We start from the raw sequence: 68400 nt of genomic DNA on the forward strand, positions 1-68400 counted from the left end.
GTGGTCAGGGGACAGCCCTGACGACAGGGAGCAGCCTGTGAGGGCGGGGAGCCTCCCTCTGTCCCCCCTCACCCCCGCTGGGAGGCTCGGCTTTCTCAGCACCTTCTAGTGAAGGGCCAGCATCTGGGCCACCCACCCAGGTGAGCAGGGCCACCAGCCCCCTCTCCCACCATCCACACCTCTCCCCACCCCCACACTCACGCCTGCCACAGAGCCTCCCCTGGCGTCCCTTCCTGAGGCACAGAGCCAGGAGGGGCTGCGTCACAGAGGCACCCCCGGATTGGAAGAGGCCAGGCCCAGCCTCAGCAGGCTCCTGCAGAGAGAGCTGGTAGGATGTGCCAGGAGAGTGGGCGTGGCCACGTATGGATTAGGAAGGAGGCGGCCTTCATGGGGAGGCCCAGCCTCCAACTCTGTTTGAAAGTCCACATAGATGATAATGGGAGCTGGGGCCGACCCCATGGGGGCAGAAAAGCAGGGACTCAGCCAAGAGAGAGCTCCAGTGTTCCTAGTGACCAGCGTGGCACTACCACCCAGCTGTCCCCACACTGTGAGTTCCCTGGCCCCCTCTCCCGCCTAGTCTGGGGGGTGAGCAGGGTCTTCATGACCCTCTGGCAGATGCACAGAGTCCAGAGAGACAAAGACACTGGCCCAAGATCACAGGACAGAGAGTGGCAGAGCCCAGAGCCATGCCTGCGTCCACCCCACACTCCCTCCGCCCAGCCTGACCCACAACCTGGAGCCTGCACCCCCTCCCGGCCTGCACAGGGCTGTGGACCCCACCTCCACCCTCCCTCCCCCAGGAGGGTTCGGGGGTTCTTGACCCAGAGCGTTCACCTCAGGGCACGAGGCTGCTGCTCCTGGAAGGAGACACCCAGAGACGGTGACCCCAACCTCCGCACTCTGCCTGGGCACACAGACCCACAAACACCAAGGCACCGCACCACACCCAGATGCCACCGCACCCAGAGCTCCCCCAGCGCGGCGCCCGGTGCGCACAGGCTCGGTGACCACCGAGTTCACACTGACACAGGACGAGTGCCAATGCGCCCGTCCCCAGGTGCCCCCGGAAGGGGCCGCGCTGTCAGAGTCAGAGGAGGAAGACGGGGGAGCAGGAGAGGCCAGGGACCGGCTGAGTTCAGAGCGTCCGAGAGGAGCGGGGCGAGGGCCAGGGGTGGGCGCTGGGGGAGATGCGCGATGGGGAGGGCGAGGGGCGGGGCAGGGGGCGGAGCCTGTGAGTGAGCCTAACTTTAGCTGCAGCGCAGAGATGACTCACCCGAGCAGCGGCTGGGCTCCCGTTTATACACCTCGGGAGCTAAATATACAGGCCCAGGGGCTCCTCTGTCCCGGAGGTCCCCCTGCCCGCCCGGCCCCACAGCCCGCCCCTCCCCCCGCAGCCGCCCGCCAGCCCGCCCTGGCCCTGCCCTGCCCTGCCCTGCCCTGCCCTGGCCCTGCCCTGCCCTGGTCGCAGCTCTTCACCAGGAGCTAACCACGGGGTCCCCACGGCCCCCTTCTGAAGCCAGGAGGTTGGGTGGGAGGGCACGAGGCCTGCCCAAGGTCACACTGCAGAGGAGATCAGCCAGGCCAAGGCCAGCGGGCTGCTGGGCCTTCTCCTGGGGTGGCCGGAGTGGGGCTGAGCACCGACAGGGGCCGTGCACAAGCCCCGGCAGGGGTGCTGGTCCGACATTCCAGTGGCCAGTGATCTCTGGACCCACGGGGAGCTCCTCCGACATCCCCCGCCTGCCCCGCCCCAGCCCGGCTCCCTGCGCCCCCGAGGTGGCTCTCAAGGTCCTCTGCCACCAGACCAGGGTGTCCGGAGCTGCCCAGCAGCCGCCCCCACCCCCAGCAAGCTCTGTCGCTGTCCATGGTGCTGACACCCTGGTCAGGCCTGACCTCTGTCGCTCAGCAGGACCCAGGAGCAGGGCAGGAGAGGTGGGAAAGGAGGCCAGGAAGGCAGGAAGGCAGCCGGGACTCTCGGGGACAGGAGCACTTTCTTCTTTGACATCATTTTCTAATAACTACAGTGACCAAGAGAAACACCACAAGCAAACGTGGCTGAGGAATCAAGGAACCGATTGTAGGGAGACCCCCCTGAGCCCGACTCTAGGGAGACCTCTGAGCCCGACTCCAGGTTGTGCACAGGGGGACCCAGGCCAAAGGTGGAACTGAGCCGTCAGGAGTGTTGGGCTCAGACCCGCTGAACCGAAGCTGAACTGAGCTCCTAGTCATTTCCATGTTTTTGTTCCCCGTCTTGACGAAGAGGTTGTGAGTTTTCACACTGTCACAGAACAAGCAGAGTCTCGGCTTCCGTTTCCCAGGGTACGTGGCATTTCACGTACTCCCAACAGCTTCAAAGATTTGTTTTCCTCTGCAAACGTAGAGGAGTGCTAACCACTCCTTCCCCAGCACCAGCCGGCCCCAGGCCTTTGCACATGCTGTGCAGCCAAGCTGAGCTGCCTCCCTTTTCCCCTTTCTCTTTCCGTGCTCTGCTCCTCCATCTTCCCCCACTGGACAGGGAGCTTCTGAAGAGCAGGAACCGCCACAACTCATTCATTTCCTTTCTTCCCTGTGAGACAAATGCTGGGGCAGATGTCCCAGGACTCAGGTGGGGTGCCCATCGGGCCCTCAGGTGGGAAGGGCAACAGGGGTGTCATGGGTTCTCCGGGTTTTTGGAGACTTACTGCCTCCCTAGTAGCCCTAGGGACAGCTCTCGGGGCTCCTCCCTCCTGCTGTCTCCCCTCTTCTGGCTTCCACTGATTGTGCAGATGAGGAAACTGAGGCTGAGGGAGGAAGAAGGTCCTGTGCCCCACGCGAGTTTGTCCAGGAGGACCACAGGAGGGTTCTGAGAAGGCTGAGGAGGGACGAGGACCGGTGCTCTCCCCAAGCCCCCTGGGCCCAGGTCCGACCACATGGCCCCTCAGGAAAGATCCACTGAGCTCAGAGAGGAAGATGGCCCCCTCAGGCCTCCCCTGCCCCCCAGAGGATCCTGGCCTACAAATAACCACAGGTCCCTAATCTAATTACACCTCTAATTCACCAGGTCTCCAAAGACTTGCGGGTCTGAGGAACAGGAGAGGGGGAGGGAAGGGAGGGGAGGGGAGGAGGGGAGGGGAGGAGGGGAGGGGAGGGAAGGGAGGGAGGGGAGGGGAGGAGGGAAGGGGAGGGAAGGGAGGGAGGGGAGGGGAGGAGAGGAGGGGAGGGGAGGAGGGAAGGGGAGGGAAGGGAGGGAGGGGAGGGGAGGAGGGGAGGGGAGGGGAGGAGGGAAGGGGAGGGAAGGGAGGGAGGGGAGGAGGGGAGGGGAGGGAAGGGAGGGAGGGGAGGGGAGGAGGGGAGGGGAGGGGAGGAGGGAAGGGGAGGGAAGGGAGGGAGGGGAGGAGGGAAGGGGAGGGGAGGGAGGGAGGGGAGGGGAGGGGAGGGGAGGGAGGGAGGGGAGGGGAGGAGGGGAGGGGAGGGGAGGGAGGGAGGGGAGGGGAGGGGAGGGAGGGGAGGGAAGGGGAGGGGAGGGAGGGAGGGGAGGGGAGGGGAGGGAGGGAGGGGAGGGGAGGAGGGGAGGGGAGGGGAGGAGGGAAGGGGAGGGAAGGGAGGGAGGGGAGGGGAGGAGAGGAGGGGAGGGAGGGGAGGGAGGGGAGGAGACGCGGGGGCCCCTCGCCCTCTGGTACCCATGAGGACCCTGCTCACAAGCTCCACCTGTACCGGGGTCTCACACCACCCAGCCGTCCCTGGTGGACACTCCAGGGTTGAGCATCCACCGCCCATGGACCCCCCGAAGGTGTTCCCTGTTGGCAAGTTTCATCGAGTAGGGTCAGGGGTCGTGGCTGAGGGGCAGAACCCTTGCTGGGCAGGTGCGAGGTTCCTGCCTCTATAGAGGTCCCCAGCCTCTATCACCAAAAGGTAACCAGTAATAACAATAGCAGGCGTTCCTCGTGCCCCAGGCCCTGTTCTGAACACTTGTCACATTTTAACCCATGTCATCGTCACAGCACCCTGGGTGGCAGCTGTCACTCTTCCCACCATTGTACAGATGAGGGACCTGAAGCCCAGAGAGGTCCGTCACCTGGCTGAAGGTCCTGCAGCAGAAGGGGTGGTCCTCAGAGCCCGGCAAGGTGAGCCTGACGCCCCGGTTGAAGAAGGGGACACAGGCACAGAAAGGGGTGGCATCCCCAAAGGCCTACTGACGGAGGAGCCTGGACACCCACCAGTCTGACCGCCGGCCCAGCCTCTCTACTGTCATGAGCAGGTTCCCCTCTCAATCTCTACACCCACCAATGGGTCAGACACAGTGTCACAGCCCAAGTGTGAGGACGAGTCTGTCACTAAGATCTTATGAAAGGACCGGTGTCCCCACTGTTTGGACCTGGAATGTCCCCAAAGGCCCATGTGTCAAAGCCTTGGCCCCCAATGTGGTGCTAGTGGGGTGCGGGCTTTAAGAGGTGGGGCCCAGCCAGGCGCACGGTGCACACGGAGAATCCCAGCTACTCAGGAGGCTGAGGCAGGAGGATCCGGAGTTCAAGTTCAAGGTCAGCCTGGACAACTTAGTGAGACCCTGTCTCAAAATAAAGAATAAAGATGGCAAGGGATGGACATGAGTGGGGGGCAGAGGTGGGACCCAGTGGGAGGCCCTCGGGTCACTGGAGGTGCAGTCCTAAGCGGAGGGTGGTCACCAGCCTCCTCCATTTTTTGTACCGGCTGTGAGAGGGTCAGGGATGTACCTCTGCCATGACATGCTGTGCCACCACAGGGCCAGAGCAACAGGGCGGCGGTCGCGGAGGACCTCCAACACCCGTGAGCCAAGCAAGCGTTTCCTTTGGAAGCCGATGATCTCGGGGTTTGCTCCAGAGACGGAGCTACTGACGCAAGAGCTCGGCTCAGAAGCACCTAGAACCCACTCCCTGGGCGTCGCGGCCACCCCAGGCCAGTCGTTTTCACAGAGCACAGGAGGGGAAACTGAGGCGCGGAAACAGAGGCCATTCGCTCAAGTCACACAGTCCACAGACAGTGGGGCCAGGAACGGGTCCCAGGGCCTGGCTGCGTGTCGTGCCCTTAAGCACCAGGTTCTGACCCTTCCCCAGGATCAGGGCTGGAGGACACTCGCTGGCAGAGGTCACTGAGCAGAGGACCGAAGAGAGGGCTGAGGCAGAGAAGGGGACACTTGGGGGACCAGACCTGAGTCGAGGGCACAGCTTAGCCCTCCACGCCTAGGACCAGTGGGCTCTGGTGGCCTGTCTGCAGCGTCCTGTCTGTGCCCAGGACGTGGGGACCCAGGCACAAAGGATTTGTGTGGCGGGGGAAGCTGCCAGCTCCTGGCGGGTCGGGAAGGAAAGAGAGGGGTGAGGGGTGGGGTGCTCTAAGCCAGGGAGCCACCTCCTCCCGCCTTGCCCACCTAGTCACCACCCAGCAGCCCTTTCAACCTAGAAGGGACTGATTAGGTCACAGCTGTCACAGTCCCGTCACAGTCCCGTCACTCCACCTCTGAACCTTCCTGCGTGGACACGGGCGCTCACGTCCAGGCCGTGGCAGGAGCTCACCCGCAGGGTCCAGGGATGCCTCGGCCTCCCTGTGCCCGTTTCCCAGGGCAGGAATCACTCGGAGCTGCTCAGGACTCTCGGGAGCCTCTCCTGCCGGCACCCACCAGGCCAGGCCACTGGCCACCCGGGCTCCCTCCTGGGCTGAGGCTGCCCGGGTACCATGTCCCCTGAGCAGCTTCCCCACTGGCCAGGCACCTCCCAGCACCACCTCAGCAGCACAGATTCTGCAGCCAGGGCTGACTTCACAGTCCCCACCCGGGTCCCCCGCTGAGGGGAAACCCCCGAGTCTGTCTGTCCTCGCAAGGAATAGGCTGCCAGCAAAGGGGCCGTCTCCCTGGGACAGGTTATAGCCACACAACCAAGGAACACTCCTTCCTCCAGCCAGCCCTTCTGCCGCCCGTCACGAGTCTGTTGACACCAGCTGCACCCCAGCCCCCACCCTGGGCTTGGCCATCTCTGCCCACACTGGTGCCGGCTCCTGCTTCCCTGCCTCAACCCCTCCTTGTGCTGAATCCAAACAGCCCCTGCACATAGTAGGTGCTCAATGCATTTTTCTAACCTCAGCAAATCGATGCTCCAGTGTTCAACAACAGCGTCTGAAACATGGTAGGTGCTGGGCACCCACCACTGAGAGGAGACCAAGACAGACAGGCGCCCCCTGCGGTATTCACCTACGGGGCCCACGGAGAGCTGAAGCTAAGGAAAACCAGGAGCGGGAAGGGGGATCACGAGCTGCCATCGAAAGCAATCTGAGCAGCCACCCCGCCTCAGAGCGATGCTGTCCCAGCCAAGCCCAGGCCCGGACACCTGATTATGCTCTTCATGATGCAGAAGAGCAGGCTAAGCCTCTGGATCTGAGCCTGGGAATGTGGCTCCAGAGCCCGTGGCAGCCACCAGGGTACCAGGTGGGCTGCAGGCTGCCTCAGGAATGCCCAGGCTGACACCCTCCTGGGCAAAGGGCCTCCCATCTATTTCAATACTGGCCATTGTTGCCTGAAAACGCTTGATTATTTGCGAGGGAGGGCCCTGCAGTCTCGTCGTGCGTGACCCTCAGGACACCTGGGCTCGACCTGGTGTCTGAGACCCCCAGCCACCTCCCCTCCTCTCCTCCTGCCCCCAGGCCCCAGTCACACCAGGTTCAGATCCTTGGACAGCAGGGACAGCGGGATGCCACACTCTGTCCCCAGAGCACACAGAGGGACAAGTGTGGGCTGGGGATATTCTGGGCTGGACGGAAACAGCCCCTGCTGGAGGTGCTCAGTGGAGTCTCTTGCCCCATCCCTGAGTGTCCTCCTCCTCTGAGACCCCATGACTCTTCCTGGGCCACACCCTTCAGGACACACCAGCCAGGAGCTCTGGGCCTAAGGACAACCCCAGAACTGCCCAGCACTGCCCCTTGCACTCCCAGGCTCATCTTGTGGGGTGAAGGGACAGAGGGGGCTCAGGGTGGGTTGACCCTCCCCAGCTACCATGAAGGACACGGCAGGGGGCAGCAAAAGCCCAGCCCCCACCCTGCTTCCCTGTTAGTGCCCCTCTGAGACACCTTCAGCCTCTCTCCTCTACAGCTGGGGAAGCCCCCAGGCCTAGTGGAAGGCTAGCAGACCCAGGGAGCTCCAGCCCAGCTCCTGGCCAGGGTGGAGGGGCAGCAGAGACCAGGGCTTCTGTGCCTTGTGCATCTGTGATGGCTGAGCCTTCAGGGGGACCAGCCTGCCCTTCCTCATCCTACTTCTGAGCCCTCATCCCAGAGCTGGTCATCCCAGAGCCCAGCCTGGCCTGCTGAGGGGCACCAGGGATTATCTAGAGGGGAAGCAAGAGGTGTATTAGTTAGGCTATGTTAAGCTACACTGCTGTAACAAACAGACCCTGAGAGCTCTGAATTTTAATACAATAGTTTATTGCTTATAGGCTGAGCAGCTCCCTGTCACCCATAACACCTGTTCCCAAGATCATGGCAGCAAAAAAAAAGAGCTGCAGATTGCAAGGGTTGCTTTCAAGGCCAAGCTGGGCTTGGGACTCCACCCTCCCCTCCTCCAACACTCCATCAGCTGAACACATTTCCTGTGTCCTCCTAAGGGCCAAGGCTGCTGGGTGAGGGCAGGGGAGATGGTGTAAATGTCCTGCTGTGACGGGCAAGAGAATCTGATGCACATGCTCAGGCCCCTGTCTTGTGCAGAACCCTTGTTCTTGCTGGGCTGCGCTCTTATCAGTGTAGCATTAAAAGCTCCGAAGCACTTTCCAGCCATCGCCCCACCACCCGCACACCGCGTCCTTCTCCTCCTGGCTCCACGCATAATGCCACGATCACTGAGGCTTAGGGACTGAAAGGTTGGCACAGAACAGCCATGTGCCCAGTCTCTCCTCTCTCTCTCTCTGGTCCTAATTGCTGATTTATAATTTATACTCTCAGCTATTTCTAAAGGAGTTTTCTTTAAAAGTAAAATAAAAGATCAGAAATCATTTACAGAACAGACGTGAGCTAGAAGTTCCAGAAAGTTGAAATGAACACTTATAGCAGTTGAATAATAGAGGAGTATAATACAATCATGTAATTAATTAATCACACTGAATTATTAATGGTGACTGGATTATCCGATCCAATCGGAGCTTCCTTGCAGCAGAGGCGAGAGGGGAAATAATTACTTCCTGCCGGTATTCATCCCTTCCTGCTGGCTCTGCCGCTCTCTCTCCCTTCCTAGATTCTTCTCTTTACCCTTCCTTGTGTTGGGAAGAGGATCCCCCCTGCGTTTTTAGATACGTGGATCCCCCTCCTAAGGGAAGAATGGCCTAAAGTTAAAAGGCTTCAGGATGTGAGCAGGTGGGGGGTCGCTCCCACACCAGCTCTGGGCTCCTCATCCACAGCTGGAGCTGAGTCCCCAGGGCAGGAGGCAGCCTTGACTCCACTCCACATGGGGACAGGTCCAGGTCCCTGGCTCCAGTGAGCACCCGGAGGGCAGACCCCCGTCCTCAGAGGCAGACACTCATTAACTGAATCCTCAGGACAACCCTGCGAGACAGGTCTCGCAACCCCCAAGTCACAGAAGGGGAAACTGAGGCCAGGAAGGGGGTTTGTGCAGGGTAACCCTGTCCCCGCCCCTGAAGACCCAGCCTTAGAGCAGGAGGCCCCCAAGCTGTGGGGGAGAAGCCCTGAGCTCCGGGCGGGGAGAAGGGACGTCTAGGCAAGGCCGGCTTTGTCAGAAGATGGGGGCCTCGCCCCTCCCCACCCCCACCTGGTGACTGGGACAACAGGACCTCTCTTCTAGGTGTGTGTTGACAATCGGCAATTTACTTTTTTAAATATTGTTTTATTTATTTTTTTCTGTGGTGCTGAGGACGGAACCCAGGGCCTCACTCGTGCTAGACGAGCGCTCGACTGCTGAGCCACAACCCAGCCCTGACAATTGGCAATTTAATGGAGACATAATTAGACTTAAAGGCTAAAATAGCCAGAACCCTCGGCCCCACCTACCCCCTTGGGAGCCGGAATCCCCCTCGTCCCTGAACTCTCTGAGGCCCCAGAACCAGCCCAGCCCCCACCTCCTCCCTTCGGAGGCCCTAAAGCGTCACCTCTATACCACCCTCCTACCCACCTAGGTGATAGCTGTCCCCACTGCACAGATGGGGACACTGAGGCCCAGAGCAGAGAGGGACTCACTCCAGACTTCAGGGTGAGGTCGCATCTCCAGAGCTGGGCTCCAGCACCCTGCCTCAGGCCGCCCTCAGACTCCTCCCTGTTGGCAAGCCACAGGGGGCCAGGGGCTGGGGGGGCAGGGGGGCCTTCCCACTCACCCTTTCTCTCCCCATAACCGTTCAGTGGCCCCAGGGGCCTGGCAGGACTGGGGACCCCCCCCCTTCAGCCCAGGGGCACCTGCGGCCTGAGAGGGGAGGACATGCTCCCAGGGCACATTTGGTACAGAGCTGTCTTTGGCCACCAGGGGGCTGGGGCCATCCAAAAGACCCACATTTGAGCCCGGCCCCATTCCCCTGTCTGACCCCAGGTCTCCACGGAGAATTTCCAGCAGATTCTTCCTGCCTATTAAAAACCATGGAAGAGAAGCCAAGGTGCCTCTCCCCAGTCCCCCACGGGGCTGCTGGCCTGCGGCTGCTGTCTGTGGACAGCACCCCATCACTCGTAGGCCTTACTGGGTCCTGGTCCGCCATGCGAGAGCCCCAGCCACCCCGGCCTGGCCCAGAGAGGTGGTGCAGCCCGAGGCCACACAGCTCTGGGGATGGCGAAGGCTGTTTGAATAGTCCTCAGGTTCCAGGCTCCTGAGCGTCACTCTGTGGCCTCCAGCCTACCTGGTGCAGACCCCAGGACACGGAGACCCCGCGCCACCTATTTGTGCAGGTCTGGCTCACAGTTGCGGGCACAAGTCCCACGGGCGCCCCACAACAGCCCGGCTCTGTGTCCAGTGGAACGTCAGGGGCTTTGCACGGGCTCCCCAAGTGCAAGGGGACTGTGGGGTGGGGACTATTATATTTAACTCACAAATGAGGAAACGGAGGCACACAGGTTATGTGACTCGTCCAAGGTCACGTGACTAGGTGGAGCCAGGGTCTAAACTTGTGCAGCCTGGCTCCAGAGCCCTCCCTGCAGACCCAGGGAGCAGGGCTCTGTCTGGGCCCTGCCACCCTCAGCCAGGAGGACGGCTGGAGGATCCCTCTCAAGGGCTACTTCCCACAGGAGACAACAGGCCCAGAGAGGGAAGGGGGTTGTTTGCAGACACACAGCTGAGTGAGCCCTGTCCCTGTGTCGTTCCTGGCCCTGGGAACCCCCAGCACTACCCACCTCCCCAGGCTCAACATGCCACTTTGGTCCCCTCCCCTACCACAAGGGATCGTGGCTCTGGGGAACTGAGGAGGGGCGACGGCCTGGTGACAGGCGGCCAGGAGAAAGGAAGCTTGGAACCTCCCTCACGAGCCGCCAGCAGCTCCTTGAGAAAGAGTCGTGGCTCAGGGAGGCAGCCCAGGGAGGCTGAGAGGCCTGGAGGGGAGGCAGAGGCCAGAGAGGCCCAAAGTCCATCAGCGCAGAGATGGGCTTCCTCCTGAGCTCTCCCATAAATGCTTTCCAAAGCTGCTGATGGCCAGAGCTGGGGGAGGGAGGGGAGGGACAGGCGTGGGGCAGGAGATGCCATCACCATCAGCCTGAAAAGGACATTGGGAGTTCCATTTGGTTTTTGATCTGAAGGTGGCCAGAGGCCAGGAGCTTGGGAATGGGCAGGAGAGAGAGAGGACATAGAGACACAGGGACAGAGAGCAGGCAGGGGCAGAGACCCCGAGAGTCAGAGATAGGACCAGGACTGAGAGAAAGACGGGACGAGGACAGCAAATGGAGTCAGGACTCCGAGTGCCCCCGCACCCGCCTCCAAAAGACCCTGTGCCCCCTCCGCATGCGCGCACCCACACCTCACACCAGCTCACACGGGAGCCTCCAGAGCCCTTCTCCCCTGAGCCTGGGCCGAGGCAGAGCTGGGCCCAACAGGGACCCAGGGACTGGAGGGTGGCCACCACTCCGCTCACCCCATGGTGCCTCTCTGCGGTCTCTGACCAGCTGAGCACGAACCCAGGGGCACCCAGGGAAGGAGCCAGGGCCTGTCAGGGACCAGTGCAGAAACTGAGGCTCAGAGCAGTAAAGCAGCTCTCTCAGGGCCACACAGCTGGGATCAGAACCTGCCTGTGAGCCCTCTTGACCCACTGTCCCACAGGGAGACCAGCAGGAGGCAGCTGCCCACCCTCTGCCCCACATTTTACAGACCCAAAACAGCCTGGCAGGAAGCGGGCATCACAGGTAGGCTGCGGAGTGGCCCACTCGGGCCCCACGGGGGGCTGTCCCCTGCCCACACTCACCCTAGAAAAGGGAGCCTGACCCCAGTGCCGGCCCAGGCAGAGGGGAGTCCCGACCCCACACGGCTAAGGACACTCCGAGGAGGGCACCAGACTACACGAAAGCTGTCCTGCGGCGCCACCTAGTGGTGCGCTGGTGGGAACGGCGTCCAGCACCGCAGCCTCCGTCAGTTCCTTTCCCCGCCACGCGGCGGCAGCGCCTCTGCCTATCACCGGCTGAGCCCCTGGCTGACCGGTGGACACGCTGGGATCCACCCAGCCCCAGGGACATTGGAACCCGGAGAATCCCCCACCTGGGGACCACGTGCTGACTGGCCCACATCTGAAGGAGACAACTTGTTCCTTCACTCTGAGGAGGTCTGCTCCTGGGCATATCCCACGTCCCCACCTCGTGGACATCGCTACCTCCTGGACATCTCCACCGGCTGCTCACTGTCATTCCAAACTCACCCTTTCTCCATCCTGTCCTTTATGAGGCACTAACTATATGCGGAGCACTGCTCCAGGGACTAGGGATAAAATACTAAAACCATTTTCACCCTCCTGGAGCTGAGGGGGCGCGGATGGGGAACCAGACAGTAAACAGCAAGTACACAAAGGAAACAGTCTGGTTACTTAGAAGCAGGAAAGAGACACCTGTCAGACCACACGGCTGGGTTCCAGGGCCCCCAGGGTCCTTAGGACAAAATTAAAGAGCTCCGCCCCTGAGACCACTGGGCCCTCAGGTCATCTCTTCTTCTCCCATGGGCCACTCCTGTGTCTTCCACCCTCCATCACCGCACTCGGTCAGCTCCTCCTATCCTCCAAGGGCTTTCCTGTCTCTGTGGCTTGACAGGCCCCACCCAGAACCACAGCGCTGCTCCCCTGGACAGCTCGCTGGTGCAGGAGTGTCCAAATCAATCTGACTTGATGCCCAATCATGGCACCACTGGTGTGACCTCACTGGGTTCTTTGGCTTCTATTTCCTATTCTATAAAGTGGGGAAAGCAATTCCTACCTCAGAGCTGGGGACGTGCAGAGCAGGACCCTGACCCTGGATGCACGTTCTGTTATTGATGTGGCCTCCCTGGGGGCTAGCTGAAGGTTGGACCGTGAGGTCTACCGGGGAGACTGGCTGAGGAGGCTCAGTGCCCCGCACTATGTGCCAGGTATACAGGAGGCCCTCAGAACATGTTTGCTCGGTGAATTCAGTCGTTCCTTTTGGTTTGCCACTCACTTACGGAGTGGTGCTGCGCATTGCCTGTGCCAGCGCCCGGCAGGGGCTGCCGGGGGAGCCCTGAACCAGCAGGCTCTTACCCACAGGAAGGCGTTCTCAAAGTGTGAGGTCTAAGAAGCCCTTTACCCTCTTAAAAACTTAATATCTACTGACATTTAACACAATAGAAACTAAAACTGAGAAAATATCTTAAATGTTTATTAATTCACTTTACAGAACAAAAAACTTACTGGTAACAAATATTTTATGAAAAAGTGTATTTTTTCAAAACAAAAATACATTATTCCGCATGTTTGCAAAGGTCTTTACTGTCTGGCTTAACGGAGGACACAAAGTCCCTTGCTGTAAGTTGCTTAGGTAGAAGCACCTGAAACCAAACGCGGCCTCACGACGTCCTTTCCTAAAACTAGAGAATGCAACGCTCGGCCCCGCGCCACGCCCAGGAGAATAATTGACCAACCAAGCTCGAGTACTGCAGGCGACTTCCGGGAGAAGGCGTGGTTTGGCTAGCAAGGAGCCGGTTGGATTAGGATTGGATAACAAATGTGTCCTTCCTCGCCTTGACCCGCTCCCAGTTCCCGCCCTCCTTCCGTGCCCGAGTACACCTTTAACGCATGCGTCGTGTGGAAGGTGGGCACTTCCGCCGCCCACTCCGGAACCGTCTGTTCTAGCGGGGGTTTCCGCGGAGACAGATAAAGCCGTCAGCGCGGAAGTAGCGTGGGCCGGGTCAGGCGCAGTCATGTCGGCCGCGTTGCTGCGAAGGGGTCTCGAGCTGCTGGCGGAATCCGAGGGTGAGGAGGGATTTCCCGGGGGCGTCCGGCGCGGGCTGGAGGACGGTGGGAGCCGCAGGCAGAAGCCCCGGGGTGAGGAATGACCCGGGCCGACTCAGCCCCGGCGTGATGGCAGCAGCACCACCAAAGTCTCTCTTCCCTACAGCGTCCCGGGCCGCGCCAAGCCAGGCCAAGCCGAGCGGAGCTCGGCTGAAGCGGACTCGGAAGGCGAAGGCGAGCCAGGCCCAGAAACTGCGAAACTCAGCCAAGGGAAAGGTGCCCAAATCGGCGCTGGGTGAGTTGCGGGAGGGTCTGGACGTGCTGCCGCCAGGTTTGGGGACGGCGCCTGGAGGAGGTGGCACTTGAGGCAGGACTTGAAACGTTCCCTGGATATGGTGCAGCGGGGCCCAGGACGTGCGGGTGGAGGAAACATGTAGTAAGGGCCCTCCTGGACCGCGGCCCTGGCGGGGATGTAAAAGACGCGGGTGCTCTGAGAGGGGTTTGGAATAAAGGCCAAGTCAGCCTCCTCCGAGGAAGTAACCTTTAGGCTGAGAGCAGGTGGCGGCGTGAGAGTGGCCAGGTGAAAGGAGAAGACTAGTCTAAGAAGAATAGCTTGTGTAGAGGTCCTGAGTGAGAAAGGAGCTTGTGGCCTTTGAAACATGTAGTGAACAAGGGTTAAGATGGAGCACTCAACAGTTTAATACCTCCGGGTGCTGTTCTAAGCCCTATGCAAATTGTAACTCGTTTGATCCCCAAACCAACCCGGTGATGTTGGCACAGCTATCACCCCCATTTTACAGATGCAAAAAGAAATACCTGCCCAGATGGAACATATGGACACTAGGCAGTGTGTCTCCAGAGTCCTGCTCTTTTTTTTAAAAAAAGATAGACTTTATTCAGAGAGAGAGAGAGAGAGAATTTTTCAATATTTATTTTTTAGTTCTCAGCGGACACAACATTTTTATTTTATTTTTATGTGGTGCTGAGGATCGAACCCTGCGCATGCCAGGCGAGCAGTGTTACTGCTTGAGCCACATCCCCAGCCCCCAGAGTCCTGCTCTTTAGCTTCATTCAAGTGGGAGGTGCTGTGCTTAATGCAGTGCTGATAGCAGCAGAGATAACAGAGAATTGTGCAGTTGCAAGGTATTGAGGAGGGAGCATCGATGGGCTGGAGTGGTGATTTGACTGTGAAGAGGGATCCCAGTTTATACAAGAACTCTTAGGAATGGTGCTGCTGTTAACAGAATAGAAAGCCTTGGGGAGGAGCAGGTGTGGGCAGGATGGGAAACACTGTTGGGTGTCTCTGAATCCACAGGGCTTGGTGCATAAGAAGTGTTCATGTATTTGCTAGAGTTAGAAATGACGAGGAAACAGCAGGAGAAAGGTGTGGAAGCAGGGAAGTGGGACAGACTGGAGCACCAGTGAAATGTGCTGTGCCACAGGAGCTTAGTCACCACTCTGTCACTGGGGTTCCTTTTGCTGTTTCCCCTGGACTGGGACCTCCTCACACCACAGACTTCCCTTGGGCTTGTGTGTGGCCCTGATGTCCAGCCCAAGGGTGGGCACATAATTGATGGGTATAAGGAACAGCAAGCCTTGGCAGCCACCCCACAAAATACCTCTGTGGCTGCCCCTTGGTCTAGGACGCCTCACCTCTTGTCTGGATTATTGCCAGAGCCTCCTTGCTGGTCTCTGCCTTCCACCCACTACTCCCCTAGTAGTCTCATTCTCATCAGCACCAAGGGGATCTCAAGTGATCCTCAAGCCTTGTTTCCCCTTTACCTCACCCTTCCATGTCTCCCGATGTTCTCCATAAGAGCCCTGAGTTTTCAGTGTTTGATGACACCCTGTATGACCTGCTTCCTCCCCACGCCAACCACTTTGTTCTTCAAACACACCTTCCTATATTGAAATTGCAGCCCTCTACCCCTGGCATTCCTCTTTCTATCTCCTATTCTATTTTTCTCTATAAAGTGAATCAGTCTCAAAACTATTGTTTACCTGGTTTCCCATCTTTTCCCACTTACTACAGTATAAGTTGTATGAGGGCAAGCGTTTTTGATCTGTTTCTTGCTGTGTGCCCAACACCCAAAACAGAGCCTGACACAGTTGTGCTAGGGCCATATTTGTTGAAAGAGTCAGGACCAACTGGGAACCCCAGGGGCCTACAGGTGAGGGTTTAGCAGGACCTACCTGTGTGGAAAACAGATTTGGTCAGGAAGTGCCCAGACTGTTGCAGTTATCCAGGATGGGCCTTTGGCAGGGCCAGGGACCCAGGAGACTTCCAGAGTGTAATTCTAAAACGAGGGTCCTTGCTTGCCACCCACAGCTGAGTACCAGAAGCGAGAGTGTCACAACCACCTCAGAACAAACCTGAAGTTTATGACCAGCAAGAGAAGCACGGTAGAGGAGTCTGTGACCCAACAGGTTTGTCCTGGAGAGTGATGACTGAGGCCTTTCCTCAGAATCCATGGTATCTCTACCCTGAATACAAGGTGGAAGTTGGGCTAACCCATGAAGGTCAGCAGAGTGGTTGGGGAGAGGATGGTCCAGCCCTGCCTTGAGCCATACTCCCCTGTGACCTTGTGGGCCTTGGTCTGCTTTTCTGAAAATGGAAGTAGTTTGTCCTCACTTTGTACACTCCCTAGATTCTGCGCCAAAACCGGGGCCGCAAGGCCTGTGACCAGCCTGTGGCCAAGACTAAGAAGAAGAAGGTAGCCGAGGGTACTGTGTTCACTGAGGAAGACTTCCAGAAGTTCCAACAAGAATACTTTGGCAGCTAGGCTTCCTGGAGGGACCCATGGGAGAGGCACTTGGGCCCATCTTCCTAGGACTTCCCTGCCTCTGCTGGCCTTGGGACTCAGCCAAGCCAGGCACAGCCAGCAGATGGCGATGCACACCAGCCTGTTTCAAGGAAGCCCCACAGCGGGAAGCACTGGAAGACAGGAATGGAGCTAATGAGCAAGAAGCTTAGAAGCCTTGGAGCAGATTTATACTCAAACTGGAGCTGATCTTTCAGGCTTGGTTGTTGAAAGAGTCATGAGGGGCCATTTGCACCTGCCAGAAAAGAACACTTCTTTTTGCTTTGCCCAGGTAAGGCCTCTGGGCTGTTTGTCGGTAATGGGCCTTTAGGGATTACACTCCAGGAACATGAAGGTGGCTGCTGGATGGGCTTCTGGGCCCTAATAAACATGGACCTGAGCTATGTGCTACTGATCTTTTATGGGGTGTCTTCCATCTCCTCTGGAACTCCCCCGCTGCATGATCTAGGAGCTCCATGTCAGAATTCTTCCAGTCCAGGCCTAGGGCAGATGGCCATCCAGGGAGCTGTTTGCCCAGCTCCTCCCTAGGTGTGTGCTGCTGTTACTTTTGAGGCAAAAATAACATCTGCAGCTGCTGGGAGCTTTGTTCCAGGCAAGAAGGCAAGTCTGGGAAGGACAGAAGTGCAGCTGCCTCAGCTACCCGCAGGAGGCTGGGCTCTGCTGTGGGCACCAGTAGGTGGTTTCTGCCAATTCCCCCACAGCACCCAGGTTTCCTGCTCTGGTATGAAGCCCACTGGATCCTTCCTGTGTCACAAAGAGTAAGGCAGTTTCCCAGCATTGGGAGTAGTCCAGAAGAAGCAGTGTCTCACTCTGATCTGCCTGAGCAGTTTGTACTTGAGCCATACCACCACAGGAGGGCAGACTTGGGCCCTTTCCAGCAGGCAGTGACAGGACAGGTAAGGGATAGGTAATGTGTGGAATGAATGGTGCAACTTAGGAGTCCCTTCAGAGGCACACAGTGGCCCCATGGAGGATTAGGGGCCTCTAACAACCACCCCTCCCCTAACCTGAGAACTCCCAAGGTTTCTGTGGATCCTTTGAGGTTGGGTAGGTCAGAGGTGGGAATGACAATCTGCCAACACATTGGCAGGCCCCCTGAAGAAAGCAGCAGAGGGCTGGAGCTGTAGCTCAGTGGCAGAGAACTTGCCATCCTTAACACCACATTTAAAAATTAAAAGCAGGGCATGGGTTGTGGCTCAGAGGTACAGTGCTTGCCTTGCAGTGTAAGGCCCCCGAGTTAAACATTGTATCCCTCTACGACTTTTTCTAAATAAAAATTTTAAAAAGCAGGTTTTTAATAGTTTGCCATACACACACCCTGGGCCTCTTCCTAGCCTTTAGTTGCTCACTTTAGTGGGTACACAGGAGGGGAAACTGCCTAAAAGCAGTTTGGAGTCAGGTCGTATTTCCAGGACCTGCTTTAGGAAGCTCAATATACTGTCTGCCTATCCAGGTCAGGGCAGGCGGGAGAGGGTGCCACCAATCCTAACTGTAGCAAGCAGGACCTTGAGGGCCTCCCAAGCAGGGACTGTTCCAAAGGAGTGATGATGGATCTTCCAACTTTTCCCTCCTGCTGGGGGTGGGAGGGCCACATTCTAGCATCTTTGGACAGCTGTTAACTGTCTTAAGCAGCTTAGCAAGGAGCTGGCTCAGCACTCAGCTCATCATAGTTTAAGGATGACCAGGCTCCAGGGCCCCTTCCTAACAAGGTCACACCCATCACCATACACTCAGATGCTTCCTGCCTCTCAAAGGTAAAGAGATATTGGGTTTACCAGTGCCTCTGGGTCAGGGAGCTGCAGGAAACAGCCAGCATCCCAGCTTTGGCTGTGTGGATCCTCTTAGCAACAGTTTTCCTGCCAAATGAGGGCACCCCACACCCCTGGGTGACTGATGACTCCCATCAGGGTGGCTGAGTCATTTTCCAAAGCTGCTGTACATCTCAACTTTCAGGCCTCCTGTCACCACCCAGCACTTGCAAGATGAGATGGCTATCTCCTTGTGGATACATGGCTACCATCAGTTTTTTAAAGTATTTTTGTTTTTGGTGGACACATCTATTTTAGTTTTTTATGTGGTGCTGAGGATTGAACCCAGGCCCTAACACATGCAAGTGCTCTACTGCTGAGCCACAACCCCAGCCCATCAAGTGTACATTTTAATTTACTGGGGGGGGGGAATCTACAGCAACACAACTTAAGCACAGAACTGGAATTAAACAGCAGCAATGCCAAAGGGGCCTAGGGCTTCCCTCTCCACCTACCCATCTCTAAGCCTACAGTGTGGAGAACAGAAACCTTGAGAAACCAGATTTTTACTGAGCTGACACATGCCACCTTACCCTCACTTGCTTTTCTTTTAGCTAAAGTCCCACCCCACAACCATAGACTGCCTTAAAGTGTCCTGGAGTCACCTACTAGTAGGCAGTGACCTAAGCCTGCTAGATTTGAGACAAATCCTTATATTAAAAAAAAAAAAGAAAACCAACCAGCATGAATATGGCATCCATGAAAGTTGCTGAATTTATGCCATTTCTTTCAACCTCTAAACCCCCACTTAAGACTTAAGCTGCTTAGGTGGGGTGTAATCAGTGAGCCTGACAATTTTTAGAGGCCTGAAAGGAGACAGCTGTGGGAAGGACAGGATCTCATCCATCACACCTCTTACCCACACCTACATAAAACCTGTGTAGGTAGTTTCAGATTCAGGGAAAAAGGTGAGCAGGGCCATGCACCCACATGCCACAATAGGGCCTGTATTACCAAGACAGTCCAGTCCCCCAGCTGTTGGAGCCACTAAAGAGGCCACTGCAGAATTCATATCTTCCAAGTGGAACCTAATCCTCTTGTGCACTTATGGACTGGGTGACCTCATCTTGGTATTAACAGGTGTTGGCCAAAGCCAATCAGGGGAACAGGTGAAACCCAAGCAGCCCCTCCCTCTACCCTGCCAACTGTCTCAGAACTGAGTAAAAAGCACAATGAAGCATCTGGCCCAACAGCCTTCTGCCCTAGGGATCAAATAGAAACCACCAGATCTGAGGAAAACAGGCCCAGTGGAGTTGAAGATGCTCACTACTCCAGGATCATATCATCCCTTGTGAAAATATCCTCTGGTTACACAAAGAGTGTGCTTGTGTAAGGGGGGTTGCTTGACGAGGGGTTCCTTACCAGAGTCAAGAAACACAGCAAGACTGAACTATTACTTTAACTACAAAATAATTTATTACAACACAGCTTCAGCACGAGACACCTATGTACAAGCGCAGCACTCCTGACTACCCTACTGAGGGACCCTTTTTTTCCCCCTTGCCTTGCGGACCTCTTCTATCAAATCTTTCAGATATTGAATCTCCTTGGCCAAAGAATCTGCCTTCTCTTTCAGAGCCTCATTCTTCTTTTCTAGCTCTTTACACTCACCAGTGAGTGCTTCCTGTTCTGCCCTCTTCTTCTGGCGGTACCTGGTGGCTGCTGTCTTGTTTTGCTCCATTTTTTTCAACTTTTTATCCAGCTTCTCACCTTTTACTTTTGCTATAACCATTTTATCCCCAGGAGGGTCATAAGGTTTGGGGCGGTTAGACCCACAAGGGCCACCTGGAGATGGCAGGCTGACATTAGGAGAGCCCTTAGAGGTAGAAGGGCTATGCTGGGGAGAGCCCAGGTAGGACTCTGGGCTCATGCAGATGCCACTGTCATTATCTGAGGGGCCATCTTCCTCCTTGACACACTGAGGGATCATAGTACCATAAGCAGCAGAGTCGGGCTTCCTCTCTCCTTCAGAGATATCCACTTCACTGCCAAGCTCTAAGCTAAAGGAATGATCTTGAGTGGAAGAAAGATCCCCAGGGGAAAGGGAAAGAGGTTGAAAGAATGTGAAAGGGGCAACCTGGTCTGTTTTTGAACTTTCTGGGAGATGGCCAATTAGGTTCACTACCTGGGGTGGCTCCTTATTAGTCTCCTGGACTAGGGGGGGAAAGAGATCACATGTATCATATAACGTGGCCAAAAGCTCATCTGGCATGGTTTCAAGGTCATCTATACTCAACAGGGCATCAAAGTCAAACTCCTTCAGATCCATTTTCTCCAACATCCAATCTGTCCCGGAGAAGGCATCCTCTGCAAAAAGAATTCAGAGTGAAGGATGACGGGAGCCATTTGAGTCACTTACATTACAGACCCCAGACCCATCACGAATGGCCACACATGAGCACCTACAAGTGGCCCACTCACCCTTGCCAGTGTCTGAGGCATCGACCAACCCATCCACAGCCAGCCACTCGGAGGAGCCCGCCTTAGCCTTGTCGCCGGAGAACCCATGAGGTTTGAAGTGCTTGGCCACCTCCAGGTAGTCATCTAGGAGACCTAGGCTTTCTTCAGCCCCCAAACCCGACTGGTCGAAGGGGGACATCAAGTCCCCCGCCAACACCTCGCTGCTCAGGAAGCTCATCTCGGTCATGTTGTGGGGCTTTGCTGGAATCGAGGAATGTGCTTAATTCGAAGGTGTCTCTGTCGATTACAGCAATGCTGCTGCTGGATGCCGTGAAAAGCCTGGATGGGAATCAGAAGGCAAGACCCCTTAGAGGTGGGCTGGGCTGGGAATCCCGTCAGACGCGCAGGTGGCGAGTCGGGAGCACGTGGCGCCAGGGCCATTGTGTCCGCCTTCCCCGCCTCCAACTCAGGTTGCACAAAATGGACGCCGGAGGAGTCTCGGCCATTCCGCAGCCGGTCACCCAGGGGAAGGCGCTCGTCCCCACTTCCAAATAGGGCCACGGCCACCGCCCCGCCCCGTGACTCACGGCCCCGCCGCCATCTTGGCTGCTGCCACGTTCGCGGGGCGGCCGGGACCCCAGCGATTCCAGGAGTGCCGAGGGCCGGGAGCGCCCGCGCCCCGGAAACTTCAAAACAAGGACCGCGCGTCCGGGCGCTCATAAAACCGCTTCCCCCTCGGCGACGCGCCCGGCAGAAAGCCGCGCCCAGCCAAGCCGAGAGCCCCCGCCCATGCAGGGCGCCTGCCAGTGCGGCCCGCCCCGGTACTCACGCCATGGCTAAGCCGTCAGGGGTTGCCGCTGCAGAGCCGGGTGCTGCTGCCGCCGCTGCAAAGGCCAACGCTGCCGCAGGCACTGCTGCCTCTAATACGCCATGGTGGCCGCGCGCCCTGCGGGGGGGAGGAGGGAAGGCCCACGCTCAATCGCAACCTTACATCTACCGGCGGACGGGACAGAAATGGCCGCGCGCGGGGCAAGCCGGCTCTTTATAGGCTCCGCCTATGGGACGCAGCACAGAGCGCATCCTTCCGCTGCGACCACGTGACCTTAGCCATCGACTCACTCGTTCCCATATGTGTGATCTCCCACCGGCGCCAGCCCTGTCTGTATGCCAGGGAAGTAGTTTTGGAGGGAGAGGAGTTTATTCAGGGTCTCATGAAAGAAAAGGGCGCACTATTTTACAAGAGCCCTACAACGTAGGAGTCATGTCCTTCCCTCGGCCGCCGCGGGTCGCGGAGGGATCTCTCAGACACGCCTCGCTTCCGGTGTTAGCTGAAAGGGCGGGGAGAGAAGTTTTTCTTGCCAGGGAAGCTTTTTTTAGAAGACCGAGCCGCCTGGTTATCGCGCGAGATGCTGATGGGAAGCGCGCGTCGAGCCCATTGGCCCATGCGTGGTGAATCATGTCTATTTTGAGTTCCTATTGGCTCCAGGCCTGAGGTGGGCGGGCTGTTCAGCGAGCCCAAGATCCGGGTGGGTAGCATCCCCTCGCAGGGCGGTCACCTCTGTTCTTGTTTGAGACCCTGCGGCTTCAGTGGCTCCCTCAGCCCGGCCCCTTGCCGAGCGGCCACAAACGGGCAGGCTTCCGCTAGCAGGCAGCTTTACCCAGCACGCCTCAAATAGTGGCAGCCGGGCCTGGCTGGGGGTCCTTCCTACTCGGAATTAGCCAAATGACAGCCCAAGTCCCCCCTCCCACCCACCGGGGCGCTCTCTCCCTTCCGGACCGGTTGGGCTGCTTCCGACCCGGAAAGGTCCCTGAAAGTCACCTGGCCCAAGACTTTATTTTCCAGTGGAGCCGACAGCGAGCGGCTGGCCCGGCCCCCCAGGTAGGCTCGAGGACCGCAGCGGAAATCAGGGACTGGGACGGCGCTCCTGGTGGGGCCTCATTGGGCGGTCACCCGAGCCCTGCGTCCCTTCTCTGAGCCCGAGGTCCGGAAGGATGCGTGTTGTCTCCCTATTCTATGTTCACGTTGCCCATTCGAAAATAAAAGTATGAGGACTTTGGTTCGTGCAGACTCGATTCCCCCAAGAGCAGGTTTCATGCGACTGGTGTCGCCCTAGGGTAGTTCTGATTAACTGCCAGGCACGGACAGCTTCCCTACAAGCCCTCCCAATGGCCTTGTGAAGCGAAGCCTGCTCAGGGTCGTTTGGCTGGGGGCGGGGGGTTTAGAAACTGTGGTCTTAGTGGGCAGGCCCCCACCACCACCCGCGGGAGGCCGGGGTGCCAAGAAACCTCCCTCCACAGTCCGTTCCCGTGAAGGTAGAAACCTTCCCCTCCACTTGCGTCTGCCATACAAATATCATTTCTACAAATGCTGGCTTTGTCATTTATTAGCTGGGACATTTGACAAAGTGACATACTTGTTTTCTCATCGATTGAGCATCCTCGTCCTAGGAATGGAGTGAGACCATATACATAAAGCACTTAGCACGCTGCCTCCTACATAGTGGCCGATAAATGGTTGCTATTGTTACTATTATTAGAACTCAGGTTTCAGGCCCCGACCTCCCAATCCCATGCCATCACCTACTTCTGCAGAGGACTCCTGTTTATAGTTACATGAAACCGACACTAGAACGCGATCCAAGGCATCCTGGATGCTGGGTAAGTGTGGTTTTCCTTTCCCTATGGGGTACCATGAGACATACAGAAGTTGTCTTTCAGTGAAAGGCAGTAAGAATCCTGAGCCATTATTCATGTCTTTCAAAGGAATAATTCAGGCCCCCTGGGAGGGGTGTCCTCCTTTTGCTCTACAGACTTTTGAGGCGTCTGAGGACCTTTCAAGTGGTTGAGAATTTTAAAAAGTGGTATTTCTCCAGTTTTGACACTGCCAAGGCCATAGAAAAATGAGTCTGGTGGTACCTTGTCCCACCCATGCCATTAAAGAGACTCAGGTGAAACATGTCAGTTTCTGACTGAAAAACGCAGACCCAGCACTCCCAAAGTAAAACGTTCTGTATCACACACAAAAGTCAAAGTTGTTGGAAAGATTTTTATTTTCTTCTTCCCATGCTGTGGAAGGACATTGTGTTCCCCAGTTAAATTTCCTCCCTCAAGGAGAAAAAAAGGATAACGGTTCTCTGGGTCTCAGGGCTAAGCTGCTCCTATATAGTCCTAGCCAAGACAGGACACGAAGACTGGTGGTGGACTCCAGTCTATGAACTAACACATCAGCCACCACCGAAGGGCAGGCAAGTGACTGGAAGTTAAGTTGTAGACTTGACCTCAAGGACCAAGAACTTAAGAGACTATGAGGTGATCAAAAGGAAAAGGTAAACAACACCCTGTATGCAGCTGACCACAGAACCCACATTTCTGGAATTTGGGCCACTCTTTAATAAATAATTTATAAAAAGGCTACATCCTGTGGCAGGAATCAGCTCTAGTCCTAAAATGTCTCTTGCCATTCTCCTTCACCTTAAACTTAAGGCAAAAGGGCAGAGTTCTAGCAACTCTTTTGAGAGTTAATGTTCTAACCCAGTGAAAGCGTACCATGCGTGGCCGAGGACTCTGGACACAAGGTGATGCCTCCCTACAGAAACCCCCTCAGAGCCTCTCCAGGGCCCTTGATCTTGAGGCTGATGCTTCCTCTAAACCATTTGAGCTTGAGTAGAAAACAAGGAAGCAAAATCAGCTCATCTGGAATGTGAACAGGTAGACAATCACGCCAAGACCCAGCCGCCAAGAGACCACCTCAACATAGCTTTTCCAAACGTAGCCTTCACCATTTCTTTCCTTTAGTTTTTAAAAGTCAAAACCAAGATAAAAAGAAAAATACTGCTATCCAGAACTCATTTTTTAGAAAGAGGCAAAACAGGGACGAACCAAAATAAACATGGAGTTTTTAGGTGTTTGAGATAACAATGAGTACATTTTAGGCATCAAGCTGAGTATATGGTTTGCTAATCTAGATGGTGCCAACAGGATCTCCAGAGGGAAGAGGAAAAGCAGGTGCTGTTCCTTCAAGGCAAAAGTGGGAGACGCTGAACAGAGAGGCAGAGTAATGGAGACAGCTACTTCATCTTTCCCCAAAGAGTTTTTAAAAAGGCAGAATTTTGTCGTCTTCCATCCAAGCAGCCCAGAGCACTTGGTCATCATCCACATTTTATTGTGAGGAAAATGGCAGCAAGAGGACAGCCAGCCCAGTCAGCGGACCCAAGGACCAAGGCTTCTGAGGACTTGTAAGAGGCTCAATTCTAAAATGAAGTTATGGTTTTGTGAAGAATAATTAAGTCAGAGTTGCCCTGAAAAACAGGAAATAAACTCATTTCCTCACCTAAATTCAGGTATGCTTGGCTTTGATAATTCGGGACTCTGAAATCTTGAGGGTCTTTAAAGCGTTTTTTTTTGTTTGTTTGTTTGTTTTTTTTTTTTCTTATTTTTGAGTTCTTCCCAATGTTTTATATAGAATTTAGTCAGAGATGGCAACTTGGGAATTTTTAAAGTTTTATAATATTTATAAAATTTACTTTGGAAACCAAATCCTTTATCTCAACAAATAATAATCTGCTTCTGTAGCTATCAACCCTCCCCTCTACTGGGCTCTAGATGGGTCATCCGAGCTCTCAATGTCAGGTCCCACTCCATCCCCTCCACATCAGTCACCCAGGTAGTACGCAGGCACACAGAGGTTTTAAACTCCCCTTTGACAGCTCGGCTGTCAAGGTTCTTGCCTTTTCAGAAACAACTGGACTCCCACAAGGACTCCTTGTGTATGTACCAGAGAAGAGGCAGAGACCAAACAGCCAGGCTACCCTAGTTCTAACCTCCGAATCTGACAAAAAAGGGACGACACCTATCTCTGCCCTAAACTCTGGGATGCCGAGGTGTCAGTGCTATTTAAAGAATCATGTCACTGTCAGGGAAGGGCTGAGACAGCTTCCCAGAATCCCACTGATGGAGAGGTAGTAAAGAATTTAAGACTTGATGGGAGAACAAAATACTGAATAGGCAGATCAGAAAGAGAACTGCTGTCAGCCTCTTGCTTCCAACAGGGAAAAAAATACAAATCAGGAAGACACACTGATGAGTATTAACCACTCCCCCCTGCCCTCAGGATATACATCCATTGCCATAAGTAGCGCAATTTTAGCAGCAGGAAACAGGAAGGAATGTGGGGAGTGCCCGCCTCCCTCTTCTGCAATTTCTTCCGGGTCCTCTCTCCCTGGCTAGCACCCATCTGCCCAGCTGTCAAGTGAAAGGCAAGACCAGGGAAGGAGGGCTGTGCATGTTCGTTTGCCCCTCGGCCTCTGGAGATGCCAGGAACGCTTAGCAAACACTCCTCTCCCACTGCTGTGGCAGACACTGCAGGAAGGAGGACTGGCTGCTGGGCCTGTCCTTACTCTAAGGCAGCCTCCTAGAAAGGCAGGGCCCACTGGGGGGGCCACACACAGGCACCAGGCCCCAACTGGGACTGAGTTTTCCAGCTGACACTGAGCCTCTGCTGCTGAGGCTGTGTTCCTACAAGGCCTTGTTCTGTTGGCAACAGAGAAGGAAAGAGACGAAGCCAGCACCCACGGGAGGTGCTGCCCCATCCCTCCCTTGTCTGGCTCACAGAGACACGGAGAGACAGACAGTGGGCATGCAAGCCCTCCACCAGGCCCTCTGAACCCGTCTCTCCCACCCCCAATCCTGTGGTCTTGCTGATGGTTCACTAAGAAATACAATCTCCAAATAACTCTGCATCCAGTTCATCCTGTGTGGGTTGACAACCATGTTCCCAGGAGAGATGCTATCAGCACTTAAGAATTCAAGTTGAGGGGACGGGGAGGATGGATTTGTTTTCCAGGAACCAGGGTCAAAAGCCGGCTCCTTTCCACCAGCCTCAGCCCCAGAAACCCTAAATACTGTCTCAGCACTCACTCTGCAGAGTTCAGCTTGCAAATATGCAGTCACAGCTCTTCTGTGATATTCAACTAAAAGGCAACACCTTGATTAGGCAGATATGCTCCAAGGACAAGAGCAAAACAGAAGGCATGAACAAGAGGAAAAGATAGAAAAGACACTGAACAGGAAGAGGCAAAAGGAAACCTGGGCCAAAATGCAAAACCCCCAGTGGTCTCAACAACTCAGGCCAGCACTGCACCTTCTCAATTCATTCCAGAAAAAAATCAGCCTGGAGCAAGGCGGGGAGTAGGGAGCACAGTGTTTGGTAACAAAAATAAAAAGGGTTGGGTGAGAAAATAGGAGATCGAAGAGATGTCATTCTAATCAGCATGAAGTGACCAGGAAGATGGCCAGCAAGACAGGAGGCACCTAGGGACCCTGTGAGGCACCAGCCATGTAGCCAGCTGTTTCTATCGGAGACTCCAGTGCCTGACCGCCCAACACCTGCTCTGGCCTTCACTGCCCTATGTCTGCAGCAGCACTTCCGGCTCAGACAATGAGCAATAGAGAGTATATCCCAATTCGTCTATTTCTCCAGGGGTGAGCTCTGCAAATAAGTTCACCTTGGGGTTTAGGGCACTGGGCAGGACTCCTGCCTCTAAGTAGCTGATGAGTCCCCTCAAAGCCTGCAGGAAACGGTCAGCTAGCATATCTGGAGACCAGTCAGCCTCCTCCTGGGCCAGGTGGAGGATGACATTGGTTAGCTGGCTGGCAGTGAGGGGGCCTAGAGCTGGAGTGGACTTGCATATGGCCTTGAGTATCTTGAGGCACAGCGATCGGCAGCCTGAATCAGCCTGGTCCAAAGCCCGCAGACGCGCTGTCTCAGCAGGACGCAGGCTCAGCCGCCACAGGTTGTCATACTGGGCTAGCCGGTGTGGTCTGGCCACCAAGACAGTGTCACCAAGGGTCACTGATGGCAAGAAGTCAATGACAAGATGTTTGTCCTGCTCATACTGCACTTCAAGTGTCAGGGCCTCTGGAGGTGGAGCTGGCCGGATCACATAGTCCAAGAGGGACCCAATGGCCGGCCAGTTAATAGAGCCAGCCACAACCTTCTCAAAAGTGTCTGCTACTGTCTTTGGGGAGAGGTAGCCCCCGACAACACAGCGGTCCCAGTAACTGCTACCACGAGGAAAGTACTCCGGATTCTCACGACGAACCAGGAAGAAGCCAGGGACATTCATGATCGTGTCCTCACCAGGGATGCATGACCACAGGTTCTGCTCCAGCACAAGGGGAACAATGAGTTGGATGTGGTCGGCTGTCACCACCTGCCAGAACAGAATTAAAAAGGTTTTGAGGGGTTTACTCTGCTCAGGGGACATGCTTCCCCACACACAGGCGGCACCATCTTGCATTCCCCAACAAGAACAGAAGCCAAGAATTCTTTCATGTCACCAAAGCAATCCATGTCGTGAGGAAACCGGAAAGGAGAGATGGGAACAAGAATATAGGAAGGAGCAGTTTTCTTACACTTTCTTGAAAATTGTGAATATGACTAAAAACGAGAAGGTTAAAGATGATGTGAGCAAAAACAAAGCTGCCCAGGAGCAGTTTCACAGCAGGAGAACCTCAGTCTGCCTGGTCAGCCCAGGACTTTCTAGACTGATGACACTACTGAGAAGCTTCTGGTCAGAGCCCAGCCCCACCCTTTGTGAGAACCACCATGTTACCTGCAGGTCATCGTAGAGGCTGCCACTCAAATACATGTCCCGAAGTGGCATGTCAGGCAACTTGGCCCGTAGGAAGCTCCGGAGCTCAGCACATATGTCCACGGCAGCTTGCTTGGCCCGAGCCTGCTCTCCAGCAGGGATGGCTGCCCGGTTCCGGTAGTAAGTAAGAAGTTTCTCCTGCAGGGACATGCGGAGTCGTGACTTCTTCAAGTCTACCTGGCCCTTCCGGGCCAATGGCTTGGGCCGGGGCGGGCAGAATGTATCTGCCAAGGCAAGAGAGAGAGGCACATGAGCTCTTCCCATGCTTGCTCAGTCCACAGCTGCCTCAGCCCCAGAAAGGAGAAGGGCTGGGCACAAAGGACAAGTACCTACACGGTGCCCGGCACAAGTGTGGTCAAGAAATGCCTGTGCAACGAAGGAGTAGTGATCAAGTCCACAGGCAGTTCCAGCAGGGTAACATCCCTTCTCACCTGTGTCAAAGGCCAAAGAGTCTGTGGGAAGGGTCTGTAGGGACCGGCTCAGGCCTGTCTTCATGTCCTTGTTCAGCAGTCGGGGGGAGCCCATCCAGTTTGGTTCTTCCCAGCTCCTTTTCCCTGAATGACTCAGGCGGGTGGGACTGGTTGGGGCGCTGATTGCCCGGTCATACATCTGAAATGGCACAGAGGGCCCAGGACATATACCTGCCTTTCCTTCTCTATTTCCTTCCAATCCCCTGCTCCCCAGAAGTTTGGCCCTAGTAAGTGCCAATTACTTCTTTTACCTATGCTCAGGATTGAACTCAGAGCCTAGCACATGCTAGGGAAGCACTCTACCACCAAGCCACATCCCCAGCCTCCACTACTTTGTTTTTTTCCAGTGATGTCGTACTGGGAATTGAACCCAGGGGCACTCCACCAATCAACTACATCCCCAGCCCTTTTTATTTTCTATTTTAAGACAGGGTCTAGCTAAATTGCTAAGATTGGTCTCAAACTTAAATCCTCCTACCTCAGCCTCCCAAGTTGCTGGGATTACAAGCATGTACCACCACACGTATATGTACTTATGTGTACTTTTGAAATGGAATTTTTTCATTTATCATTTTGATCATTTCCTCATGTGACTAGGATGCTTCCACATTTTCTGACTATACATTCATATATTATGAATACACCATGATTTTGAACAATGATTCATTTATTTAACAAATAGTGCCAAGCACAGTAGTGGACACCTGTAATCCTAGCTACTCAGGAGGCTGAGGGAGGTCAGCCTCAGCAATTTAGCAAGACCCTCAGCAACTTGGCAAGACCCTGTCTCCAAAAATTAAAATAAGGGCTGGGGTTTTGGCTCAGTGTAGAGTACCTGCCTGGAATGTGTGAGGCACTGGGTTCAATTCTCAGCACCATATATAAGTAAAAAAATAAAAATCCATCAAAAACTAAAAAAATATATATATTTAAAAAAATTAAAATGAAAAGGACTGGGGATATAGATTAGTAGTAAAGTGCCCTTGGGTTTAATCCCTAGAACAAAAAAAAAAAAAAAAAAAAAAATCATCCCTTGGTATTCCAGGGGAACACCCTAAGGTTTCTAAAACCTTCTGATGCTCAAGTTCCTCTGAGGGCACAAAACACTGCATTTAACCTATGTATACCTTGCTATATACTTTAAGTCATCTGCAGATTTTTTATAATATCTAATGCAATGGTAATGCTATATTCTTAAACAGTATTGTTTAGGGAATAACAACAGGAAAAAAGTCTCTACAAGTTCAGTACACTTTTTTTTTTTGCAGTGATCAAAACCAGAGCCTCACACATGCAAGGCAAACACTCTACCACTAAGCCACATCCCCGGCCCCCCAGACACATTTTAAATATTTTCAATCTGTGGCTGGTTGTGTCTGTGGATGTGGAACCCACAGATAAAGAGAGCTGACTTTATCGGGAGGCTACTGCATGCTGGGCATTTTTCTAGGTGCCAAGAATAAACCATCAAACCAAAGAGGCCCAAATCCCTGCCCTCATCAGTTTCCAGTCTCCCAGGGAGATATAGGCAAGACATAACAAACAAGCTAAATATAAAGTACACAGGTAGAGATGAATGCTTAAAAACAAAAAAAGTAGGCAAGGGAAACAGAAGTATGCAATTGGTGTAGTGCCACTAATTTAAAGGACACTTCAGTTATTTGCAATTTTTTACTTGCCAGGATACATTTATTTGTATTTCCAATCATTTCTTTAGGGCAGAGTCCTGGAAACAGACTCAAGGTCTCAGATATCTGATTCCAACACCAAGTTAGACTGGCAGTATCAAAGTCTTGTTCCTACTGAGCTCTGCTCTGTGAGGCTGCCTTACTGCCTCCCACCCCTGGCCCTGGCTATGTGCACTTACCCGCTTAACCGCCAGTGTGGCGATGCCCAGCATGGCTGCTCCACCCACCCCCAGCACCAGCCGGGCATTGGAGAGCACAAAATCAATGGCTGTGCCAATGCCATTGTCATCCTTCTTGCCTTTGCGCTCACCAGCGCCTGCCATTGCTCACCTGCGAATGAACAAAGAACACAGCTATCACCACCTGGGACCTCAGGAACTATGCGCCTTGTGCCCCCTCTCCTGTCAAGGTCAGGTCTTGCCTCTAGCACTCAAGCACTAGGGCCTAAAGAAAGGCACCAGATCTTATGATATAACTGGATACAAGGGAGGGGAAACTGACCATGTATACTGTGGGTAAAACGCCCCATGATCTGCAATCAGAGAGCATGAAGTTCACTGTCAGTCCTTGTTATAAACACAAAAGTGACCAAACACCCTGTACATAGAAACACAACTACAAGTCCATGTGAGAGAAAGTGATCTCTTTCACTCTGTGAATGCTGCTACTTGACAAATGCTTGTTTCTTGGGGAAAATACACAGTGGGACTACCAAAGCTCAGGTAATGCCAAGAAAAAAAACACAACACTCTAGTCTCAGCTGTAGACTAGAAAACAAAACCAACCAACCAGCCATCTGCTCAAATGTCCTGTGAACTCAAAACACAGTCACAAAGTGTACATGACACAAACCAGAAGAGGCCTCCTGCCTGGTGCTCAAGCAAGGCAAGCACACACTTGCTTCCGGGCTACATCTTGGAATCATCCTGATTAAAGTAGCCCTGAGCCTTTCCCTAGTAAAGGAGGGCCTTGTGGGCCATACCTGACTCCTGCTCCCAGCCTGCTGCTCTCTCCCACTGCCTGTGACCTATATTACAGGAAATACCTGGAAAAATGAAATTGTGTACCATGTGGTATCTTCCAATATCAGATCACATTTCTCTCAATACCCTGTAACAGGATATTACTAGTGTCACATCTCATGCCCCTGCCTTTCCTTCTGTGCCCCTCAAAAAAAGAAATACTTCTGACTATACTCATTCCAGCAATTGCATGGTATTCTAACAAAAACATGGGCTTTACAGTAGGAAATCGTGAGACTGAGAATTTGCCTAGAGCCCTGACTAATTAGCTGGGTGACCGCAAATGGTTACTTAACCCCTCAGCTATGAAAAGGGGAAAATGATCCCCACATGGCCCCAAATCACAGGCTGCAGTGAGGAAAAAAACTCTGTTGCAATGCTGTCTGTGAACATTTTATAAACTGTAAACATGTTCCACAAATGAGGGCTGTCATTAAGTTATTTAAGATTCCCATCTACAGGACACAAGGTCAGTTTCCAGGAAGCACTCGACAGTCCCACCTGTCCTCTAAGGCAATCTGCATCTTTTCAGGTGGAGCTACACTGGCCTCTAAAACTCATGCTGAAACTATCCTGGGCTTCAGATTGAAACTATTAAGTAGAGCAGGCTTGTTAAAGACTCTCCTGCCCTAATGCAATGCCCCCACCCCATCCAAGGACCAGGTGACATCATAGATCAGGTAACCTGGAGGAGAAAGAGCGTTCACAAGCTCCTACAAGGAGATGCCATCCTTATTCTAACTTAATTCAACCTGTTTGGTGAAACTGCTCTCCATGGCACATCCTGCACTCGGGTTCTGCTGAATCCACCTGCAGCCCACTAGCTGAGAGGAACTCCACCTTCCAAGGAGGTGGGGCCTGGTTCCTTAGGGCAATAAAGGACCAGTGTTGTTTAATAGGTTTAGTTTGATTTGCTAGATGAAAAAAGTTCTGGCAATCTGTTCCACAACAATGTGCGTAAGCTTAATACTACTGAAGTGTATACTTAAATGCTTAAATAGTTTAAGAAACAAAAAAAGAAGCCAGGCATGGTAGCACACGCCGGTAATCCCAGCAGCTTGAGAGGCTGAGGCAGGAGGATCATGAGTTTAAAGCCGGCCTCAGCAAAAACAAAGCACTAAGCAACTCAGTGAGACCCTGTCTCTAAATAAAATACAAAATAGGGTTGGCTTGTGGCTCAGTGGTTGAGTGTCCCTGAGTTCAATCCTGGTACCCTCCCCCGCCCGCCAAAAAAAAAAAAAAAGGAACTCTGAGCTGATGGCCAGGACTAGGTATGCCAACATTTTGGGCAAGTTTTACTTGTTTCCCTAGACACAAAAATGGGTAAAGAAACACTCATCACTCAAGATAGTAAGGACGATGGGTCTTGCAGCATTCTAGCTTGAAAGGTCAGAGCTATGAACTTTCCAACTTAGTTTACTTGAAAGTCATAGGCTTTTTTATAAATACGTCTGGCATATACATGAGAAGAGCTAATAGCAAGTGTGGAGGCTCCTGACAGCCAAAGTGAAAGCCTCAGGAACAAAGTCCCTCTAACCTTTCCCCACCCTCCTGTCTCTCACCCCTCATTCTCTAAGGCAAGTCATGGAAACCAGAACCCAAAAGCCAGCATTAAAGCCTAAAAATATTACTCCATCTTTCCCCCATCTTTTTGCAATAACATTCTCTGACCTTCTTTTGACTACAGTCCTAAGACACGCCCCCTCCCATTCCATAAAAGAGCCACAGGAGGAGATGCTACAGCTGAGGAGCCAAAGGTAACAAGGCCAGGCAGCCTTGCTGGGCTTCCCCTCTCCATCCATCACTGTACATCATACTTTCTGTCCAGTCATTTTTCTGCACAGCTATTCACACTTCCAAGAACCTAAGCATAAAAATGGGTAATTTAACCTGGGTCTTTGGGCCTTCCTTATGAAGGCTCCTGTGCACATATAAAACTTTGATTAATCTATTATGCTTTTGTCTTGTTGATCTGTGTTTTCCTAGAGTGTCCCTCATGATGCTTTGTGATGGATAGGAAAGTGAGCCCTTGTGCTGGGCACTTTACACACATTAATTCTTCACAACAACAATCCTATGAGGTCAGTAATACTGTTATCTCCAATTTAAAGATGAAAAAAATGAGGCAGATGCTAAATAACTGGCCCATGGTAACATACCACACCAATAAATTGTGCACCAGGATTTGAACCTAAGGCTTATGCTGCTAGGGAGAACTAATCTATGGGAGACCCAAACAGTTTCCAAACTCCACCTTGTTCACATCTCTTCTATTACCTACTAGACCACCAGCTTTCTTGGGAACATTCACTGCTGTGTCCTTAGGATGCAATCTTTTTTTTTTTTTTTTGCAGCGGGGGGTGGGGGCACTCAGCCACTGAGCCACACTCCCATCCCTTTTTTATATTTTATTTAGAGACAGGGTCTTACTGAGTTGCTTAGCACCTTGCTTTTGCTGAGGCTGGCTTTGAACTCATGATCCTCCTGCCCCAGCCTCCCAAGCTGCTGGGATCACATGCATGAACCATGGCGCCCAGACTTAGGGTACAATTTTTAACATAGTGAATATCCATTGTATAAATGAACCATAAGGAACCCCTCTTAACCTGAAGGTTTTTTTTTGTTTTTTTTTTTTTTTTTTTTGAGTGGGTTGTGATAGCAAGATATAGTGTAGCTCAGAGTCAAAACAGAGTAGGAACACAGAGGCTTTAATAATTTGCTATTTCCCTTCCATATCCACTACCCCTCCCTGTGCAAGCAGGCTCCCAGGGGCATCATCCAACCCCTGACCTTGTATTACCAAAGGCAGTTCTGCCAATCAATGTACATGGCTAATGAGAACCAAAAGTCATTACATAAGGCTCCTCCTCCTGATTTCCATCTCTACCCAAAACAGCACCTTCTACCCAACTGATAAGCCTTAGACCACAGCTACCCTTCATTCTGTCTCCTCCTGCCTCAGCCAACTGACTGCGCTGCCCCGGTTGTACATGCTGTATTTATATTTAACCATCCACCACAACCTTAGCCCTTTAATCCATCTGGCCAGATTCAGTGCCTCTGTTTTCTCTCTCCAGTTTACTCTCCACATCACCCTGGCATGCTCCAAGACACAAATGTCACTGCATTCTTACAAAGCTGTGATGGTCCCATCACAGTCCTTAACAATGTTCTTCCAGATCTGGCCCAGCCTCAACTCCAGCCACGTGCCTTACAGATGTTTCTAGCCATTACGAAATGCAGTTCCCATGCCCAGGCACCTGCTTATTCTCATCCCCCTGTCTGATGAGTTTCTATTTCTCATATAAGGTACACCTCAAATGTCCTCTTTTCTATAGCCACCTGGGATCCCCTCCCACCACACAGCCCAAGGCAGAGCTGTGCCTTCACTGTCTCCACAACTCTTCCTACAACCCTCAAGGATAGAGCTGCTTACATTAGAATTACTTCCCACCGATCTCCTTAGAGTGAGTTCCTTGATGGGCCGTATCATTAATCTCTCTCCCCAGAGCCCACCAGAATGCCAGGGCTATACAAGGCCTTCCGGAAAGGCTGCTGAATTAAATATGATCACTATACTGCAGTGGGACTTCTTAATAACACTGGGAGAGCTAAAGACAGCTAGCACACCCCTCACAATAGCATCCCCAGTGCTGTGTGCGCACTCATTCAATTCTCATGGAACCTAAAGAGGGAGGTACTATTATTTGCACTTTACAAATGAGGAAATGAAGGCCTAGAACAGTTTAGTGACATGCCCTAAGCCTCACAGCCATTAGCAGCAGTGCCAGGATTTAAATCTCAATCTTTGAACTCTGCAGTCTGTATGCTATGCTTGCTTTATAAATTGTCTTGTAACAGAACAGCTATCTTCCAGAGCATGATCTGACCCACAGTATACCTAAATCTAACTGAAGAACAGGTGAGCTTGAAGCTGAACTCAAATGGTATTAACCAACGTCTTTCCTAACATTTTTATATATAAAGTGTTCTATGAAATAAAGTTGTGATAAAATGGTTCTGGTGGGACTTGAAACTCAGGTCCTGTTTTTCTCAATAAGAGAACCCACTTCTATTAACTTGTCCATTTCCTCCACTGATTTCAAAGGATCAAAGGGCGGGCTCTGGTCACAAAGGAAAGGTTCTTCCTTTCCTGGTCCCCCATATTAGAAAAAAAAAAAAAAAGAAGAAGAAGAAAGAAACCTACAGGAACAAGGACCTACCTGAGGAGTCTTAATGCATCTGTGAGGAGGGGCTGGAAGAGAGCAGGAATGTCTACAGAAGGCACCTTTGTCCTCTTTCCCTTGAAATTAGAGTGGGAGGGGAAAGAGAGGATCCTAAATAAGCCCCCCTAGTTTGCTGCGGAGGAAGACGAGGCCCTTCTCCAGCTGCTTCTCCCGGGCCTCAGGATTCTCTAGCTTCTGATTTTTCCGGAACTCACGGCGGATGGAGGCAAAGTAGAAGTCTCTATCAGTGTAGCGAAGTTCTCGGCCCTGGCGCAGCAGAGCCCGATAGAGACTCAGCACCGCCTCTCGGCTCCACGGGGCCATGGGGGACTTTAGGGGTTGGGCGTCACACTCTAAGCAGAGGGAAGATATAAAAGCCTAGAATCAGAATTAATGACAGCAGAGCATACAGAGACTATGTATGGGGTCTCACTGTGTTGTCCAAACCAGCCTCCAGCTTGTGATCCTCCCTCCTTGGCTTCCCAAGCAGCTGGGACAAAAGTAATGTACCACCACTCCCGGCGAGATCAGGTTTTCAATCCAAGATTCGGACTTCCAAGGTTACACTGTGACTTGTGGCAGGGCTAGGATTGGACTTCAGCCTCCCAACACTACCTCCTGGGGAAGTCCAGAGTGTGGCTCACCAGGGCTCAGATCCTGGTCTGTGCCTGGGCTGGAATATTGCTCTGCCACTTACTTGCTATATGACTCTAGGTAAAATACTTGCCCCTCTGAGCATCAGCTTCTTCACTTATGAAATGGAGATGATGCTATTATGGTACCAGTACCTACCACATAAGGTTATTTTGAGAACTGCCATGTAAAGCACCTGTTAAGTAGATGGCCATGGTCTAGCGTAGTTGATGGTAAGGACTCAGCCACACTTGAGTCCTGGGCCCACCACTTATGAGCAGCATGACCTGGAGCAAGTTCCCTAACCTCTCTGTTTGCCTAGTTCCTCATCTGTTAGTGAGGAGAGACCATATTTTGCCCAGATGGTTGGTCTGAGTATTAAATGACTTAAAGTGTGTGAGTATGTTTACAGCAGCTCTCGGCACACACAGAGCCTATCAGGACAGCTACCACGGTGCCACCTCCAGGCTGATGCTCCCTGACACACTAGTTACACACGGACCACAGTAACAAGAAGCCCCACACAGGGATGGAGTAAAGTGCTTTGTCATCCATTATTACATCTAAACTGAGAGCCAGGAGGTGGTCAGCGTTCCTAACAAGTGATCCCGACTCTCCACCCGGCATGTTCTAAGCACCTCCCACTCGGGCCCCTCTCCCTCAGCAACCCCAGTGTCACGTTATCCCGTGTAAGTGGAGGCAGCGGAGCTCCCGGAGGAAGTGGCTCGCCCAGGACCCACAGCTGTGCAGGGAGGCCTGCGAGGCTCTCGGGGCGCCCTGAACTTCCCCAGCGCAGCGCCGGCACTGCCCGGCTCAACCCGCCCGACCTCGGGGTTCGCGACGTGCCTCCGCGGAAGGAACGACCTCGCGTGTCAGACACGGGGGAGCGGCGGGGCCGAGGGGCGATCTGGACTTGGGGCCCACGGCGAGTCGACCACAGCCCAGCCTGGCCGACCTCCCAGCGCGCTCGGGCCAGCCACCGTCGCTGTCCCCTTTCCCTCAGCTGCAGAGGCACCCCCGCGACCCCGAGGGCCCCGGGACAAGCCGCAGGAAACGGGAGGTGCCCGATGAAGAGAGCCACCAACCCGCGGGCTGCTCCTGAAGGGCGCCGGGCGACGCGCGGCGGCCCCGCCGGTCCACGCTCGCTCCCCCGACGCCGAGACCCCAGGAGGACCCGGGAGATGAGGCGGGACGAGCCACCGAGAGGCCGGGGGGAGGCTCAGGGCGGGCTGGGCCGGAGGCAGCCCCCGGTGGCCCCTACGCCTGCTCTCACTCACCGCGGGCCGCGCGCTACCACTTCTCAGGACTCGCCACTGGCCCGGTACCTCTCTCGGGGTCACCCATCAACATGGCCCCTTTACTTCCGGGGCGCGACCTTGCGCACCGAGCCGAGGGAGGGACTGAGGGGAGCCAGGAGCGGGCGGACTTCCGGTCTTCTCTCCACTGCCTCCCTCCCGAGGCGGGGCCGAGGGCTCCTTCGGGCCCCGCCCCTCGCGTGGGGCTCCGCCCACTTCCCCGAGCCCCGCCTCCGTGGGTGACGTCACCTAGGGACGGGCCTGCAGAAATCTGCGGGCCCCGCCCCCGGCGTTCTTGGGGCGGCGGTGGGCCCCGCGGATTCTCAGAGTGTGCGGTGGGGAGTGATTGCGGGTGTCGCCCTCAGACTGTTAGACCGGCCACCTCCTGCCAGCCCCTAGCAGCCACGGGCTCTGGCCAGCCCCCTGCGCTGACTGCTGACCTTGGGCCCGGGCTCTGAGGGACTCTGACACCCTTATACCCTCTCTGGCTTCTCTTCCAAACCCACTTTCTCAGATCGCTTCCTTTGACCCCTCCATGTCGGCCCCGCCTCCTGGGCCTCTTGTCTCCGGGCAAACTCCAGCCCTTGCTTCCAGGTCTACCTCAAATGTCCCGGCCTTTTCCAGCCCCTTCCTCCAACCCTCAGGTTGTTTCTGGGCCCCCAGATGCCTGCACCGCTCTTTGTCCAACAGTGAACCCCTTTCTCCGCACCTGTTTCGTGTTCTTCATCCATCTGCTTCTGTCTCTCACTGTACTTCGGGTTGGTGGCCGTGTCCCTCCAGAATCTGTGAGCCCAGCCCCCAGTGCCTCCCCCAGCCAGGGATGCTTGGGGTTTGGGACTCAGGCGAGTGGCTCTCTGACAAGTCTCCTAACCTTTCTCGGCACCTAGGCTGTTGGGATTAAACTGTTCAGCAGGAGAGACTTGGGGAATTACAGGTAGTTGTCGACTTATTCATTCTTTCAAGCCACAAATCCTGGACCTCTAAGGAGCTAGGCCCTGCTGTGGCCCCGAAGGAAACTGCTATCTCAAGAGCTGGGAGATGGCAGTGCTCTGTTAGTGCACTCCTGTAATACCAGCTACCCAGGAGGCTGAGGCAGGAGGATAGCAAAATTGAGGCCAGCCTTGTAAACTTACCAAGAACTTGTCTCAAAATTAAAATAAATAAAAAGGATTGGGGATGTATCCCAGTGGTACCGTGCCCCTGGGTTCATTTCCCAGCGTCACTAAAACACACACAGGCACACACACCCCACATATGTAGGCAGACAAGGACAGGAGGAAGAGGGCCTGAGGAGGCAGTGAGCCAGCCAGCCAGTGGTCAGGAGGGAGAGATCCAGAAAGGCCCTCCTAATAACAGGGACAACTCTCCAGGGAAGAGCCTTCCGGGTGGAGGCTCCCAGTGGGGCCCTTAAACTTGAATTGTTCTGGAGCAGCAGAGGGGCCAAGAGAGGTCCTTATGGGACAGGGGAGGGAGACGCCGGTGAGCAGGTTTGGAACTGGGGCAATGGGACCTGGCTTCCCGTTCAACAGGGTCAACCTGGAGGGAGAGTAATGGAAAGGAGCCAGGGCTGAGCAGGGGGCCCCTCAAGAGAGCATTGCCAAACCCCTGGAAGAGAGGATGGCATTCAGGCCAGAAAGGGGCGGTGCAGGGAGAAGGGGTCAGCTCTGGAGTGTACTTGGAGGCAGGGAGGCAGAATTTGCTACTGTGGCTATGATAGAGAAGAGCCAATGGCTTCTGGCTTCTGCCCCAGCAATGGCCCTGCCACCATCCTGCTCCACACTATTTAGGAGCCTGTTCCGGGGATTCCAAATCGCTGGGAGAAGGCCACTTTCCAGTCTCCACTAGGTGGGGGAGGGGACTTCCTGTGACTGCAGCCCCGGGGAGACTGTGAGCCCCTGGGACCTGTGGGGAAGGGAGGGTCCCAGATAGAGGCCTGAAGGAGGCTTAATGACTGTGTGTTCCAGGGTCTTAGGAATCACTCCCCAAGGGCTGGCCTGGCCTGGGAATCAAGATGATCTCCCTCCCACCACCCAGGCAGGACCACACCCCAGAGCCGCCTTCATTGAGCACATACTACACGCCAAACACTGGCCAAACACAGTCTAATTCAGTGTCCCTGTTTGCTAGTCACCATTATCCTAATTTTATAGATGAGGAAACCAAGACCTAATCAGGGCATGGTGGCACACGCCTCAGCGACTCTGGAGGCTGAGGCAGGAAGATCACAAGTTCAAAGCCAGCATCAACAACTTAGTGAGGCCCTAACCAACTCAGAGAGACCCTGTTGCTACATAAAATATTTGAAAACGGGAGGATGTGGCTCAGTAGTTAAGGGCCCCTGGGTTCAGTCCCGGGTATTAAAAAAAAAGAAGAAAAAGAAAACAAAGACCTAGAAAGATTCATAACGTCTTTGAGACACGGAGTTGGGCAGCAGAGAGGCGCACAGTGGGACCCAAGTCTGCCTTACTCTGAAACGTGTGTCCTTTCTGTTCTTCTTGACTGCACTACTTTGCTGTTTAAGGGAATAATTTTGTGACCCAGTTAAATCTAATTGGTGACATTTCCAGCTGGAAGACCAGGTGACCGCTCCGATCCCTCCTGACCTTCTGGTCTGTAGAATATTATTTTTAGGAGGGAAGGATGGAGGGAGATACTTCGGAGGTGGACACCAACCCACTGTAGCACGGGGTGGGAGGGGGATAGCAAAGGTCACATGGAGCATTTGCAACAAGCTTTATAATGATGACAGAGGTCTCAGAGGGCTTTCCAGGTGATGGCCCAAGGACAGGGATCAGCCACCCAGGGCTGGCAGGCCACAGCCTGGAACCTGACCCTGACCTAACAGCAGTGAGAAGTCTGCGTCATGGTACAGCTTGTGTCTGGGGACAATCGGCTGCTTTGTGAGCTGGCTGAGCCCAGCAGATCAGTCCCCAGGTGACCACCGCGTCCACTCATCGGCGAGAGTTCACACGGACCAAACTCTCCCCATGCGCGGCCCTGGCAGCGCCAGCTCCCATTATTCTCAGCACAGGTGGGCAAGAGTAAGAGAAGTGGCGTTGTCCCGACGGCATCCGAGGAAATGGGACCTTAAAAAGCCTTAGGTGGCAGGACGAGGACCTGAAGTCAGGTCTGGGGCTCTACACCACCGTCCACAGACCAAACAAAGTCACTTGGGACCAGGGTGCAGAACGAGGATAAGAAGAGGGAACCCTGGGGACACTGGAATCTGAGATTCAAGAAGCAGAGGGACACTGGGGAGGAACAGTCAGAAGACAGAGTGTCCTTGAGGCTTGGGGGTGCGGTCACAAAGGCCAGCAACCCCGAGAGTTCAAGGCAGAGCCCGGGGCCTGCAGAATGAACGGGCTGGGCCGAGAGAGCGAGAGAGCGGGCAGGACAGCTGGAGGGGACAAAAGCCAGCTGTGTGCCCTGGGAGGGGCTGGGAGAGAGCTGGAAACACCGCAGGGAGGGACCCTGGTGGAGTGACGTCACAGAGGGCAGGCAGCCGCCCCTGACCTGGCCCCTGACCTGGCCCCTGACCTGCTCTGCCCAGTCGGATTACAGCCCCTACCTCCTCCAGGGGCAAACTGGATACCCAGGAAGTGGTCAGCTTCTCCACAAAAAGAAATAAGCCCCAGAAAATGACCAACCAGCTCTCCACTTTTGTGGAAATAACTGCAGGATCTGGATTCCCCGGGCTCCCCCCTGGGCTGAGGAATGGCCACCACCTTTGACAGAACTCGAGCTCTGTCAAGCCCCACCCAAGCTCCCCAAGCCCCCCCACTCCCTAGAGTCTCACCCCGGGTGGCTTACTCTCACCCACGGGCTCCTGTGGTCCACCAAGGTCTTGTTGGGGTCTCCTTCCTCACTGGAAGACAAGGGAATCAGAGTGACTGTCCCCAGTCTTCAGTCGCAAAGCCCTGAAGCTTCGAATAAGGACAAGCTGAATTGCACTTTTAAGAAAAATTTCTGGGCTGGGCTGTAGCTCAGTGGCAGAGCGCTTGCCTAGCATGTGTCTGGGTCCAATCCTCAGCCTCACGCAAAATAAATAAATAAAATAAAGGTACTGTTAAAAAAAAAAAAGAAAAGAAAGAAAGAAAAGAAAAATATTTCTGGTTTGGTGAGGTGGGACCTGCCCAAGATCCCAGTTACCCGGGAAACCGAGGCAGGAGGATCACAAGTCCAAGGCCATCCTGGACAACCTAAAGAGACCCTGTCTCAAAATAGGAAGTAAAACGTTCTGAGGATGCAGCTCAGTGGAAGGGCACTTGTCAGCATGCAGTGGCCCGGGGTGCCATCCCAGGACTGGGGGGAGCGGTCAGGGCTGGGCGGGGCTGTAGGTCAGCGGTGGAGCACGAGGCTCTGGGCTTAATTCCAACTTGGCAAAAAAGAAAAAAAGTTCTATCTTTGGTGTGTTCACCTGGATTCCTTTCCATGAAAGGAGGGAGGTAGGGGTTAGAATGAGTCTTTTTTTTTTTGTACCGGGGATTGAACCCAGGGCGCTTAACCACTGAGCCCTTTTTATACTTTATTTAGGGACAGGGTCTCGTTAAGTTGCTTAGGGCCTCACTAAGTTGCTGAGGCTGGCTTTGAACGCGTGGTCCTCCTGCCTCAGCCTCCTGAGCCGCGGGATTACAGGTCTGTGCTACCACACCTGGCTTAGAATGAGTCCTTTTTCTACTGTCAGGTATTTACTGATGATCCCTCCTCAATGCCACCAAGTGTCACCTTTGTCATGTGCTAGCCTCCTGCATGGACCTGAGGACCCCATCTTCAGAATGCTGAGGCTGCCCAGACCCTGCCTATTCTGGGTCGTTGCAGACCCCCCCTGAGTCCCGGCTCTGGAGGTGACTTGGAGCCCATGGCCAGAGCCCCCCTAGGGCTGCTCAGGTTGGGTTTGTCCCAAGGACCCACCAGCACAGAATGCTGGAGGCTGGCATCTGTCACCGCTCCTCTGCCTGCACCGCTCCACTCACCACCTCTTGACGGCTTCTGCTTCCTCTGCTGGCCCGGCTCACCTCCTCAAAGGACCCTGTGTCCTGGGCAGTGCTGTCCCAGTGGCTAGGACAAGTAGCAAGGCAGGGTAGCAGGCACTCCCCAAAGCTGTGCCAAGAACTCTGACTTGGCACTGTGATGATGGGGAGCCAGAGGTGACTTTAGGAGGTTGGGAGTGTGTGTGAGAGGATCAAATCTCAAATGTAGAAGCAGGGGTGCTGGGTATGGTTGTTCAGGTTACATACTGCACAAGGGCACTCCATCTGAGGAGCCTGTTCATGTCACTGACCTCATGGAGGTGAACATTTCCTAGAAGACGTCTTCAGCAGAAGGCAGCTATCATTATTTTATTGATTGATTGATTGATTGATTGGTTATTTTGGTCCCGGGGATTGAACTCAGGGGCACTCGACCCCTGACCACACCCCAGCCCTATTTTGTGTTTTATTTAGGGACAGGGTCTCCCTGAGTTGCCTCGCCACTGCTGAGGCTGGCTTTGAACTCACGATCCTCCTGCTGGTATTACAGGCGTGTGCCGCCACGCCCAGCTGCAGTTTATCAGGCTAATGAAACTGGTGCATCACGGCAACTCTCCAGTGGATGACAGTGACCTGTTTGGGGGAAGGGACGCCCTTTTCAATTTGCACCAAGGCCCCTGTGGCTGTGGCGGTCCTGCTGGATGGGAGGAGAGAAGGGGCAGCGGGGGCTGTTGCTGTGTCCAGGTGCAGCACGGGCACGGCTCTGGGACGATGAGCAGGTCTGCTCCCAGGGACGCGAGGGCCTGGCTGTGACACACTGTGGCGGTGCCACCCGCTCCCTGTCCTCCCCTGGAGTCTCTGAGTCTCTTGACCCCGGTGCCCTCACACTTAGCCTCCCCCTGGGCATGGCCCGCGGAAGGCTGGGAACCCGGGGAGCTTTCACCCAAGGCCACTTGCTCCAGGAGGAGAAAGCCACCCTGCGGCCCTCTCCTGTCGGAGGGTCACAGAAGCCTGTCAGGGGGGCAGCACCAGGAAGCAGCCCAGGCCGTCAGGCCAGAGCCACTGTGCGCGGTGACTTCTACTTGGGGACGTCACCATCTAGCAAGCCTCCCACTGACCCCATGGAGGGCCTCTGTCCTCAGACAAGGGGACACGTGAATCTCCACTAAGAGGGTGGCTGCCCTGGCTGCCCGAGGGCGGCTCCCTGGGACCTGACTCTTCAGGGACCTGCCGCGAGGCACAGGTCGATACTAATCATTACTAATGACGCGGGGTGCAGGCCCAGGGAGGCTTGCTCAGTGCTCACCGCAGCAGCAGGACCCAGCGGGGGTTCAGTGAGCACCTCCGGGCCCTGGGCAGAGTGCTGGGGAGGGACACCGAGGTGAGGAAGACGCCCAGCCCTGGTGTGGTCAGCACCTGGATGCCCCCATCAGTGTCTATCCTCAAAGTGTGGCCACCTCTGAGCATGTTCTAGAAGTTTCCTTCTCTCCTCTCCCCCACCGTCTTCCTCCTGTGTGATTTCTGAGGCTTGATTTTGCTTTATCGTCACGGCCCTGTGTTCTAACGTTCGAGTACTGCTCTCGCCTTTTGCGACATGTGTTTATACAAACAGCTTCACCTCGCAGGTGGCCTCAAGTGACATGAGGCGGAAGCTGGGAGCCAGGGCAGGCGCCTGGCCCTCCACCAGGAGGCAGCGCAGCACAGCAAGAGCGGCTGGGAGCCGCAGGACCCGGCCCTGTTGAGGAGCGGGCGCCTCCCAGGGGTGCTCCAGGTCCCCCAGCTCCTGTCTTGCAGGCTGGAACACGGAAGGGCCCCTCCAGGGCCACTCGGGTGCACAGGAGGAAGGGTGACCTGCCATGACCACCCCCACGCCCTGTGCCCTGGAGCCCCCTCCTGGCACCTGGTGGTGGAGCCACGGGGACAGGCTGCCAGAGCGCGGGTCCTGGGAGCTTCCTGGAATCGGGGGTCCCCGTGGGAGCCTGGCACACAGTTGGCGTGAGGAAAAGGCCACCTGCCGGTTTTCTCCAGCGGGTGCCACTGGGGTGACAGGTGCCTGAGCAGGAAAAGAGGAGGAGGCGCTGGGAGGGAGGCCCCGAGTTTGACCTTGACCCGCGGCTGGTCCAGCGGGAGCTGAGCTGTGGCTGGTGCTCAGCAGGGAGGGTGCGCCCCGGGAGCCCCCATATTGAAGGGGTGCAGGGGAGGGGCCCAGGAGGGACCAGAACAGGAGGAAGGGGAGACCGAGGCCCAGAGTCGCAGAAGCTCAGGAAGAACTACAGGGAGGGCTGGCCTGCGTGTCGCCAGGTCACCACATCAAAGGAGGCGGAGGGCGGGGTCAGGGCTGGAGCCTCCGCCCCTCTGGCCTCCTGGGCTCTGCCCACCTCTGAGCAAGGCGAGGACCAGACAGGGAGCCCATCAAGGGCCAGCGGCTGGTGAAGCCCTGAGGGAGGCAGCGGAGGTGCCGAGGGGACATCTGTGCCCGCGTTTCTGTGGGTACCCACCCCCCTTCCTCTCAGCCAATATAAATTGGTCTCTCATTGATCTAAAGAAGTCAGCAGTTTCTACCCCAACCTCCCTCCAGTTTCGTGGATCTGTTCAGTGATGTTCACACGACCTAATCCAGGCCAGTGTGGTCCAGGCTCTGGACTTCAGAGAGAGGAGCTGGGTGTGACGCCTGGAGCTGCTGCAGCCATCTTGTAACAGAAGGGTGCTCCAGCTTGAATAAGTGTCTCACAAAGGCCACTGTGTTAAAGGCTTGATCACCAGATTGTGCAGGGAGATGGTGGAGTCCTTAGAAGTAGGGCTTGTTTCCTTTGCTGTGAAGAAGCTTTTCAGTGGAAGGAAGTGAGGTCATTTCAGTGTGTCCTTGAGGGCCATAATGGAACTCTGGCCCCTCCTCCTCCTCCTTCCTCCTCCTCCTTCTCCTCCTCCTCCTCCTCCTCTCTTTTTAATTTTTAAAAATATTTTTAGTTGTAAATGGATACAATATCTTCTATGTATGTATTTATTTATTTTTTAATGTGATGCTGGGGATCGAACCCAGTGCCTCACACGTGGAAGGGAAGTGCTCCACCCCTGAGCTACAGCCCCAACCCTCTTTTTTTTTTAATTTTTTTTATTTGTTCTTCTTAGTTGTACATGGTTAGAGTGTATTTTGACACATCATACATACGTGGGGTACAACTTCCCATTCTGTGGTTGTACATGATGGGAAGTCACACTGATCGTCTAGCCATGTATGGACACAGGAAAGTTATGTCCAGTTCATTCTACTGTCTTTCCCATTCCCATCCCCCTTCTCTTCCCCCCACCTCCTCCTGTCCAATCAGGTGAACCTCCACACCTATTGTGAGTCAGCATCCACATATCAGAGAGAACATTCAGCCTTTGGGAATGTTATGGGATTGGCCTATTTCACTTAGCGTGATAGTCTCCAGTTCCATCCATTTATCAGCAAATGCCATAAATTTCATTCTTCTTTATGGCTGAGTAATATTCCATTGTGTCTATATACCACATTTTCTTTATCCATTCAGCTGTTGAAGGGCACCTAGGCTGGTTCCATAGCTTTGCTGTTGTGAATTGAGTTGCTATAAACATTGATGTGGCTGCATCACTATAATATGCTGATTTTAAGTCCTTTGGGTATGGGCCAAATAGTGGGATAACTGAGTCGATAGTCGTTCCAATCCAAGTTTTCTGAGGACTCTCCATACTGCTTTCCATATTGGCTGCACCCATTTGCAGTCCCACCAGCAATGTATGAGTGTGCCTTTCCCCCACATCCTCGCCAGCACTGATTGTTACTTGGATTCTTGGTAATTGCCATTCTGACTGGAGTGACTTGGAATCTCGGTGTAGTTTTAATTTGCATTTCTCTGATTGCTGGTGATGTTGCACATTTTCTCATATTTGGTGACTGATGGTATTTCTTCCTCTGTGAGGTGCCTGTTCAGTTCCTTTGCCCATTTATTGACGGGGGAATTTGATTTTTGGGTGTTAAGTTTTTTGAGTTCTTTGATTAGCCAGGAGATTAGTGCTGATCTGAGGTGCAGGAGGCCAAGTTCTCTCCCATTCCGCAGGCTCTCTCTTCATGTTCTTGATTGTTTCCTTTGCTGTGAAGAAGCGTTTCAGTGTGACACCCTCCCATTTGTTGATTCTGGGTTGTCCTTGTGCAGTGGGTGTCTTGCGGTCTCTATTCCTTGGCTGTCACGAGGTGAGCAGCCTCTGCTACATTCTGCTTGCCACCTCACCACAGGCTCAAAGGCAACGTGGCCAAGCAATCATGGACTGAGACCTCTGAAACCCCAAGCTAAAATAAACCTTTATGCTTTATCAGTTGATGGTCTCGGGTGTTTCGTCACAGCGATGGAGAGCTGACTATCACAACCCCTGTGAGAACGGAAACACGCAGGTCGGGAAGTGAGCTGAGCTGAGCCACACAGAGCTGGATGTCCCTGTGCAACCAGCTCCTCCTCGGGCTGCACCCGAAGCCAGCAGTGCCCCCAGTGTCACGTTAACAAGCAGCAGATCCCTTCCCTACCTCACTAGTTGCCTCCCTTGGTTGGCTTTTCTGACATCACTAAAAGCAAAATGGCTCAGTCACCTGTGGCTGCCATCAAGCTGTGTAGCAAACCACCCACAGCTCTGCGGCTTCGCGTGAGCTTGGGAGACTGGATCGCGGTGCAGCCGGGCGCACACACAGGGGACGCTGGGCAAGCAGGTGGCCCCTTGGAGCCACCGTGGCAGGGCTTTGTGTCACTCTTGGTGCTTTCCCTCTGGATGCCCCGAGCACCCAGAGGAAGTGTTTGAAGGTGGCTTGTGACGCTGCTGCAGGGTCAGGCTGCGTCTGCAATCGCCACGGAGGGTCAGGGTGGCGGGTGAAGCGTGCACGGGAGAGCAGCCGGTTTTCCAGACTGTCCTCCAGTTGGAGCCTGTGTGACATGTCCTCGGGATGAGATTCAGGGGACAATTTCGGCAGCAGGCCTCTCTCTCAGAGCCTCATCTCAGTGGGTCTGTGGGGCCTGGAGTCCCTTCTATGGTGGTGATCAGAGATGGGTGACGGGCTCGTTCCTCTGTTATTTCTTCCTTTGTCACCTGCCCAGGCCCACGTGGGCAAGTGCGTCCTGTGGCTACTGTCCACCTGCTGCCGGACAGCAGAGCCCCTCTGCGGAGGCCAGTCTGGACCCTACAACTGTGAGTAAATACATTGCTGTTTGAATCTACTCAGACTCCGGTGGTTTGTTTTCCAACAATAAATATTTGAGCCGGTGCCTGTAATCCCAGTGGCTCAGGAGGCTGAGGCAGGAGGATCATGACTTCTGAGCCAGCCTCAGCAACAGTGAGGCTCCAAGCAGCTAAGTGAGACCCTGTCTCTAAATAAAATACAAAATAGGGCTGGGATGTGGCTCAGTGGCCGAGTGCCCCTGAGTTCAATCCCTGGCACCACCACCCCCAAATAAATAAATAAATGTTCGAGAAACTAAAAGTATTTTTTTTTTTCTTTTTAATTTAAGGGGATCTATTTTCTGCTCTGAGTCTGAGAATTCACTAGAAGATCAAGTGAGGGACCAAGGGTGCTGGCCGGGGCTGGCCCTGGGCAGGGCTGTCCTCCCCCCTAGCCTTTAGCCAGAGGCCAGCGGGTGCTTCCTGACTTGGGGTGACAGGAGGGGCTCCTGGCGGGCCTCAGGGATAGACTCTCAGGACCTCAGTGTTTCCCTGCCCACCACTCACTCAGACCTGGCCAGAAATGGCCCTTCAGCATGGACCTACTGTCCCCACTGGCCTGGTGTCCCACCGGGTGAGGTTTCACAGGTCGCTAAGCAGGCCCTGTCCTTGTGGCCTAGGAGCACTGAAACACCATGGGCCATCTTTAGAGACAGGGGACCCAGTCGGGAGGAGAATGTGCACCCCCAGGGCAGGGCCTCCCAGCGCCTGCACACCTACCTTCTGGCCGGGAGGAGGCCTTTAAGCCGGTTCGGTGCTCGCTTCCTGGCTCTGCTAACGTTGCGCCAGCCCTCACATCACCGTTCTGAGCCAGTGCTTACCTGTGCTCCCTGACGACTGACCGTGATCCCTCTCTGGGTCCCCTGACCTGGCGCCCTGCCGGGCCTGTCAGGAGCTTGGATGGTCTCGAGCTTGGATGGTCTCGGAACACGAGCACCACCTCGGCCCCTCCTCTCCCTGGCCTCTTCCCCAGCTTCCTCCCCCACCCTGCGCGCAGCTGCGGATGGAGGGAGGCCCAGCTTGTGAAGTGGGGCAGACCCCCTCCGCCACGCACACACCTAGGGCGTCGGTGTCTACGCCTCACCTTCCACATCTGTGCATTTAGCCCGGAGTTTGACACAAAGTAGGCAACTAATAAATAATGCCCGCAAATACTGGCGATGGTGGTGGCGGTGGATTCACCCAGGACATGACTTAGAAGTTGTGAACTTGATCTAAAGGACATGGCTCCCCATCGCCCCCTTCTGGCTGAATAGAGGTGTCCACATCGTTTCCTTTATCAGGTGGAATTGGCCCCGCCGCCTGCGCCCCAGGGAGTCAGAGCTTAGCCTTGTTAAAGTGCCTGGCACCTGATGAGTGCTAGGGAGACCGGAGTCCCTGTTCAGGCCACCAACCCGACACCACTGCTCCACCCTCTGGGCCTGCCTGCTAAGCCAGAGGCTGCAGAACTGCCCCACAAGGAACCCAGGTTGGGCTCAGAGAGTGTCCCCACCGCCGGGACTCTCCTAGAACACACCAGGGTCCCCCAGGACAAATGCCAGTGTCCACTCTGGAAAGAGGCCTCCAGGAAGGTCCCCACACTCCAAGGCCACAGGTACTGTCACAGCACAAGTCCAAGGCCAGCTCTCTGGAGAGAAGACGGATGCTGTCCTCCCCAGGGGCCGGCAGACCAGGGGCCGGACTGGCCACTTCCTCCTGCTGGACCTTGAGCTGGCGTCTTCCTTTGCTGAGCCTGTGTCCACCTGCCTGAGGGAAGAGGCGCCCCAGGATGGAGGGTGGCCATCTCCCTGAGTGAAGGCCTGGCCCCTTGTCCCCGTGGCCATCTAGCCCTCAGGGAGACCTCGTACCCCACTGACCATACCTGGTGGCAAGACCAGAGCCACCACCAGCACACCTCTGCCTCCCACCCCACCCCTGCCTCCCACCCTCCACGCACACACACACACAAACACCTTCAGACTTCGCAGCTGTTTTTATTAATAATATTATCTTCTCCTTTAAGCATCCCTTTAAGGGTGAAATGAAATTCAACCATTTACAGAGAAAATGATTTCAGAATGTACATATTGATTTTCCTTTACAAAAAAAATAATACTATTATTATTCTTGGTGTCCTTAAATTACACATTTCCCAGGGTCCTGCCTTCTGCCTGGGCAAGTCCTGTGTCCCCACTCAGAATCTCACCTTTGCCCTAAAGCTCTCCCGCACCTGTCCCTAGAACCCTGTGACCCCCAGGTGGACGAGGCCTGCTGGATGCTGACACAGACAGCCCACCCCAGTCTGGAGGTCAGGGGCCAGTGGTTGCTGGGGAGACCTGGATATGGTGACAGGGCAGTGGTGTCCTGCGGATCACATTGTTTGGTTTTCTTTCATATTGGGGAACAGCCCTGGGGATCCCCTGCCCCCCAAATTCCCAGTGTATGCTGTGGTCATATGTGGAACTCTCACCCCACGTCCTGGCCCTGGTTCTCACGGCTGCCCTCTGCACCCAAGGCCTGGTCTCCACTTCTGGCCGAGCGTGCCCTCCGCGTGGTGGGAGAAGCGAGGAGGACCGCACGGGCCTGAGTTTCTCCTGTTCTTCCCCGAGTCCAGGCCGTGCCTGGGGCCAGGGGCCGCAGCTGCCCTGGGAGGGCCATCCCTGAAGCAGCTGAGCAGGGCTGGGGGGCCAGGAAGCCATCAGGAGGGAGGCCCTGGGCTGAGGCTCAGGAATGATGCAGAAGCCCCCAGAGACCGCCTGTCACAGGGCCAGCAGAGGTGGCCCCTGCCTCAACCGAAGCCTGACTTCTAGAGCCAAGACTCAGCCCCAAGAGGAACCAAGGAGAGAGGTTCTATGACTTCAAAGGAGGGGTTCCCTCGGGGGTGTCCACTAGACGGAGGCAGAGAGGAGCCATGGAGCCCTCTCAGCCTGCTCCATGCCTGCCCCGAGCTGCTGAGGCCAGCTCCCTCACCATGTCTACACCTGGCACGTCCCCAGACAGAGCAGTGGCAGCAGAGACCCCTGTTCTCCCAGCCCATCAGGAACCCTCCAGTAAGACTCCCCCCAAAACCCACCGGGTGTGGGGATCAGGAGGCACAGTGGGGCCAGAGAGGCTGAGGGGTAGAGGGCTCGCAGCTTTCGGCCCTCAGACCGGGACAATTCTCATTCCTCAGACTGACAGACAGACAGACAGACACCCTGCATCCCCTTCAGCTTTGTTTTCTGGGCTCTCCATGGGCTTTCTGCCTCGGTCATCTGGGGGAGCCATGGGAAGTGTGGCCACAGGCTCCAGGTCCAGGACCGGGACTCCCACTCCTACACACAAGCACCTACATACGGGGACCGTCGATACAGACGTGGACAATACACACCAGCATGCACCCATGCCCGTAAATACACACGCACACACAACACGGCCCATTCCACAGGCAGCCTCTGCACACGGGCATCACGGGAACGGCTGAGGGGGGTCAGGGGCGGGGGGGCGTGCCGCCCTCCCCCGACCTGCAGGCTCTTGCTGTACCCTGGCCCTGTGCGGACAGGAGAGTGGGAACGGCTCATTCTAGAAGCTCTGGACAACGGAGAGCAGGACCCTACGACTCAAACAGTCATTTCTGCCCCTTCCCCACATCCACCCTAAGAGCCTCTTCTCCCAAGTCGAGGCCGGGCACCAGGAGCCCAGAGATTACATACCCCAGTCTCCAAGCTGTGGCCAATGAGATGCCATGAAAATGACTGGATTCCTGGCTCCTGTCCTTAATGGGAAAAGTGCCTTTCCCAGCCCCCTGATAGGGGGCTCCAGAGCAGCCCTGTATCCAGACTTGGAAGGTGCGGCTGAAGGAAGCAGAGCCGCCCTGTGGCCTCAACCATCTCCCTGTGGACAATGAACCACCCACGAGCTTGTCTTGCTTGAATTTCAGTCTCTTTACTTACAACAGCTTAGAACCTACTCCCACAAACACCTTCCCTCTCCCAAGGCAAACTAAGAGGAACGGGTTGACATATAACTGGCCTTAATGTCCCTTTTGGGCCCAGAAGAGCCTCATGGCCCCTTCCTGGACCCTAATCAGCCCTAAGGAGGGGCACAAGAGTGACTGCCCCTGGGACGGAGGCAGGCTGGGGCCACGGGTGTGTGGAGGGAGAGGCCTCATGTGGGTCTCCCCTCTCTGGGACCCTCTACTAAGCTCCCCATCCCCCTGGCCCCTGCTCTCATCCCACCTGAGAACTGGACTGCGGCTCCCTGCGAGGCAGCCCACGGGCAGCAATATGAAAGGCAAGAGGGACCGTCAAGGCCAGGGTCCCAGCCTACCTCCGCGGGGAGGGGGCAGGCAGCGGGAGGCCTCAAATCCCTCAGGCCTAGAACTCCAAGGACACTGTGAAGCCCCCTTAGTGCTCCTCTCAGCTCCATGCCATGCTCCCTGCCCTCCCACTAGGTACCCCCTCTTGCTCCTGGACCCAAACGCACTTATTTACAGAGCCCAAGGCCTCCTGGGATGTCCTGATCTCACTGCACGTCCCAGGCCCCAGGAAGCCCAAGGCCGTCTTCTCTCCCCCAGGCTGCAGCCCCCACGTGGCTGCCTGGTGAGTCCCTGCAGGCTCCCTTCCGTGCCACCTGCTGCACTCTCCAGTAGCACCTCCTGGCCACCGCCCTCTTGGCAGCAGAAGGACTGCGGAGTTGTCTGGCTTGCTCCCGTGTCCTGGCAGGAAGGATTTCCTTTTTCTTCTTTTTTGAGCTTAGAGACCTGATCTTGACGCACAAGGACTTGCACAGGGAAGATCACCCACCTACTCCTGGTCCTCCCAAGAAGCCCCAAGCCGGCAGGAGGCCAGAACTCTGGGGGTAGCCACCACCCCTCACTGCCATCTGCCTATGCGACCGCGCAGCCCTAGCCTTCCACCACGTCCGATTGGCCCCTGGCGCCCGCTGGCCTTCCCTCGCGGGGGCCCTTGCTCCGCGCGCCTTCCTCCGTGCTCTTGGGCTCCTGGTAGGGGTTGTCGAGCAGGTAGCGGAACTGGTCGTAGTTCTTGAGCAGGTACTTGGGGGCATACATGTGCTCGCTGGGGTCGGCGGGCGGGTACTCCTGCTGCGTGCCGTCAAACCAGCCGCCGGTGCGGATCAAGCTCCGGATGTAATTGAGGTCCCGCTTGTCCTCGTAGTCACCCCAGCGGGGGAAGTCGCCGTTCTGGGCGGACACGAGCTTGAAGTAGATGCCCTCGGGCGTGAAGCACCAGGAGCAGTGCCAGCCGGCGAAGTGCAGGGGGCTGCCCAGCGACCACTGCACCAGGATGTGGCCGGTGCGGTTCTCGTACTGGCGGAAGTTGGGCATGGTGTAGTACTGGCGGCGGCGCAGGCGGATGCCGTCCAGCCCGTACACGGCCTGCAGCATGTCCACCGTGCAGCCCGACACCACCTCCAGGGTGCCCGGCTGCTTCCAGAAGAAGCCGTAGAGCGACTTGCGCATGTGGAAGGCGAAGGGCTCCGTCCAGCCGTCGTAGAGCTTGAGGAAGAGGACGCCGTCGCGCGCCGGGATCTCGTCGGCGTCGTCGATGATGAAGACGTCGTCGGGCCGCAGGTTGCGCAGGCGCGAGACGCCGTCCTGCGTGAGGAAGGTGCGCAGGTAGTCGTCGGCGATCCAGCCGTCCTGCCGGCCGCCGGGCGGGAAGTGGTCCAGGAAGACGTAGAGCACCTTGTGGCGGATGTACTCGAAGGTGCCGTTGGTCAGCATCTCGCGGAACTTGAGCGGCCGCGGCTCCCCGTAGGCCGTGAAGTTGGACTCGCACACCACGAAGGCGTCCACCACGTCGCCCAGCTCGTGGAAGCGCACGTCCAGCAGGTCGAACTCGTGGTTGATGTTGATGGCGTTGATGACGCGCCGCGGCACCTCCCTGGGCACCAGCCGCTCCTTGGTGGGCAGGTTGGAGTACTGCACCACCGTGGGCACCCCGCAGCTGGGCCCGTGCCAGCCGGGCAGGCACACGCACTCCACCCACTTGCGCCGCGCGCCCTGCCTGCTCGCGCGCTCCCGGGCCGTCAGCGTGTGCCGGGGAGGGCGCCGCGGGCCCCGGGTGGAGGGGCCGTACGCCCCCTCGGGCTTCTCCTCGGGCCGCCCTGAGGGTGGCTTATCCAGCATTTTGGTCCCTGGCTTAAAGCACACGCCCCCCGCTTTGGTGCGCACAAAATACTCGGTGGTGTCCTCAGGCAGCACAAAGTCCACCCGGTGGAGTTCCTCGGTGGCCTTGCTGGGGGACAAAGGCTGGAGCAGAGGCGAGTGGGAGTAGAGTGGGGTTCGCAGCAGGTCCGGGCCACCTGGCTCAGGGCTGGCCTGAGGTGTAACGGGGGCATTGTTCCAGAAGAAGCTGGACACGAGGTTAGGGCTGAGAGAGGCCAGTTCTCGGGGAAAGGTGACATAGGACAGGGTCTTAAAGAAGTGCAAGAAGGAGATGAGGCACAGGCCGGCCATACAGAACATGAAAAAGAGCTTGTAGCGTCTCATCTTCATCCTGCGAAAAAAGGAGAGAGTAGACCGTCAGGGGCAGCCTGGGGCTCTTCTCCTAGGGAGGACAGGTGAGGGCAGGGTGGAGGGGGAGCCTTTACTGTTGGCACCATGTTTGAGACCGTCCTGCATAGAGTCACCCACCTCCTGCCCCCTAAGGGTCCACCGGCAGCACCAAAGCCCCTGGAAGTCCCAGGGTCAAGGAAACTGCCCCTTGCTCCCACAGCCCTTGTCCCCAGAGATCCCAAGCCACCAGGGCTACCCCTCAGCCGGCTGCTTCTCCGCCTGGCCCACCCTGACTGGACCAACTGCAGGGCTAGGATTTGCTCCAGAAGCAATGTGCAACCTGGAAACGCTCCATGGAAATGCTGTACTGCCCCAGGGGAGGGGCCAGCAGGCTAACCCTACCCACTGGGGTCCCATCCTGCACTGCAGAGGGTGGGGGCTGTTCCCTATCTATTCATCCATCTGAGATAGGACAGAGACCCTCACCCTGGAGACCCTTTTCATAATTAAGCAGAAACCCCCACCATTTCTGTAATATATAAGTTCCTCTGAGCCTTGTCAGAAAGTTTTTGCACAAGGTATCAGCTATCAGCAAAATCTTGTGCAGAGGGCATTGTGGTTTGGACCTTCCTGTGTTTGTAAATGCCAAGTTTGCAGGAAAAAAATTACTTTTATGTAGACTTCTTTAAAAATGTAAAACACTAAGCCCCCTGGCCACACACACCCCCACTTCTCCCCGCCACCCCGCTGCCACTAGGTATAAAGTTCAAAGAATTTCTAGACTCACGGTCCAGAGGAGGATTTCAGACACAAGCCACACTCTGGACTGGCCGGTGCAGCCAATAGACTGCCTCTCTGTCCTACCTCATTTGGCAATTCCAGATGGGACAGTGGAGCCAAAGATGGCTTTTCCACCTCTCCAGGGTCTGGCTTTCCCGGGACTTTGGAGGACAATGCTTCCCTTTGGTGCACCACAGCGACTCTGCCTCTGGGGGAGGCACTGGGTGCGCTGGAGCAGCCACCCTGAAGCATAATGAAACCCGCGAGGAGCAGGCACCAGGACTAGGGAACTTGGAGCACTGCAGGACTGAACAGGTAGGACCGGCTCCTTTAGTGATAGCCCATCTGACTTCCCCCTGGAGGCCTGAGCAGGTGGAAGAGAGGCTGATCACCTCTGAGGCCCTGAGTAACCTGCCAGCATTCAGGGTAAGGGAATTGGTCAGGGTGTCTAGGGGTCCTGTCAACTATTAAGAAGACCCAGGGAGTTGCCCAAGTAGTCTCTGTTGGGGGTCAGTGAGCGTAGGGGAGGCCATGATTCCCTTCTTTGGTTTTGGAATCGTGCAGCTAGGATGGTACAGAAATTTTGCTCTGATCATGTCTGTGTGCAAGTGTGTGAATGAGAGGGACAAAGGAAGGTTCCGACCTGACCCAAGGGCCCAAGTGACTGCAGTGTCCCCATCCGTGGTTCAGTCTGAGGCAGATTTCACCAACCCACGTCTAGGGGGAAGCTCCAGGTAGGGGGTTGATACCCACCCATAAAGCTAAGAGGACTCTAAGTCCCCAAGAGGGGATCAGCCAGAGACACACAAAGTGAGTCTTGTCCTAATGTGAGACAGCACGCAGGGTGGAATTGGGAGGCACACAAAGGAAACTGGGTCTTTTGAAATGTATGTTAGGAAACTATAAGAAAAGTTCTGAATGGTAACTGTGGGGCGAAGCTCACTCCACAAAGGTTATATACTTTGTGAATTAGAATGGCCCACCCTTGAAGTGGAATGGCCACCAGAAGGATCTTTAGATAAAAGTGTCCTTGGTGAGGTCCGTTTAATAGTTGACAGAACCCTTAGTCACCAGACCAGTTCCCTTACACTGATGCTGGCAAGAGACAGTGCAGAAACAGTCCCTTTGGCTGAGAGCCTGTCTGGAAGGACGGTCTAAGTTGGTATCAGCCTGGACTGTAGTGGCCTCTAGGACTCAACAGAAGGGAACTAAACAGGAAAATCCTGACAAAGAAAAGACAGAAAGGAAACCAGTTTTTTCCATGAGCCACAAGAGAACCCACCACCTTATGTGCCATTCTACCCGACATTGCCAAGACCACTGAGACAGCAGACTGTCCCTTCAGCCCCCTTGTCCCCAGAGGCAACAGACAACGGTCCTCAACACTGGCTACTCCATCCTCCTTCAATGTCCTCAGTGCCAGAGGCTTCCTCAGAGCCAGACTCCTCCACCCCGAGACCAAGGCAGAAAACTTGTCCCAAGACCAGAGCCATAACTCAGGTGAGTGCTCTCCCGATGCCCCTGCGAGAGAGTAGAGGACCTACTTATGTTAACCAGGAGGGAAACGTCTGAGGGGGACAATGTAGTTTTGCAGCCAGCCTTTCACCACCATTGATCTCTTGAACTGGAAAAATCATACTCCCTCTTACATGGAGAAGCCTTGGGCCCTGGTTGATCTGATGTGATCCAGTACCCAGACCCACCTGCCCACCTGGGTTGACGACAGAGCACAGACAGTGATCCCAGCAGCTTGCAAGTGGCTAGAGGCACACACTCTGGATGCACAAGGCAACATTCAGTCCTATGCCCAGGCCCAGCGCCCCAACAGAGACCCAGAGTGGGACCCCAGAAAGAGTAAGAGCACCTAAAGATAAAGAGATATCAAGAGGCCCTTGTGGGCAGCCTAAAGGAAGGGGAAATGAGAGCCCTAACCATGAACAAGCTATCAGGAGTGCTCCAAAGCCTGAGGAGAGCCCCAGCCAGTTCTAGGAACGACTGTGCAAGACCCTCCAACCCTCCTTCCTTTGACCCTGAGGCACCAGACGGCCAGCGAGTAAAACCAGCCCACAGAGATACTCCCCGAAAATGCCAAAAACTTTGCTAAAAAAAAAAAAAAAAATTCCAATGAGCTGATGAAGTAGCCACCACAATTTTCATAACTGAGACCAAGAAGATGGGTCTCCTTGCAGCTGCCCTCACCACAAACCCAGAAGTCACCCCAAGGGAGGGGTCCCACCAGGACAACGCCAAGATATTCCCAGCATGGAGGTGACTGGTTTAAGACTGGAAAAGGAAGGTGTCTCCCAGGCGGATGGTGGAGGTTTTCTGATGGCCGCTTGGCCATCCCTGAGACTCCGGCCCCTGCCTTCATCAGGCGGGTCCAGGGGGAGTACACATGGGCCAAACAGCATTCAGACTGTCCTGAGTCAGCATTCCTACATCCCTGGCTCTGGAGCACTTCCCAGGTGACGTGGGAACAGTGCAAAACTTGTGCCCGCAACAACCCCCCCCCCCAGGGGCCAAGGCTCCCACCAGGAATCCAAGCTACAGGAGAAAGCACCTTTTGAGGACTTGGGAGTGGACTTCACTGAACTGCCACGCTCACAGGGTTAGAAATATCTTTTTTTTTTTTTTGGTATTGGGGATTGAACTCAAGGGCACTCGACCACTGAGCCACTTCCCCAGCACAATTTTTTGTATTTTATTTAGAGATAGGGTCTCGCTGAGTTGCTTAGCACCATGCTAAATTGCCGAGGCTGATTCTCCTACCCCAGCTTCCCTTCGCCTCCTGAGCCACTGGAATTACAGGTATGTACCACTGTGCCTGGCTGTATGTTCTTTTGTTTTGTTTGTTTGTTTTGTTTTTGGTGCTGGGGATCGAACCCAGGGCCTTGTGCATGAAAGGCAATCACTCTACCCACTGAGCTATATCCCCAGCCCTGTATGTTCTTCATCCAGCTGGTGCAAGCCTTTCCAGCCCACACTGAGGGGCGCTCCTCCAGAAAATTATTCCTAGATCTGGTATCCCCATAACCACTGGCTCAGATGACGGGCCAACTTTTGTGGCAGAGGTCATATGATTATTGGCCAAGAGTTGAAATATCAGATGAAAGTTACATACTCCCTTCAGACCACAGAGTTCTGGTAAAGTAGAAAGGATGGATTGGACTTTAAAGGCTCAAACTGTGTCTGGAAGTTCACCTGCATTGGGATGAAATCCTCCCTATTGCTCCATTACAGATTAGATCACTCCCATCAAGAGGACTGGATGCTCTCCCTATGAGCTAGTGCATGGAGGACCCCCACTAATCAGGGGGTTACAGGGGACTTAAGGGAAATAGGAGAATTAACATTGAGGCAACAGCTTCAGGCTTTAGGGGAACCTTACAGACTCCCAACCAGTGGGTCAGAGAGATTGCCAGTCAGTCTGGCCGCAGCTGCACCCTCCCTCGGGCCTAAGAATGGAATAGTCAGCCCCTAAAACCTCTTTGGAAGGGTCCTGTCACTGTTATTTTGTGTACCCCAACTGCAGGAAAAGTTCAGAGATGTGTCCCTGGATTCATTACACCAGGCTCAAGCCTGGGGGTGAACTCCAGACCCCGCTGCACCCCTGAAACTGACCAGCTAGCGGAAGGAAACACCAGAGAAGACTGAGGGTCAGAAGGACGACAGCCCTCCTCTGGTCACTGCGGAAGCTCACTAACCCGCGCATGGCCCAAGCTTGAGGAGACCACAGCCCTGCTTCAGCCACCCAGGGCCTGGCTGATCAGCACACGGCAGAAGAGAATCTTCCCACCAGGACAAACGGACTCGGTTCATCCTCTAAGACAGTCCTCCTACTGTAATGCATTGCTACCCACGATTTGATAACAGTGACTCCAACTGACTGGACCCTTGGTAACAAAATTTCCCATATATATGAATCTTGCTTATCAGGTTTTCTAGGGTTTGTTTGGTGTTATTAATTTGACATTGTTAACTTATACTGTTTAACCTATATGTTGGTCTATCACTTAATTTGGTTTCCTTTTTAATCTTAGGGGGCTCTACCCCACTCTTGCCTCAGTGGTAGAAATTTTGTGAACTGTGTGTCAAGTCAATTTATTATAGTTAGGGAGTGATTATATATATGTAGGACTTGCCCCACCAGAAAGATGCTGTAATTGGATGACTGTTTGTCTCTGGAAAAGACCTAGGGATCCATTAGAAAAGGATTAATCTAGGAGGTCAACAAACTTGGGGTAGAGATGAATGGCCACCCCAGAAAATTATCGCCACTTCTGGTCTACTGCCTGGCCCCGGGAGGGCAGCTGGGGCTACAGAAGTGTCTTGCCACACTGGAGTGTTGGCTTACAGACTGTACTGGGTTCAATCCTCAGCACCACATACAGACAAAGATGTTGTGTCCGCCAAAAACTAAAAAATAAATAATTAAAAATAAATAATGATCGTTCAAAGGCAGAAATGAAACAGGCCACAGACCCCCACCCAGAAGACCCTTACCATCATAAGCAGAAACCCCCACCATATTTTTTTTTTCAGTTGTAGATGGACACAATATCTTTGTGTTATTTATTTATTTTTGTATGTGGTGCTGAGGATCAAACCCAGTGACCCACACATGGGAGGCAAGCGCTCAGCCTCTGAGCCACAACCCCAGCCTCCCCACTATATTTGTAACATGTAAGTTCCTCTGAGCCTCTAGATATCAGCTATCAGCAAAATCTTCTGCAGGGGGCACCGTGGTTTGGTAATCGTGGTTTGTAAATGGCAGTTTGCAGAAAAAAAATTACTTTTATGTAAACTTCTGCAAAAGTGTAAAACACCAACACTCCCCGACACACACACTGGGTATAAAGTTCAAAGAATTTCTAGACTCATGGTCCAGAGGAGAATTTCAGGCATGAGCCACACTCTTGGCCAGCTGCAGCCAATAAACCAGCTTCCTGAAAACCCCTCAGGTGTCCAGCCTCGTCTGTCCTGCATCCCATCATCCACCGCTCTTGTGGACATAGACACACCGTTTCAATACTTTTTCATAGAAAAAAATTCACAGATCTCAGGGCTGGGGCTGTAGCTCAGTGGCAAAGTGCTTGCCTTGCACGTGTGAGGCACTGGATTCCATCCTCGGCACTGCATAAAAATAAACAAAAATCTTGTGTCCATCTACAACTAAAAAATATATTTTAAAAAATTCACAGATCTCAAGGAAACACACTCAGTTCTGACTCTTTTTTGGCCTCGCCCATGTTGGCAAGCCCTGAGCTGCCTCCCCTGCCCCCTTTTTAAAGTTTTCTTTTGAGACAAGGTCTCACTAAATTGCTCTCCTGTCACAGCTTTGGAATCACTGGGATTTCATTTTTAAAACTTAATTAAACAGAGCTGGGCGTGGTGGCCCACGCCTGTAATCCCAGCTACTCAGGGACACTGAGCAGGGAGGACCACAAGTTTGAAGCCAGCCTAGATAACTCACTGAGACCCTCTCAAAATGAAAAACCAAAAGGGCTGGGAACATAACTAGTGGGAAGAGTGTCTCTGGGTTCAGTCCCCAGTGCCAAGAAAGAAACACATTAAATATTTCTTGCATAGCCAGGGGCGGCGGCCCAGGCCTGGGATTGCAGTGTCTTGGGAGGCTGAAGCAGGAGGATCCAAGTTCAAAGCCAGCCTCGGCAATTTAGGCAGGTCCTAGGCAACTTAGTGAGTCCCTATCTCTAAATAAAATCTAAAAAGGGCTGGGGGTGTGGCTCCGTAGTTAAGCACCTCTGGGTTTAATCCCCAGTACCTTGCATTCACCCAAGCCCTGCAATTTGAGGTGTACTACTGGTTTTCCATGCAATTTTTCTGTTTTTGAGCTAATATTTGTCACAGTTCTTACATTTAGACTCCGTATCCAATCAAGTTGTTTTCCTCAATGATTCTCATATTGGTAGAAACAAATCTCCTATTTCCTTTTTTTTTTTTAATATTTATTTTTTAGTTTTTGGCGGACACAACATCTTTGTTTGTATGTGGTGCTGAGGATCGAACCCGGGCCGCACGCATGCCAGGTGAGCGCGCTACCGCTTGAGCCACATCCCCAGCCTTCCTAGTTCCTTTTAAATCTCATGTAATACTCCCTGTTTTTTTTTTTTTTTTTTAAGATTTTTTTAGTTGTTGATAGACCTTTATTTTATTTATTTATATGTGGTGCTGAGAATCAAACCCAGTGCCTCACACATGCCAGGCAAGAGCTCTACCACTGAGCCACAACAGAGAGTGAACCCGCTCCCCGGTTCTTTTGAATGAATCACTGACTCTCTGTTATGGTTTGGATGTGGTGTCCCCCAAAAGCTCACGTGAGACATGCAAGGTTTGGAGGAGAGAAGATTGGGCTATAGTCTTCACCTAATCAGTGAATTAATCCCCTGATAGGGATTCACTGACACGGAACTGGAGGCAGGCGGGGTGTCGCTGGAGGAAGTGGCTCATGGGGCGTGGCTGTGGGGTGATATTTGTATCTGGGAGTGGAGACTCTCTGTGCTTCCCTCCGCCACACTCTTCCTCCATGATGTCCTGCCTCACCTCAAACCCTGAGGAATGGAGCCGGCCTTCCATGGAGTAAGACCTCTGAACCAAAACTGTTCTGGTCAGATCTTTCAGTCAGAGCAGCAAAAAATCTGACTAAAACACTCTCTGTCCCCGAGGGACGCACGATTCAGCCATTTGCTATATGTATGCAGTTTATTGATTGGTTTATGGCTATGCAATAGAGATGCTCCTTCCTTCCTTCCTCCCTCCCTCCCTCCCTTCTTTCTTTTCTTTTTTTCCCAACTTAGTTTTAATTTTAGAATACTTGTAGATCTCCAGGCTCGGTGGAACATGCCTGTAATCTCAGCAACCTAGGAGGCTGAGGCAGGAAGATTGCAAGTTCAAGGCCAACCTGGGCAATTTAGCAAAATCCTGCCTCAAATTAAAGAATAAAAAGGGCTGGAATGTAGCACAGCAGAAGAGCACCCTGGGTTCGATCCCATACAGGATTGGGGGATATTTGTGGATTATTAGAAAGGTCACACATACAGGAGAGGTCCCTCACATGTCTCACCTGGTCCCCCGAGTTAACACCCGACCCCACCACGGCACATTAGTCACAAGGGGGAGACCAACACTGACGCGCCACTGTTAACCGGACGCCACCCTTCACTGGGTTTTTTAATTGTTTCAGTGGGTTGTGGTTTGGTTGCTGGGGTTGAACCCAGAGCCTCAGGTCCACCATTGGCCACACACCCCACCAAGGACACTTTTATCTTGCGAATGAGCTTGTGCAGAGCACTTCAGACTACAGCCACCTGCTTCATTTTGTCCCTGAACCTGGGGAGATGGGCAAGTAGGCCAGGATATCACCCCCTTTGTCTAAAGAAAGAGCAGGCACAGGGGTGACCTGTCACCAGGTGAACTTGCCTGGGGGCAGTGGGCACTGGGTCACAGGAGCAGCTGGCCTTTGGCATCTGGCAACATCCCTCCACCCACGACATTCTTTCCCTCAAAATATCCCTTTTTGTGACTTGTCCTTACTCTCTGGTTCTTCCTCCAGGTCATCTGGGTGCCCTCCTGCCATCCAGTCCCCTTGCTCTCTAGCCGAGGGCAGCACTTGGCTTCAGACCACTGGGTTCTTAAGCAAGCGCTTCACCCCCAGAGCCTCAGTTTCCTCATCCGCAGCACGGGTGGAGTCGCTGGCGGGCTGCGGGTGCTCCTTCGAGGCTCAGGCTGGGAGCCCCAACCTCACTTTCTCTAAGCTACAGGGTCACAAGGCGCAGCATCATGCAGTGTGTGACCCTGAAATCACGTGGAGATCAGTGTTGGAGGACCATCTCCTCCAACCCTGGACCCAGGTGTCTTGCTTCCTTCCACTGAAATGCCTGCCCCTTAGAGCTGTTCCCCAGGCGCCTGAGAACCATACTGCAGGCCAGGAGGACAAGCCAGAGCGGGGCCTGACCTCGGCTAAATGCCAGCTGACCCAGGCCAGAGGTGGGGCTCTTGGGGGGAGGGGCTGCCCCCCGGGAGCATTTGGAAGTGGGGTGCCCGGGCTCCTTTCTCCACCCTGCGTTCTGGCCCTGGGCTGGCCAAGTGCGACACAGCAGATCAGGCCAGCAGGGCGAGCCGAAGGTCGGTGGCGCCAGGCGGAGGAGGGCAGGTGGAGAGGAGGTCGTGACCAGCAGGGACCCGGCAGAAGGCAACACTGCAGCCCAAGGTCTACACAGCGACTCCACCGTGACCACTGTGGGGTTCCGGGACCTGGCGAGGCGGCCTGGATCCTTCTGGTGGACGGTTCTTCCTTACTGGGGACCTGCCTGTGGGGCACACGCCGCAATCCCAGCCCTTGCCGGACTCAACTGGCCATGAGTTGTGAAGGGCGGCCGGGGGTTGCCGTCTAGACTCAATTCCCTGGCAGCAGCGAACAAAAGCCCCGGCACGATGAGAGGCTGGGGACCTTGCTTGGTGGGACGGGCCTCTGGGGACCCGCTGAGGTCGAAGTGACCCAGCCGCCCCTGGGCTCCCTGGCCAGGCTGGCTTCCAGGATCCGGTTACACCCAGCAGCTGTGCCCTTCCGAAGACAGGCTCGTCAGCGCCTGGGACTGCTCCTCTGATGGGCTGGGGCCTCCGGGCAGGGCCTGCTGCTGCGAACCTGGAACTAAGCAGGTCTCCCTCCTGGCTGAGCCACTGGCAGGTCAGGGGCACCGGCCCGCTAGGTGAAGCCGGCGTGGGTCAGTGGGCTAAGGGGAAGATCCACCCTCACACTTTCTCGGCCCTTTCCCTGTGGCCCCACAGGTGTTTTGCAGCTCACTCTCCGTAGCCCCCTCCTTTGGATCTTCACTAAGTTTGTCAAGTGTCTCACGTACATCTTCGGAGCAAGGCAGCACACAAGCAGAATGGAGTATAAACAAGCTCAGGGGCTCCTGGAAACCACCCTGAGACTCGGGAAGACGGCAAGTCCTTCCCCAAAGGACACCACGATGTGGCTGAGTCAGGACTTGGCCATGGCCTCTGTCCCTCATGACTGCAGGTGGCCAGCACTGTTACTGCAGGCAGGCTAGCGCCACCCGGGCCATGGGGCTGGCGGTGGCATTCCTGCCTCTGTTATAAAGTGTCATTGAGAACCCCCCAGGCATGACGATGACCCATCACCAATGCCAACATGTGCCACTGTCCTGAGCACGGTACACATGGGACCTCCCCAAATCTTCCCAACACAGAGCAGGTGTCATGTCACCCCCATTTTTCAGACAAGGAAACTGAGGCCAGAGGGATGATGTAACTCGCACTGTGCCAAACACAGCAAGTCAGAACCACATCTGATGCTGCAGGGTCCCTGGTCAGATGGCAGCCCATGGTAAATTTCCCCTGGGCACCTTCCATCTGCCAAGTTCCACCCAAGTGGGACAACAGGAACCCGTAAGGAGTCCACCTGCGGCCAGTGAAGACGCCCAGCAGGTGGAACAGCCACGGTCACGTTTAATCCACACACCACCCCGAGGGTGCTCACCCGACCAGCCCGGGTCACTCACCACTTAGCACGTACCTGCCGAGTGCCCACCATGTGCCGGATCCTTGCCGAGCACTGGGACACAGGAAGACAAGACTGACCTAAGGCCCGGCTCCCACGCTGGCTGCGAGGCTCAGGCCAAGTCCAGAGGTCTCAGGACCAGGAAAGCTGATGGTGTAATCCTCCATCCGAGGCTGAAGGCCTGAGAAACTGGTTGGTGGGAGGGAGAGGACCGGTGTCACGTCCTAGAGTCCCAGGGACATAAAGCCTGGTGTCTCATGGCAGGGGAAGTGTCCCAGGTCCACTTGTCCTTCTCAGTCTTTTCATTCTACTGGCCCCGGCTGACTGATGGCGCCCACCCTCGCTGAGGGTGGATCTTCCCCTTAGCCCACTGACCCACGCACCAATCTCCTCCGGAAACACCCTCACAGACACATGGAAGTAATGCATTATCAGTTTTCTAGGTGTTTCTTAATTCAGTCAAGGTGATACCTATACTTAAAATTACCCATCACAAGCTGGACGCGGTGGCGCACGCCTGTAATCCCACTGGCTCGGGAGGCTGAGGCAGGAGGATTGCGAGTTCAAAGCCAGCCTCAGCAATGGTGAGGCGCTAAGCAACTCAGTGAGACCCTGTCTCTAAATAAAATACAAAACAGGGCTGGGGATGTGGCTCAGTGATCGAGTGACCCTGAGTTCAATACTTGGTACCAAAAAAAAAAAAAATTACCCATCATAGGGCTGGGGATATAGCTCAGTTGGTGGAGTGCTTGTGTGTATAAGGCCCTGGGTTCAACACCCAGCACCCCCACCCAAAAAAAAAAAAATTCCCCATCACAATGACCCAGCCATGACCTCAGAGTCAGGCTCAGGTGGAGGGTAGCCAGGTGCTCTTTGAGGCTGTGCAGGGGGGGCTCCCTGAGCAGGCACAAACTCACAATGACGGCTGTCACCAGAGTGACAGGAGGCTCCTGTGGAGCTCTCCGTGGTCCTGAGCTCTCCTGCGCTGACCAGGGTCCTAGCTCGGCCCCGAGGGCAGGCCTCACCCCTACATGGCAGCAGAGGGTTCAACACCCAGTAGGTGCTCCAGGCACACTGGGCGTGCTCAGGAGGGGAGTTCTGGATACCACCCAGCCTGCCCTCCGCCTCCTCTCCTGGGCAGGAGTGGCCCCTCCACAGCCGCCAGTCCAGGAGAGACCCTCACTGCCTCCTGAGTCGTCCTCTACTACTTCAAGGACATCTTGACTGCGCTGCTGTCTGCCTCCCTGGGTTCACCTTCCACTCCACGCCAGGCCCATGCCAGGCCACCACCAGCAGAGCCAGGCAGGAGGTGCGTCTCTGCAGCCAACCCTGCCGTGTCTGGTGGCTCCAGAGGCCCAGGGCAGGCTAGCGGCTTATGATGGCCAGATATGAACATGCCTGTGACCCCGGTGAGTTCCTCTGCCTGCCCATGTCTCTATTTCCCTTTTTTAAAAATCCTCACAAAGAGCCGGAAATACGCCTAGGCACACACCGGATGTTATTAACCCTGGCCCTCATTGTTAAGAGAAGTCTGGAAGACAGTTTGAATCCCAAGGCTGTGACTTCATAGCTGTGTGCCCTTAGGTAAGTTGCTGAGTTTCTCTGAGCCTCAGGAAAAGAGTCATCTTCTGCTTTGCTGTCCAGTGGGAGACCGGGATGAGCCATGCTGCCGAAGTACCCTGCAGAGGCTGATACTGAGAGATGCTCTGTCTATAAAGGCCTACTTTTTGTTCTCCTCCCATTTGGATTTTCTGTCCGTCAACCCAATGCAGGAGCATGCCTTGCTCCTGGCTGGCTTTGCTAAAGGATGGGGCCAACTGGGGGTGCTTACCACTAAGTGGCCCCCACCATCCTAAGGTACATTTCTCAGTGACTCATCAGGCTTTCAAGACCTGCGGCCAGCGGGCTGGGATTGTGGCTCAGTGGCAGAGCACTTGCCTTGAACATGCGAGGCACTGGGTTCGATCCTCAGCACCACATAAAAAAAAATAAAGATGTTGTGTTCATGTATAATTTAAAAATATTAAGAAAAAAACGACCTGCGGCCAGAACCCAGAGCATTTGGAACCTCGCAGGGGGTTCCTGGATCCAGTGACCTTGCTACTTTCGAGTCTGGCCTGTGCATGTCCAGCCCCCGGTGCTCCAACCCCAAGCCCCCTGGACTGTCGGACATTCCTTCCGCTCTGTTGATCTACATCAGCCTCCCTGGGGTCCTCACTGTGGGTTCTGATTCATTTCCTGGTGTAAAGCTGAGAAAGCCAGTGTCCCAGGAGATGGTGCCCACCTCCCCTGGTCTCCGAGACCAACAAGAGTCCTTCCAACTTGAGGTTTCGTGACACCCTCCCACCCCGAGAATGGTGGGCAGAAGAGGTGGCTACAGACAGGGCAGATCCTGGAACGAGACCAGAGGGAAACTGATGCTGGGTTTGTCCCTTCAGCCCTGTGGCTTTGTCCTTTAATGTCGCCAGGCAGGGCCTGATGGCCACCCTACAGCCAGTGTATCATCCAGGCTAACCACCGAAGTTGCCGAGCCCTGCTGTGTGTGAACAGGGGAGAGAGATTAGGGGCCGGTTCTTGGGCCCAGCCCTGGGAGGCAGGTGTGCGTCTACTCTGCAGACGGACACAGGCCCGGAGCGGTTGAGCTGCTTGCTCAGCCGGTGGGACTGAGACAGATGCAAACCGAGGCACCCCAGCATCCCGCACCTGCTGACCAGCAGACCTGAGGTCCAGGGGGCTGCAGACGGGAGGGTCCTTCTCCAGACAAAACACAAATAGCTGGGCGGAGGGAAGACAATTTGGGTACCTGCCCCAGGGATTCTGCTCCTTGACAGAGCCAGAGAGAGGAAATCTGCTTTAGGGGCCAGGCCTGCCCCAGGGCGCCATCTTCCCGGGGTAGCCAGAGATTCTTGCAAATCCTGCTCCCTCTGGGGCAAGTGGACTAGCTGCCAGGTGCCTGTGCTGGGTGAAGAAACCAAGGCCCAGCGGGGAGAGGGAGGCCATGCTTCAGCCAGGCAGGTCTGGGCAGACTGGGGTCCAGGTCCCGGCAGTACCCAGCTCTCCTGGCCATTTCAAGGTGACCTCCCTGAAAGCTTCTGGTCAAAGCCTGCCCCAAAGAGCCCCTTCCATGGGGAGCCCACTGCCACCCTCCCCCTACACCTGGCCCCTTCTCCCTCCAAACCCCCCTGCTCAGCCTGACCCCGGCACCCTCCTGGCTGCCGCAGAACTCTCCCACTGAGTGGGGGGCAAGTGCCCAGGGAAGTTGGTTCCCAAGGTTGGGACCTGCCCCTGCCAGGGTGACCCCCTCCCCAAATGGGTTATAGTCCTACCAAGATATCAGTTTCTGGTCCCCGAGACCCCTGGGCAGTATCGATACAGAACGTTTCCAGCAGCCCAGAACATTCTACTGGACAGTGCTGGAGGTCAGGCTAAGCACCCTCAGGCGCCAGCCAGTAGGGTGGCAGTGCTCAGAAGCCTTCATGGCTCTGCTCTCTGGCCATTTATGACCCTCCCCTTCCATGACCTGCCCCTGCCTCATCTCTTTCCTGTCAACACTTATTTCATGCTTAATATGTCCCAGGCGACGGAGGGAGGTTTATACATGCTTTACCCTCACCCCCATCCTCCGAGCTAGGAAAATTCATCCCCATTTTACAGATGAAAAAACTGAGGTTCAGGGGGGTAAAGCAACTTGTTAGACCGCTCCTCTGCTCACCTGGGCACACTTACTGATCTTCAGGGCCCAGATGGCCCAGCTGACCCCTCCTCTAAGCAGGCAGGCCTCCGCCCCAAGCCACCGAAGGCTCTCAGCAGAGGGAGTCCCACCAGCTGTGCCTGCAGAGGACCAACCTATCCAGCCTTGAGCGCCGTCCCACCACACATTCTGTGATGGTGGGAATGTTCCTGGCCTCTGTTGTCCAATGCAACAGCCTCTAGCCACATGCGGCTACTGAGCACTTGAACTTGGCCACAGCAACTGAACAACTTATTTGCAATTTAATTTTAATTTTAATAGCCACTTGTGCAAGCAGCTACTGTGTGAGACC

The 68400-nt window shown here is 54.7% G+C and overlaps 5 protein-coding genes and 1 long non-coding RNA gene across 7 annotated transcripts; 2 read left to right on the top strand and 4 right to left on the bottom strand.

The window, feature by feature from the left end:
* Positions 1–13151: 13151 nt before the first annotated feature.
* Positions 13152–16550, top strand: Rps19bp1 (ribosomal protein S19 binding protein 1). The gene is made up of 4 exons (XM_027928721.3): positions 13152–13370; positions 13516–13644; positions 15679–15776; positions 15998–16550. The coding sequence occupies exons 1-4, from the start codon at positions 13319–13321 to the stop codon at positions 16130–16132; spliced, it is 414 nt and encodes a 137-aa protein (XP_027784522.1). The 5' UTR covers positions 13152–13318; the 3' UTR covers positions 16133–16550.
* A 2822-nt stretch (positions 16551–19372) lies between these two features.
* Positions 19373–21398, bottom strand: Atf4 (activating transcription factor 4). The gene is made up of 3 exons (XM_027929052.2): positions 21209–21398; positions 20401–20718; positions 19373–20286 (listed from the first exon to the last, which is right to left on the bottom strand). Exons 2-3 carry the CDS (start codon positions 20624–20626, stop codon positions 19454–19456), a joined length of 1059 nt encoding a protein of 352 aa, XP_027784853.1. The 5' UTR covers positions 20627–20718; positions 21209–21398; the 3' UTR covers positions 19373–19453.
* Positions 21399–21791: 393 nt separating this feature from the next.
* On the top strand, positions 21792–24714 carry LOC114087615 (uncharacterized). The gene is made up of 3 exons (XR_011707012.1): positions 21792–22258; positions 22917–23037; positions 24345–24714. It is a non-coding gene; the product is annotated as an uncharacterized lncRNA (long non-coding RNA).
* Positions 23406–35522, bottom strand: Mief1 (mitochondrial elongation factor 1). 2 transcript variants are annotated; one of them, XM_027928812.2, is made up of 5 exons: positions 35435–35522; positions 30369–30519; positions 28463–28640; positions 27993–28255; positions 23406–27590 (listed from the first exon to the last, which is right to left on the bottom strand). In XM_027928812.2, exons 2-5 carry the CDS (start codon positions 30510–30512, stop codon positions 26784–26786), a joined length of 1392 nt encoding a protein of 463 aa, XP_027784613.1. In that variant the 5' UTR covers positions 30513–30519; positions 35435–35522; the 3' UTR covers positions 23406–26783. The 2 variants fall into 2 exon arrangements, with proteins under 2 accessions (XP_027784613.1, XP_027784695.1); XM_027928894.3 differs by lacking the exon at positions 30369–30519 and having other exon boundaries at positions 35435–35515.
* A 26-nt stretch (positions 35523–35548) lies between these two features.
* On the bottom strand, positions 35549–37457 carry Miurf (mitochondrial elongation factor 1 upstream open reading frame). Its single transcript, XM_071609464.1, has 2 exons — positions 37348–37457; positions 35549–35790 (listed from the first exon to the last, which is right to left on the bottom strand). Exon 2 carries the CDS (start codon positions 35759–35761, stop codon positions 35549–35551), a length of 213 nt encoding a protein of 70 aa, XP_071465565.1. The 5' UTR covers positions 35762–35790; positions 37348–37457.
* Positions 37458–49511: 12054 nt separating this feature from the next.
* Positions 49512–54036, bottom strand: Mgat3 (beta-1,4-mannosyl-glycoprotein 4-beta-N-acetylglucosaminyltransferase). Its single transcript, XM_027930102.2, has one exon. It carries the CDS (start codon positions 54034–54036, stop codon positions 52423–52425), a length of 1614 nt encoding a protein of 537 aa, XP_027785903.2. The 3' UTR covers positions 49512–52422.
* Between the last annotated feature and the right edge of the window lie 14364 nt (positions 54037–68400).

This window comes from Marmota flaviventris, chromosome 3 (genome assembly GCF_047511675.1).
Source record: "Marmota flaviventris isolate mMarFla1 chromosome 3, mMarFla1.hap1, whole genome shotgun sequence".
NCBI lineage: Eukaryota > Metazoa > Chordata > Mammalia > Rodentia > Sciuridae > Marmota > Marmota flaviventris.

Coding starts and splice junctions, on each gene's coding strand:
- Rps19bp1 (XM_027928721.3), top strand. CDS start 13,319: ATGTCGGCCGCGTTGCTGCGAAGGGGTCTCGAGCTGCTGGCGGAATCC. Junction 13,645..15,678: donor GGTGCCCAAATCGGCGCTGG/GTGAGTTGCGGG, acceptor TGCCACCCACAG/CTGAGTACCAGAAGCGAGAG. Junction 15,777..15,997: donor AGGAGTCTGTGACCCAACAG/GTTTGTCCTGGA, acceptor TACACTCCCTAG/ATTCTGCGCCAAAACCGGGG.
- Atf4 (XM_027929052.2), bottom strand. CDS start 20,626: ATGACCGAGATGAGCTTCCTGAGCAGCGAGGTGTTGGCGGGGGACTTG. Junction 20,287..20,400: donor TGCCTCAGACACTGGCAAGG/GTGAGTGGGCCA, acceptor TTCTTTTTGCAG/AGGATGCCTTCTCCGGGACA.
- Mief1 (XM_027928812.2), bottom strand. CDS start 30,512: ATGGCAGGCGCTGGTGAGCGCAAAGGCAAGAAGGATGACAATGGCATT. Junction 28,641..30,368: donor CCACACTGGCGGTTAAGCGG/GTAAGTGCACAT, acceptor GTGCCATTTCAG/ATGTATGACCGGGCAATCAG. Junction 27,591..27,992: donor GCCTCTACGATGACCTGCAG/GTAACATGGTGG, acceptor CTGTTCTGGCAG/GTGGTGACAGCCGACCACAT.
- Miurf (XM_071609464.1), bottom strand. CDS start 35,761: ATGGCCCCGTGGAGCCGAGAGGCGGTGCTGAGTCTCTATCGGGCTCTG.
- Mgat3 (XM_027930102.2), bottom strand. CDS start 54,036: ATGAAGATGAGACGCTACAAGCTCTTTTTCATGTTCTGTATGGCCGGC.